At 33.1% G+C, this 70,368-nt stretch overlaps 8 protein-coding genes across 11 annotated transcripts in view; 6 read left to right on the forward strand and 2 right to left on the reverse strand.

Moving 5' to 3' along the window:
- LOC108478305 (hevamine-A-like) overlaps positions 1–767 on the forward strand; it is a 1,152-nt gene extending 385 nt beyond the window's left edge. Inside the window, exon 1 of the mRNA XM_017780751.2 lies at positions 1–767. This exon is cut by the window's left edge and continues 385 nt beyond it. Within this exon, the coding sequence (XP_017636240.1) occupies positions 1–664 (664 nt within the window). The 3' untranslated portion in view covers positions 665–767.
- Positions 768–2,226: 1,459 nt separating this feature from the next.
- LOC108478626 (hevamine-A-like) lies at positions 2,227–3,495 on the forward strand. The gene has a single exon (XM_017781096.2). It carries the CDS (start codon positions 2,430–2,432, stop codon positions 3,324–3,326), a length of 897 nt encoding a protein of 298 aa, XP_017636585.1. The 5' UTR covers positions 2,227–2,429; the 3' UTR covers positions 3,327–3,495.
- Positions 3,496–5,526: 2,031 nt separating this feature from the next.
- Positions 5,527–11,910, forward strand: LOC108479614 (plastidial pyruvate kinase 2). The gene is made up of 12 exons (XM_017782325.2): positions 5,527–5,961; positions 6,973–7,260; positions 7,493–7,658; positions 8,367–8,501; positions 8,646–8,756; positions 8,859–8,947; positions 9,316–9,378; positions 9,522–9,697; positions 10,092–10,194; positions 10,328–10,476; positions 10,891–10,999; positions 11,490–11,910. The coding sequence occupies exons 1-12, from the start codon at positions 5,725–5,727 to the stop codon at positions 11,595–11,597; spliced, it is 1,734 nt and encodes a 577-aa protein (XP_017637814.1). The 5' UTR covers positions 5,527–5,724; the 3' UTR covers positions 11,598–11,910.
- A 664-nt stretch (positions 11,911–12,574) lies between these two features.
- LOC108476698 (uncharacterized) lies at positions 12,575–22,251 on the forward strand. 2 transcript variants are annotated; one of them, XM_053023616.1, is made up of 20 exons: positions 12,575–12,765; positions 12,835–12,981; positions 13,092–13,244; positions 13,357–13,516; positions 13,825–14,131; positions 14,231–14,368; positions 14,453–14,630; positions 14,762–14,892; positions 15,963–16,175; positions 16,545–16,711; positions 17,215–17,293; positions 17,895–18,422; positions 18,518–18,891; positions 19,223–19,327; positions 19,573–19,806; positions 20,010–20,078; positions 20,299–20,526; positions 20,966–21,070; positions 21,517–21,627; positions 21,839–22,251. In XM_053023616.1, exons 2-20 carry the CDS (start codon positions 12,879–12,881, stop codon positions 22,062–22,064), a joined length of 3,609 nt encoding a protein of 1,202 aa, XP_052879576.1. In that variant the 5' UTR covers positions 12,575–12,765; positions 12,835–12,878; the 3' UTR covers positions 22,065–22,251. The 2 variants fall into 2 exon arrangements, with proteins under 2 accessions (XP_052879576.1, XP_017634462.1); XM_017778973.2 differs by having other exon boundaries at positions 12,575–12,981.
- Positions 22,252–23,008: 757 nt separating this feature from the next.
- On the reverse strand, positions 23,009–28,693 carry LOC108476691 (uncharacterized). Of its 2 annotated transcripts, none has more exons than XM_017778962.2 (16): positions 28,446–28,693; positions 27,832–28,232; positions 27,629–27,751; positions 27,188–27,329; positions 26,795–27,072; positions 26,582–26,640; positions 26,370–26,464; positions 25,907–26,009; positions 25,718–25,812; positions 25,565–25,627; positions 24,689–24,764; positions 24,488–24,596; positions 24,170–24,282; positions 24,026–24,084; positions 23,668–23,776; positions 23,009–23,431 (listed from the first exon to the last, which is right to left on the reverse strand). In XM_017778962.2, the coding sequence occupies exons 2-16, from the start codon at positions 28,220–28,222 to the stop codon at positions 23,297–23,299; spliced, it is 1,950 nt and encodes a 649-aa protein (XP_017634451.1). In that variant the 5' UTR covers positions 28,223–28,232; positions 28,446–28,693; the 3' UTR covers positions 23,009–23,296. The 2 variants fall into 2 exon arrangements, with proteins under 2 accessions (XP_017634451.1, XP_017634450.1); XM_017778961.2 differs by having other exon boundaries at positions 28,441–28,693.
- A 3,951-nt stretch (positions 28,694–32,644) lies between these two features.
- On the reverse strand, positions 32,645–35,966 carry LOC108477582 (G-type lectin S-receptor-like serine/threonine-protein kinase At5g24080). The gene is made up of 5 exons (XM_017780114.2): positions 35,625–35,966; positions 34,188–35,554; positions 33,941–34,121; positions 33,384–33,837; positions 32,645–33,312 (listed from the first exon to the last, which is right to left on the reverse strand). The coding sequence occupies exons 1-5, from the start codon at positions 35,864–35,866 to the stop codon at positions 32,968–32,970; spliced, it is 2,589 nt and encodes an 862-aa protein (XP_017635603.1). The 5' UTR covers positions 35,867–35,966; the 3' UTR covers positions 32,645–32,967.
- Positions 35,967–47,637: 11,671 nt separating this feature from the next.
- LOC108478472 (probable membrane-associated kinase regulator 6) lies at positions 47,638–51,232 on the forward strand. The gene is made up of 2 exons (XM_017780931.2): positions 47,638–50,837; positions 50,937–51,232. The coding sequence occupies exons 1-2, from the start codon at positions 50,177–50,179 to the stop codon at positions 50,942–50,944; spliced, it is 669 nt and encodes a 222-aa protein (XP_017636420.1). The 5' UTR covers positions 47,638–50,176; the 3' UTR covers positions 50,945–51,232.
- Positions 51,233–61,966: 10,734 nt separating this feature from the next.
- On the forward strand, positions 61,967–68,924 carry LOC108479748 (uncharacterized). Of its 2 annotated transcripts, XM_017782518.2 has the most exons (17): positions 62,495–62,610; positions 63,322–63,379; positions 63,689–63,810; positions 63,907–63,995; positions 64,079–64,114; positions 64,323–64,416; positions 64,674–64,716; positions 64,855–64,952; positions 65,451–65,512; positions 65,715–66,211; positions 66,301–66,388; positions 66,494–66,634; positions 67,012–67,580; positions 67,748–67,883; positions 67,975–68,043; positions 68,138–68,269; positions 68,369–68,924. In XM_017782518.2, the coding sequence occupies exons 4-17, from the start codon at positions 63,921–63,923 to the stop codon at positions 68,480–68,482; spliced, it is 2,154 nt and encodes a 717-aa protein (XP_017638007.1). In that variant the 5' UTR covers positions 62,495–62,610; positions 63,322–63,379; positions 63,689–63,810; positions 63,907–63,920; the 3' UTR covers positions 68,483–68,924. The 2 variants fall into 2 exon arrangements, with proteins under 2 accessions (XP_017638006.1, XP_017638007.1); XM_017782517.2 differs by lacking the exon at positions 63,322–63,379 and having other exon boundaries at positions 61,967–62,610.
- The last annotated feature ends 1,444 nt before the right edge of the window (positions 68,925–70,368 follow it).

Consider the following 70,368-nt stretch of genomic DNA (forward strand, 5'->3'; position numbering starts at 1 on the left):
TTCCAACGGTTGCACTACCGTCAGCCGAGGCATAAGAAATTGTCAAAGACGAGGAATCAAGGTCATGCTCTCTATCGGAGGCGGCGTCGGAAGCTACTCTTTAGCTTCTAAAGCAGACGCTAAGAACGTAGCTGATTATCTATGGAACAATTTCTTGGGTGGCAATTCACGTTCCCGTCCTCTCGGCAACGCTGTGTTGGACGGTATTGATTTTGATATAGAGCTCGGGTCAACTCGATACTGGGATGACCTTGCTCGTTATCTATCAGCTTACAGTAATAATGGACGAAAGGTGTATTTAACAGCAGCTCCACAGTGTCCATTTCCCGATAGTTTCTTAGGGACTGCCCTTAATACAGGTCTCTTTGACTACGTTTGGGTTCAGTTCTATAACAATCCACCATGCCAATACACATCGGGGAACATAAACAACCTTGTCAACTCATGGAACCAGTGGACTTCATCTATAAAAGCAGGGAATATATTTTTAGGGTTACCGGCGGCACCAGCGGCGGCCGGTAGTGGGTATATTCCACCTAATGTGTTGACTTCTCAGATTCTTCCTGTTATCAAGAGGTCATCCAAGTATGGTGGGATTATGCTTTGGTCTAAGTTCTTTGATGATAAAAATGGTTATAGTAACTCCGTTGTAACTAGTGTGTGAGTGAAGTCCTTGTTGTACTCTCTTAAAAAGGCCTAGGCTTAACTTGGTCTTCTATAAAATAATAAGATAAAACTAAGAGATAATAAGATTATTACATAAATAATTAAGGAATTTAGCATGAACCAGTTTCATTTGGTGTTAATGTTGTTTGTCATTCATTATTCTATTCAGGATTAGGCCTTAAACAAGAAGTAAAACAACCTTTTAAATTGGGCCTTAGGTTAGATGCCGTCCGGCCCATATTTAAATTAGATAATTTATAAAATATTTTGATTTAAATTTAATTATATTAATATTAATATAAAATTATATATTTTGAATGATAATTAATTGGATAAATATCTTGTTTAGAAAATTTTTGAGTCACAAGCACGGTTTAAAAATAAAAAGAAATTATAAGACATGTGATAAAATCTTAATATCACTTGTGGAGTTAAAATTTCTTAATGTTAGTTAATCAAATAAATATTATATTTTAAATATTTTCTTATTTTCCAAATGGTGAAATAGATTATTTGGGTCAGGTGAGTCAAACCTAAAAAATTTTCTTATGTCTAAATCTAGCCCAATCCATGAAAACTCGTACAATCAAGTCGAATTATTATGTAATAATAGTTCTTTAAAAATTAGTTATAAAAAATACACGAATATTTTTTAAAAATTAGTTATAAATCCATAGTTTTTTTTTTAATGAATAGCAATTTAGATTTACAGACCGGGCTTAACTTGGCCCAAAACTGAGTATGGGCTGGCAAAAAGTCTTGAATTGCGGTCTAATTCAACCGTGGAGAAGTCTATCCATAAAGACTCAGAAATCTTGGTGAGATGTATATATAAGGTTTTGGTAAAAAAACCCTTTATGTTCTCTTTCAATTTCAGTAAATTGATGTTTATTAAATATCATACTAATTTAATTCCTGTCAATTTTAAAAGTAGGTAATTAAAATAATTATTCATAAAATTAATATTTTCATCAATTGTACATAATTTTAATTAGTATAAATAAGTTTAGCCTCAATCTTCATATAATTTGTGTAAATATTGACAACATATGTCAATGTTAGGCTAAATTTATTAAGCTATAACCAAATTAATATCAAAATTGAAAGAAACCAAAATTTCTTTTTAACCTGAAGTTTTAAATAAAACTTTCTTCTTGAAACAAAATAGTCATTTTTATTTGAGTATACAATTTATTTTTAAAGTGAGAATAAGATAAAAGTAAGTGATTTTGGGTGAAATTTATAAATTCAAAATATCAATAAATTTAACTTTTTTTTCCACGTAATATATACACTTTCTTGTAATAATTTGCATAACAGATATGCAAATTCAATTTTTCATCTATATATATGATCTGGTTTTTCTCAGAAATTATGTTGTCTGCAATGATTCAATCATCCAAACCCCAATGCGATGACGTATGTTTATTTGACAATTGCCAATAATATCTTTGGGAAAGTGTAAACTCGTAAAAATTCCATATCCCACATGACCCGCTTTGGTAGAAGCTAAGATTTCAACATGACTTTTACATATCTAATATCTCGAGCGTTTAAAATTAAAATTAAACAGTGAATACTAGGCTTTTGGTCTTGACGGGCACGGCCATAATGAATATATTCCGTTGAAGTTTCTACGTAGACTGAAGAAGACTTTGGTTCCAATGGTTCGAGCGGTGGCATTTTCAGTCACTATAAATACGAACCCCATTAGCACATTCAGAAACCACATTCAGTAAGCTCCTCTTTAGCAGAAAAAAAAAATGGAGAGAAAATCTCAAGCCAAACCAATTCTCTTCTTCTTTGTTTTAGTTTCGGCACTAATCGAAACTTCCTATGCCGGTGACATCGCCATCTATTGGGGCCAAAATGGTAACGAGGGTACCCTGAGTGATACATGTGCCACCGGCAGATATAAATACGTTAACATAGGTTTCCTTAACACCTTTGGCAATGGTGCCACTCCTGGACTCAACTTGGCCGGTCACTGTGATCCAGCATCCAACGGTTGCACCTCTCTTAGCGGTGAAATAAAAAGTTGTCAAAACCAAGGAATCAAGGTCATGCTCTCCCTTGGAGGTGGCGCGGGAAGCTACTCACTCGCTTCTCAAGAAGACGCCAAAAGCGTAGCTGAATATCTATGGAACAACTTCTTGGGCGGTACCTCGTCTTCTCGTCCGTTGGGTGATGCTGTGTTGGACGGAATTGATTTTGATATTGAGGCTGGGTCAGGTCAATATTGGGATGACCTTGCTCGTTCTTTATCAGCTTATAGCAGCCAAGGAAGAAAGGTGTATTTAACAGCAGCTCCTCAATGTCCATTTCCTGATGCTCACTTGGGAACTGCCATTAATACAGGTCTCTTTGACTACGTATGGATTCAGTTTTATAACAACCCCCTGGCTCAATGCCAATACGCTTCGGGCAACACCAAAGACATTTTGAATTCGTGGAACCAATGGACTTCTATAAATGCAGGAAGTATATTTTTAGGGTTGCCGGCATCACCGGAGGCGGCTGGAAATGGTTATATTCCACCGGATGTATTAACTTCTCAAATTCTTCCGACGATCAAAAGTTCAGCCAAGTATGGTGGTGTTATGCTTTGGTCAAAGTTCTTTGACAATGGTTACAGTGCCGCTATTATAAATAGCGTGTGAGCAAAGTCTCGCTACTTCTCGGTCTCTCTTAAAGACACCGTATTAACGCGGTCTTTTTTAATAGGATAATAAATTTGAGAGAGAATTATATTTCAATATTTTCCCTTTATGTATTGATTATCCCTCACATATAGAATTTAAGAAATAAATAAGGCAAATTATTAAAATATTTTTTATTTTTCTCGGATTACATTTTAATCATTTATATTTGAAATATTATATTTTAGTCGTTTACGTTAACATGTTGTAATTAATATTTTAGTCATTGAGTCGTTAATTGTAGTTAATAGTGTAACGATAAGTTAACATGGCATGTTAAATCATCATTTAAAAAAAATTAAATTAAATTGCTCAAAACGAAAAAAATATAGGGACCAATTATATAATTTAACCTAAAATTTTCGTTTAAACTGATGATTTAACGTGTTTCACCAGTTTACCGTTACAACATTAATGCCAATTCACACTCAATGACTAAAATGTTACAATACGATAATGTAAATGACTAAAATATATCATTAAATTTATGTAAACTAAAATATAAATACCATTTGGAGAAAAAAATATGCACCTAAAATAGGTGTGAAAAAAAAAATTAGGCCCATTTAAAGTATGGGTCCAGTTTAGATTTGAACATTTAATGCCCGAGTCAAGCCTAACTTGTTTTCTAATTTTGTAATATATTATATTATATTATTTTTTATATATCATATAATTTACAATAAAAAATTAAATCTATAGTTATATATAATACTATATAATATAAATATTAAAAATGTTAAGTTATCTATATATAAATTTATAATAAATGGAAAATATATAATTATTCAATTTAAATTTAAAATAATATAATATATTAAAAATGATTGAACCTAAAATGGGTTTAAGGTAACCATTTACAAATATGATCGAATGACAAAATTTAAGTTCATATTTCAAGCCAAGTTGAGATTGTGCAATTATAATATGTTAATATTATGCTTAAACCTAACTCGTACACATCTATTTTAACATAAGGGATTATTAAATTTTTATATTAAATATGATAAAAGAATACTTATAAAATAATGATGGATATACTTAAATTAAAGTAAATATGGCACTGTTAGAATTTTATATGTTAAAATTTTAGGTTCAACTCATGTTAAATTTATCTAGAAAAGGGTAACTGTTTTGTTTGTGTTAAGTTTCAAATATATATCAAATATATAATAATATATATACACATATTATTATATTAAACAAGTGGGTTTTTTAATTAAAGAAGCGTGCGGTAAGTATTTTTTTGTGAAATTTTAAACAAAACCTTATTTTTTATTTGGTTAAAATATATTGTTAGTCCCTAAATTTTGTTTAGAAATTAAGATTTAATCACTGTATTTTAAATTTTAAAATTCAATCCCTATTTTCAATTTAAAATTCTAATCTATTTTTCTATAAGAAATTGTCAACTTTTATGTTTATTTTTTGTCAGTCATATGCCATGTTATATTAAGACAACTTAATAAAATTTCAAGTTGATGAATTTTGACAAAAAAATTACAGTTTTAATGATTGGACTGAGAATTTCAAATAAAAAAAAGTAGGAGACTTAAATTTTAACCTTTTAAGTATAGGGATTAAATCTCAAAATTTACCCAAAGCACAGGGACTAATAGAATATTTTAACCTTTTTTTAATATATATATATATATAGATATATAAAACAGGGTTTATCGATAACTTGTACTTTAACTAGATTTGAATTTGAAAAGTAGTTAACCAACACAATTATTATAACATTAGTAGAACTTAACTTTTTACAAGCAACAGTATAACACGCCAGCGACGTCGTTTGAGAGGATCCAATAATTCAGTGATTCAAACTCCAAATTCTCAACTGTTTTAAACCAAACAGTTGTAGAGCAAAACGGAGATGATCGAAAAAGGATAAAATCCAAATTTAGCCCCTAAGATATACTTTGTTTTGCATATAGGCACCTATTTATTTTTTATCAAAAGTGATACCTAAACTATTAATTAGGTCTTATTTAATTCAAAGCACGATGAAAATTAATAAAACCATGACTAATAAGATCAAATTAGTTTGGGGCTAATTTCCTAAAAATAACATTAAATACCTAGGTAGAAAAAATGACATAATTCGGGGGCTAATTTTATAAAAAAGAAAACTCCGTACTATGTCGATACAAACTAAGCACAAAGCTCCTTTGGTTTTTCAGCAGCCTCCTTTTAAAGTCCTTAGCTTCCACCTTGCGCCAAATTTAGCGGCGATTTCTCCAATCTCCAATTTCCTTCATAAAAATCAGCTAATAAAAAAAAATCCCTCGCCATTTCTCTACCTTCCTCTTCCGTTACACGTTTTCGTTTCCTCTCTTATCTCTCTCATTTTTAGCAAATGGCTCAAGTGGTGGCCACTAGATCGATCCACGGCTCATTCTTGAGCCAGGGCACTGGATCCGTTCAAGAGCGAGCTGTCAAGCTTAAGCCTGCGAGCTTCGGTTCTAAAGTGCTGGCACATGACGGGAAGAAGAACAAGAGAGTCTTGCTCGGGAAGAACTCTCGGATTACCGCTAGGAGAGCCGTACGCGCCGAACCTGAAGTTATTCCCGTATCGCCGGAGGATGTGCCTGAGGTTTGTGCCGCTAGGAACTGTCTTGATCGAACTCTTTGTTTTTGTGTTTTGTTGTTTGAAAAGAACACGAAAAAGGAAAATAATATGAGTCGATCTTTTTTCTAAATCTTACTTTATGTTTTTGTATATAGTTAGGAGCTAAGAAAGCATTACGCTTTAATTATATTAATGCAGTGATACTATGGAGCGTGGTAAAGTTGCATGAGGTTCTTTTTAGTTTGTGGAAAATGAATTATCCTATTATTATTGAAATTTGCATCATCCGTAGCTAAAAAGGTGAAATTCGAAATCTGCTAGCCATTGTGTACCGATGTCATGGCATCATTGACAGTCTGACACTAATGCGTAGTCTGCGTTTACAAATAGAGACCAAACCATCAGAAAAAAAAAGTTAGGACTCAACTCAAAGTTTCCCGGTGAGATATTGTTACAAGCCAGGGTTTGGTTTACTGTGGGTTATATTTGTGCAAGGATACTATGGAAAAAATGAATAACATAAAAGCAATTTGTGTATCTGTGTTGTATTCATGTAGTTTGACATGTCACAAGCAATTCGTATTTTATGTTCTTAGAAATTTTTGATATGGTAATAAATTGTATTATCGAGATTTTGAGACATTTATGTATTTATGTCCTGTTTGTGTAATTTCTTAGTGTTGGTGACTAATATTGCGGGTCTAACATAAAGTATGTAGAACAGTGGCATGATATGCACTTGTTTCCTCACTTACAGTAACAGAAATGGAGCCTTGAAGTTTATAACAATTTTAGTTTTGTGGTTAAATTGAGGAAGTCTGAATTATTTGTCTTAGCTCACTTGAAATTTTAAGTTTTGGGTTTATTTACTCTATAGTTTGAGGGCATTGCAGTTGCATGACATTGTTAGTATGATTTTAATTGCCATTATATCTATAATCAAAGAACTTTTCATGGACACCTGCGGAGAGAAATTGTTGGAAATCATTGCTTATATGCTGTAACCTTTCATTCCTTTTTTCTCCTTTTCTTCAGATGGAGGAGCAATATGAGCAATTAAGGGGGATTCAGCAAGTAGGTGACACATCGGTGGCTATGTGGTCCAAACCTGTTGTTAGACGTAAAACGAAGATTGTTTGCACTATTGGTCCTTCAACAAACACAAGAGAAATGATATGGAAATTGGCCGAGACTGGAATGAATGTTGCTCGTTTGAATATGTCTCATGGAGACCATGCATCTCATCAGAAAGTTATTGATTTAGTGAAGGAATATAATGCACAATCCAAAGACAACACCATTGCAATCATGCTTGACACCAAGGCAAGTTTCCCTTAATTTCATTATGTTTTACTGTGTAACGCCATTATTTCAGGTTGCTTGAGTCAATGAGTTTGGTATTTTACTGTGTAAAGTCATTATAATTGGTTGGACATAGTGATGTTGGCAACAATAAACAACTGATATTATCTAAATTTCTCCGATAATTCTAATCCTTCTTTTTTTGTAATATTCATTCATTCTGTTCTTATGATTATTTGGTTCTGTTTATCAGGGTCCTGAGGTTAGGAGTGGCGACTTGCCTCAACCAGTTACATTAACAACTGGGCAGGAATTCACTTTTACAATTCGGAGAGGGGTTGGGACACCTGATTGTGTCAGTGTCAACTATGATGATTTTGTTAATGATGTAGAAGTGGGTGACATGCTTCTTGTTGATGGTATGCTACCATGATTTTTATATGGTTTATATGGTTGTTAATCTCAGTCCCCCTCCCCCATGAAATTGGTTGCCAGCATGCATGTTACAAAGTTATATCAATCTTTTCAAGTAAAATGCTTCTCAGTTATAAATGTATACTTTTTTACTCATCTTTTCCCTTTAATCTGAACATATGTAGTATTATGATTCAATTGTTAATAGTGTAAGATTACAAATATGTAGCATGGTCTTCAGATTATTTGCTGAAGAAAGAATTTAATGATCTAGAAATGAATTATTAGGTTTTCAGTTTTCACTGCATATATCATTTAGCTTGGGGTGACCTGGTGTTTTGTTAGGTCTGTCCTCTGCCAAAACAGAAACATGAGAAGTGAACAAGATCTTTTAACGAAAATGCAACTATGACTATGTAGATGCAGTTCTTACTTTCTTGGGTCTTTTGCAAGTCACCAAGGAAACCTTTAGCATTAAAGAGGAAGCTTTTTGTTTTATTTACCTAAGTTGTTTGATTGAGTAAATTAGTAGTATACAATCATCTCTATATTTTATTTCTAGGCTAATGTGTACCCTTTCATTATCAAACTGAGAATTTGGTGTTCTAGTTCAATCTTGACTACTATGAACACAAAGCACTAGAAATATCTCTGGAAACATTTTTTTTTGATTTGTTGATTTATACTCCTCGGACTTTTGATTTGTGATGTAGGTGGTATGATGTCATTAGTGGTGAAGTCTAAGACAGAGGATTCAGTGAAGTGTGAAGTAGTTGATGGTGGTGAGCTCAAGTCTAGGAGGCATTTAAATGTCCGAGGAAAAAGTGCTACACTGCCTTCTATTACTGGTTGGTCCTTGAATTTTAGTTGTTGTAATTTCTGTTGCTTTGTAGATTTTCCACTTTCCTCCTCTTCTTTGTCTCACTTTCCCTTTACACAGTTGAGGAATTTTGAGGAGCAATGGATTAATTATTTCCATTGGTCTACTGCAGAAAAGGACTGGGATGACATAAAATTTGGAGTAGACAACAAAGTTGACTTTTATGCTGTTTCGTTTGTTAAAGATGCTCAGGTTGTTCATGAGTTGAAGAATTATCTGCAGAGTAAGTTATCTTTAGTTTTTTCATGAAATAATAATAACTGTAGACTTGGTATATGTTTTTAAGTTCTCCACTAATGATTTTTTTTCCCTTCATTTTTGGCAGGTTGTGATGCTGACATTCATGTTATCGTTAAAATTGAAAGTGCAGACTCTATTCCAAATTTGCATTCAATTATAACAGCATCGGATGGGGTGATCACTTAAATCTTTTCCATCATGAATATTTAATGCAGATAATTTTAGGGTTATTTATACATAGAAAGGTATAGGTAGTTTACTGGTTATTTAATGCTTTTTAGTTCTATCTTTGCTGAAAAAGAAAATCTTTGATTCAGGAAAATTGATGCTAATTATTATGAGGTTATTCATTTCAAATATTAGGTAGCATCTTTGACTTTGTCATTTAGCTGTTACTTCTAGTTACTATCTTGATCTTCTTTACTGTGATGCGGAGAGCTCTGGGAGTCTGGAAGATAGTTTGATTTGAAGTAAAGTCCAGTTATTACCACTTCAGTGATATATATGCTGTTTAAGAAGTAATGCATGTTCTTTTAATTTAGGCAATGGTTGCAAGAGGAGATCTTGGTGCAGAGCTTCCTATCGAGGAGGTTCCTTTGTTGCAGGTTGGTTTAGTTTTTATTTATTTATTTTTATTTAACTGTAAAGACTGGGTTTAGATGAATCATCAAACATGTTTTCTAAACTAGCAAAGAAATGAAATTGTGTTTATTTATAAATTCAGAACTCTCCTTTGTGTAAAATGTAGGAAGAGATAATTAGAACATGTCGAAGCATGGGGAAAGCTGTTATTGTGGCAACCAATATGCTTGAAAGCATGATTGTTCATCCAACACCAACTAGAGCAGAGGTATCTGACATTGCCATTGCTGTTCGAGAGGGTGCTGATGCTGTCATGCTTTCTGGAGAAACAGCTCATGGAAAGTAAGTCAGGAAGTTACTTCCATTGCATTTTAGAATTTTATTTTAACTTATTCCTCTTCATACCCCCCTTTTCTATTAAATTTTCTGTTAAAATTAGGTAAGGATTTCAATTTTCTCATGCTAATATATAATGATCTATATTATAGTTTAGTTTAGAAACTTGCCTTGAGGTAATCTGGAAGGTTTATTGAATATCCTTGGATCCTAGTTTGTGAAGGTAAAAAATACCTGAATATCTACTTAGCAAATTTCCTTCAGACGTATAAATTGGTATATTGAATGTGCCAGCTTGCTTTATCTTTTCTCTTGACTGTCCTGAGCAGTTACTTGTATGGACAGTATATGTAAATTACTCCACCTAAATTCAATCTAAATTGATTTCACTTTCTTGCAGGTTCCCATTGAAAGCTGTTAAAGTGATGCATACAGTTGCTCTACGAACTGAAGCAACCATATCTGGTGGTGAAATGCCACCAAATCTCGGTCAAGCTTTTAAGGTCACTTAATACACTTCATGCACTTTCTATAGGCTTTTAAGGTTCCATGTTTTTTTTTCTTGGTCAGTATTCTTAATGCTTTCTTTTTCTTTGTCAACTATCAGTTCTGACTGGATTTACTACTTCATTGTAGAACCATATGAGTGAGATGTTTGCATATCATGCAACTATGATGTCAAACACTCTTGGAATCTCCACTGTTGTCTTCACTAGAACTGGCTTCATGGCTATATTACTTAGCCATTATCGTCCTTCTGGCACTATTTTTGCCTTCACTAACGAGTGAGTTTCACCCGATCCTGAATCCAAAAATTGTTTCCATTGTTTAATCTCTGTTAAATATTTCTTCATCAAATCAAACCTCAAATGGATAGACATAACATGCCATAGTACAAGACAAGTTGAACAGAAAGTTAAATATCTCTCTCTGGGTGGGTGGGGTGGGGGAGTGGCAAATGAGGGGTTGGGACCATGCTTTTAGCTTTCTGTCCAAATTGTCTTGTACTATGACATGTAATGTCTGTCCATTTGAGGTTTGATTTGATAAAAGAATATTAATCCAGGAAGGTGACAATATCTAACTCACAAGTGCAATGGTTGTCTAGTAGTGTATGGCCAAAATGAATATCTACCAGACTACCATTACTGGGCTGTGATCTCGAATGTTTAACCGACAAGAATTTAATGGCCATGCAGGAAAAGGATACAACAAAGATTGGCTTTGTATCAAGGAGTATGCCCTATATACATGGAGTTCTCTGATGATGCCGAGGAAACCTTTAAGAATGCTTTAGAATTACTGCAGGTAAGATGTTACCATAAATTTTATTATGGAAATCCCCTTCCATTGGTCGTTAATTATTGGTGTAGTTGTTCATTCATGGGTTCATTCATGTTTATTTTGGACAATACATTCAAGTGGTTGTTTTGAGGTATCCAGTTTAAAATATTCAAAACCTTCACGTATTATTTTGATAATGGACCCGCATTGATGCTTGTGGGGTTTTGGATCAAAACTTAAACCAGATTGTTCTGATTAAAATTTTTCTTGCTTTCCATACCAAGGATTTTTCATGACAACCAAACCAACTTTGAAATGCTTGCATAAAGGATGGTTTATTACCTTTAACATAGGATACATGCCATTGGATAGCAAGATTTATACGTACAATTCTAACCATTCATTACCATATAGAGCTTGGTTCATCTGATCATACCGCACCTTGGTGCTGTTACGTGCATTGACCATCCGTTTCTTTATATACCATACTAGAACTAATATGATTGATCTGCAGAAGCAAGGAATGGTGAAGAAGGGAGAAGAGGTGGCACTTGTTCAAAGTGGCAGACAGCCCATCTGGCGATTCCAGTCCACTCACAACATTCAGGTCTGCAAAGTGTAAGAGGCTGAAGATTAATGGGAGAGAATCCATTCGACTGATTATCTTCTTCGTGCAAATTATTAGTATTTCAAGCGATCGCGGCGAAGAAGAGCATTCGAGTTAGGTTTTTTTGTAGCTTTCCTTCAGGTCATATGATTAATAGGACCCTTTTGTTTTAGCCTGTATTGTCTTATTTATTCTGGGTTTTGCACTTTTTTGTTTGCTTTGAGATTTCCTGGTATGGTTTTTCACCTGCAAAGTTTGAAACTTGTTATCCAAATAAAATAACTTAGAAACAAACATGAAATGATACAAACTAGTTCAATCCATTAAATTGGCTGGATATAATCGGTATTCACAAAGACGACCTAAAGCCGATTCAAATTGAAATTATAATTATTACGCATACAATTATGTTACAATCACGATATAAATGAAAAAAAAACTATAAAAAATATATTTGTAAGTTATTTATTTAGCAATTAAATCATAGATGAAATGAATTATATGTATAAATGTTTATAATGAATTATATGTATAAATGTTTATGAATCTCAAGTTTGTTCCTCAGACTTTTGATTTTATATTATAAGAGTAAGAAAATATATTTTAATTATTAAAATATTATTTAGTATCTAATAGCACGATTTTATTAAAGAAAAATTAACCAATGGCACAAGCTTTTTAAAAATTATTAAAACAATATATTTAAATAAAGAGTTTCTCAAAATAACAACGAAATGATTTTAACTGATACTTCTATAAAGTGTCAATAAATTCATATTAGAAATTTTATCATCACTATTATCATTTTAACTAATAGCCTAATATTATTAAAACCATTATCATTTTATTTTAATTTTAATCTAGAAATTTAAGAATAGTACAAAAGTAATGGGCCTAATGAGCGGCTTATGACTGGAGGAGGTCAGGGCCGTTCTTATTATCCAGTTGTTCTTGTTAAATGTTAATCCACTCCACGTCACTTATATGCCGGACCCCCATCATATTTCCCCTAGACCACAGCATCAACTGATCCTGTATCCAAAAAAAATATAAAAAGAGGCGGGAAAATTTGCATCTCAATTGGCGCCACAAGAGCCCTAATCGATCGACCATCCATCAGTAATATTTTTTTTCCTTCAACGATCTTCATCTTCCAATTTCTCTAGCAGAAGTCTTGTTAGAGGTATCATTATTCTTCCCAAATTTTCTCAGATCTGATTTCTCTATAACTCAAAACACTAGTTTCTACCAGGTTCTCCCCAAATCACCATTTTAAACCTTACTCTCCTTGTAAAAATGGACATGGAGGGCTTATCAAGTATCTGTGCTAGTCTCGGCATCCTAGAAGAAGATGAAACAACGAAACAGATGGTCTACACAAAGGGGGAGCATTGTCTAGGTAGTCTCATTTGCCTTTATTGAAGTGGTTTTTTCTTTGATTTATTCCTTTTGTATTCAGGGAATATAAATTGGATTCCACTAATCTTGTTTCAAATAACTTACTGGCAGATGCTTTGAAGGACTTACTGAGATTTTTAAGACGGGACGATCCAGAAACGCGAGAAGTATTTAAGCAAGTTTGTAGATGGAATATAGTTTCAAAGGACTTGATTCCGATCATTGAACATTGCCAACATGATCGGAATTTGGTGTTAAATGCTGGTATGTAAAATTTGATGTTAAAGTTTTATTTTTTTTGGCCATTTAAGCCAAAAAATGTAGTAAATGCTAAATTGGTGAATATTTACGTTCTTTTTCTTTTCGCATTTTCCAGTGAAAGTTTTAGTTTTTCTGTCAATGCCTATCGAGCCTTCCTCTAGTGATATCCCTCAACAGATAGAGTATCTTTGGAATATGAAGTTTTCTCTCACGAGCAGTGATGCTGTTGCTGTTATAGTTTCCCTTCTTGAAGGTCCACTTGAAAATTTGGAATGGTAAGCATGATTTTTTTTTTCTTCTTTTACCAATAGGCCATTTAACTGCCTGCTTAAATTCAGGTGCTGGAAAAAGAAAGAAAAGAATAATATATTGTTTGGAGAAACTGCCCAATTTGTTGATCAACAAAAACAAATGAGTTTAACTGTTTATGAAACCTTAAGAATCTAAGTTCTAGTTAAGCTCATTAGATGATGTTATATAGGATGTTCATCTTTTCATTTGCATTTAAATCATCTGTGCCATCAAATTTCCTTGTATTCATTATGCTGTCATCAGCCTAAATGTTTAATCTCTTCAATTTCAGTGAATTGTTCACGGAGGATGACTGGAAATTGGTCCAGCTGGTGTTAACCTTGTTTCGCAACATTCTTGCCATCCAAGATATTTCATCTCTACAAAAGGCTGGCCAATTTTTATCACTGAGAGACAGATTTCTTGAACTTCTGTTCCGTGAGAATGTGATGGATTTAATTATTGTTATAACTCAGCAGATTGGTGGTTCTCGTGGCTATCTTCGTCAGGATAACTTGCTTTTGTTGGATATTTTCCATTACATATTTATGGGTCAAGACCCAGAGTTACTTGTTAAAGCTCATTTGAAGCGTTCTGAGGTTTGTTTCTCTTTATTCTTGTCTAACCATCTGAGTAAGAAGTTGATTAATGCAATTTGCTTTTCCACGTTCTTGTTTCTAATGACCTCTGTATGGTAGGAGGGTGGAGATGCCAAGGCTTGCATTGATGATCTTAAGTCCATCATGGAAGAGGAAGCAAAGAAAAGAAGGGTTTCAAGACTCCAGCATACCAATCGTCATTCACAGTTCAGTGGAACTTTTACACGGTTCACTGTGGTATGTAGTATCATTGTCATTGATGTTTTGATACTAAGCAGGTGCTGCATTAATAAATTTAACTAATCATGTTTTATCTGACAGGGTGGCTCTACAGTAGTGGTCAAGGGAAATCCTAATTATGCTTCTCAAAATACTCTGCTTAAATCTCATAGTGGCCATGGGATTTCAACAGGACATGGTGATCTACCTTTAATGAGGAAAAATATTCTTGCATTGCTTCATGATTTTGTGAACCAGTTCCTTTCTGGAGGCTACAATGGTACACAGTTTGAAATTGAAATTCCTGCTTGTTTTGTCGACCCACCCTACCCCTATCCTCTTTTTTTCCCTTTCTTTCCCTTATTCTTCATGTTCTTGTGGATAATTAAATGCAAACTCAATGCATGTCAGTATTGATGAAATCTGTTCGTGAGGATATTGAGAAGGAACATCACACAGTTCAGAAGGGTGACATAATTGTTTTCTTTAAGGTTGCTGAGTTTGTTACTTCTTTTCAGTATCACAAGTATTTGGCCTCGAAGGTGAGGAATACTCCAATTTTTACTTGTTTTCCTTTAGACACCCTAGATCCTTAGACAAACTTGCAGTAATTGATAGATAAATGTTTTCTTCTATTAATTGTCTTTTACAAGTGAATCATCATAGGTTGTTATATTATTCATTCCTGGAGTACACTCATCATAATCTAAAGCTGTTAATTGCTTACTTTTGTTTCATGTATGCATTAAAAGTTATGTTTAAAGCTTTAAGTATTGGGAAGTGTAGCTGAATCAACTTCCTTGGAACTAATTTTCGTACTTCTTACAATGTATCAAATTGGAAGGATTTAAGAATATAACATCATAGTTAAATTCTGCAATGCTGGGCCTCTTGTTAATTCTCACTTCAACAACAAGGTAAATATGAAATGTTTCTGCTATCATCCTACCTGTTTTCCTGTTTCCTCTTTCATATCCAAACACACCTTTAAGTTTTAGTTTTAGAGGGGCATTGCTAGAGATTATTATTTTTGGTTAACTACTGAATGGGGAGTTTAATTGGATGCTTTCAAGTGCATTTTCTTGGTTGTTGAAGGTTTGACTGATAAATTAAAAGAGTGATGTGAATGGTTTAAAAGACCTGAAGTTTCCTCTTTGTTAATGGTTGGTTAGTGGTTTGTTTCCAAAATGGGGTAATGGACACAATTAACTCTGAATAAATGTTGCCAAGGGACACTATATTTCTTCTGAAGTCTTTTCAGTTCTTGATGCCCATGTTTGATGGGTTTCATTTTATACCTATTGACCCCTGAAGTTTATTCAGTTTTTGGTGTTAAACTTCCTTGAATAATACATGTAGTCTCCTCTTGAAACTTTGAAATTGATCTTGTTGTAGCCTTTTCTGCCCAAACAAGTAATGTGGTTGTAACCTTATTGAAAGTCAAGATTAGTTACTGTCAAGATGTAAAACCTTAATCTCTAAGGATTTTAGTTTTTATGCATTTGGTTTCATTCCTTCAGCAGTAGTTTGATATGTTCCTTCTTTTGGTCATAGTTACTGGCTTCATTATACTAATCACTTTTGTTGCCCTGGACATGATGCCCTTTAACAGCCAAGTAACGGAAATGCTGCATCTGAAGCTTCTGCTGATAACTGTGCTGATGACTCATTTTTCCAAGGTGACGCATGTGGACCAATTGCAGCATCATTGAATGAATCAATGTTCCAACTTGTGATTTCAAGATGGCGTAATGCATTTGAAGGCTTGAAGGAAACTAATGATTACAAGTTTCTATCTGCAGCAAGTTCTCTTTTGAAAAATATGGTGATGTGTACTTTTATCATCTATCATTTCATAGGCTTTTAAGTTTGTTTTTTGTTGAATTGGATATTGGTATGTCAATTAGTCCATTTGTCTCTCTCTTCTGCACTTGCAAGCTAAGGTACATCTATAACTGTATTTGCTATATCTTATGCTTAAAAAGCTAAACATTTGCGTACATATTAATTGAGGAAAATTAATCTTCTTTCAGATACGGACAATTCTTCTTTTATGGGGATTTTGAGAACAGTTCTTACCTTGTCATGGGACTTTAGTTCACCCTTTTGAAAAGCGACTACCTTGTTTGAGTTTACTGATCTGCTTACGTGATACCCTATTTAATATTTCCCCTCCTTTGTTTTCTGAATGCAGATTCGAATGTGTGATTTAGTGCTTAAATTATTTCCAGAAGATTCTAAGGAGCCTCTGACAGCTCGCATCCTTCTTTACAAGCTATTTTATGATCAGACGGACCAAGGAATGACCCAGTTCATTCTGAATCAAATCAAAATGTTCAACTCTCGCAAGCAACCCAAAAGGTTTTCTTCTGAATCTCAGAAACTAGCGTTGAAATTGACAATTGTGTTTGTTACCATTTCAATAACCTTAGCTTTAAATTTTTGACTTCTTAAGCTATTCCTAGTTATTTAATATGCTTGCTTTTGAGAAAGGCTACAATCTTCTTTGATAAAGAGGTTTGATCCTCCCCCACCCCTCATGTTTCATGTTTTATATGCATATATGTCCTTTTTATTCATTGAGTGATGAGGTAACCACCACGTGTTCAATAGGTATATGTCGCTCTGATCTGTAATTTCTTTTGCCTTTTAATCAAGTTTATGATCTTTTGAGGACTGTTCAAAAAGGGGAAGATAGCGACTATCAGCTAAAAATTGTTGTAGATACAAAGGAACTTTTTAACTTGGGTAAATTATTTTTTGCATTGAGTACTAAAAAGAAATGTTTCATGAACAAAAAGAAAAAAAGAAATGTTTCATCGTTGCTCGAGTATTTTGCTATTGCTGATAATTATATTTATCAGTGATCTTGCAGATTTGGTAGAAATGATGCATGTAATTATGCAACTCATGGAGAATCTTCAAGCACGTGGCTTATTAAGGGTATGTTAGGCTTTAAATTTTCCTGTGGATATACACTGTTACGCCATAGCTTAGCAGATAAATGACCTTGGCTGCATGACCTGCATTGGCACATGGAAAACTCACAACTGCAAAATATGCAATCATTGTTAACCAATTTGCTAAATTTGCTGTCAGTTGTCAATCAGGAAAATTGATTTCTTTATAGTTTTGGTCCCTTAAAGTGGTTATCTGCTATAATGACAGCATGGATTGACGGTCTTTAAGAACTTAGTAGGTAATGATTACTGAGCTATTGGGTTATGTCGTGTATGTGACTCAGTTATTCTCTAACTACTAACATGCAATTAACGAAGTTTTCTTTCTTTAGTATGAAATATTTCTCTATCCTTTTTCCTTCTATAGTTAAATTCTGTGAAGAATTCCTTTGATTTTATCATGCACCTTTATTTCCTCTCACTTCTCTCCCCGTGTGCATGCCTTTTTGTGCGTAAGATCTAGATTGATTTTAGAGCATGCTTCACTCCTATGAATTTCTAGTTTTTCTTTGCATCAATTTGAAGAACTTTCTTCTCTTATCCTTCTCTGTTATGTGCACTGAAATGTAAATTACGTGATTAAGGTTTCTAGAAAATCAAGGAAGGGAAAGAAGAAGAAAGCAGTGAGTGAAACTGTTACCAAAAGTAAACAGTTTGAAGACCATGCTGCTGCACCTGATGTGGATGGTTTCTCAGTTTGTGAACGACCAGCAGAATATGTGGGAGAACAGGAAAGCCCAATGAAGGTGGCATCTGGTCTGAAAGAAGATACTAATACTTCTCCATTGGTTGATGGGCTAGAAACGTCTGAGACAAAGATGGGAAGCCCTGGAAATGTGCCACAGGTTGATGATAATGCACCTGGGCATGCTGATGATGATCTTTATCGCTGTACTGATGATTCTTCTGACGATGAACAAGCAGCTGCCGTTAACGAAGTTGATTTTAAAGTTTCTAGTCTCATTTCAGCTTTTGCAAACTGCAGCTTTATCCAAAATTTGTGCTGGTTACTTAAATTTTATAGGAGCAATTCAAGTAATACAAATCAATACATTATAGGCTTGTTGCGGAAGATAACGGATGACCTTGAGCTTGCTCCAATGCTTTATCAGGTCAGAACTTAACCCTGCATTCTTTTTATACATATACAGAGAGAGACTATGGAGAAGACCTAATATATATTTTAATTTTGTACAATTTTTTGCAGTTGTCACTCCTTATAACATTCTATGACATACTAGAAGAGCAGAAGTTGTCTCCAAGTGAGGACCATGCAGATATTGTTGTCTTTATTACTAGTTTGGTCAGAAAAATGCTAAAGAAAATGAAGCACCAGCCCCTTCTATTTATTGAAATTCTCTTTTGGAAGACACGGAGAGAATGCCATTACATCAATGCTGAATATTTATTACACGAGCTTGGCCATTTGAAGAAAGGAAACAGAAATCAGGATAGTGTTCCCGGAAATACAGAAGTTGAGTCCTCAGAGGTGGCCAATGAATGGGTTCGCAGAAGCATAGCAGATGCACTGGGCGAGGATGAAGCTGATGTTGTAATCGCTCATGACATCAGACATCAGAAGTAAGATGTTTGCAATTTAGTTTATTTGGCTTACATATGCTAGCTTACTAGTGGAAGAGTCATGAATTCAACTTGCGTTTGGTGTCAGCTTATTTTCAAGTCTTACGGGTTTTTTTCTGGCCTGGGTCCTAATTTTTCTTATATATATTTAATTTAATTGTACAAGGATATTTTGGTATTTCAATTATAATAAGAATGGTGCATTAAAATGGCCTTACCTTTTTAGAAACGAAGGGTATGCCATCTGAATTAACAATATGAACTGGCCATAATTTCTGAACTGAGATGACTGATTGAGAAACCGCTTAATTGGTGTATTTGGCTGGTGCAGTGGGGAAAACTCCTTGGAAAATGAATCTGAAATGATTTATGAAAGAAAGAGAAGGTTTGTTTTCAATGATGATATGGAGGCAAAACTCAAGGATCTCTATGAGGAGTAAGTTTGTTTCGATCCTGTTGTCTCTCTGACAAGCCTTTTCACTTAGATCTTCCCTTTTCTTCAAAGATATGGTGCATCTACTTGCCCCATTGAAAGTAAAAGCATGTGATCTTGGATGATCATTGGTATCTTTCATGGCGCACAAATTAAATGTTTGCTTTCCACCAAACTTAGTACATCCTTTCAGGAGTTTCTGAAGTTAGTTTGCTTTCCACCAAACTTAGTACATCCTTTTGTTGCAGGTTCAAAGATCATCCAAACTGTAGCCGTCTTATTGCGGATTCCCTAGATCCTTCTGGTGGAGTTTTGCCTGCTCAAGTTTCAAATAAGCTTAAACAGTTAGGACTTAAAGTTGCACCAAAGAAAAGGATAAGGAATGATGGTAGAAATTTCACTTCCAGTTCTGATCAACAAGGGGGTGGAAGCACTCTTAATGATTCAAATAATTTAGAAGGAAGTTCACAGAGGCAACCTCTGTAAGTATTTCTGTATCTGTTATCATTACTCCTTGTTATAGTCAAATTACTCTAAAAGAGTTTCAGGAACAACTTTTGATGCAACAATGTGGTGTTCTATTCTTGAAGTTACAGCTTTGGACATGCAGGAATGACAGAAAGAATTTTTCCTGGCATGAATCTGTTATATTTACCTTCAAGTTATGTTCTATTGTTCTAAACAGGAACACCAGGAAAAGAGTCTCTGCCTTTAGCAAGGATCAGGAGGCAATGATTAAAGATCTATTTGAGCAGTGAGTATCAGTTTACTAGTATTCTTCCTATATTCTTGTTTCCAATGAATTAATTTGTTTTTGTATGTTATTCTATTTTTAATTTCCCGCCCTAGTATTGATTCTTACATCAAAAAATAAAAGAGAAACTATATATGCCCAAATAAAGATGAACATCAAGTACTATTAAATGGCTGTTTACATTCGTGATAAGGAAATGGCAATTTGGTATTCTATGCAGATTTAAAGACCATAAGAGATGTAGTTACATGATCGCAAATGCATTGGATGCTGATAATAAGTTTACTGCTGCCCAAGTTTCACGCAAACTCAAGCAACTCGGTTTATATGTTCCTAGGCAGAAAAAGTCTAAAGAGAATATGCATTTGAGGGATGAGGAATTAAATGATTTATCTGCAAATGAAATGCATGACTCGGACAATGAGACATTGCTATCATTTAAGAACAGGTATCTACACGCTTATCTATTTATCTGTTATTTAGTGCATTAAATCATTCAATTTTCATGGCTCCATTGTTTTATGAACTTCTGTCAATTTCCTATTAGCATGTTTTCAATGCTTTCTACCTGCTAGTTGCAGTTACCTCAGAGATGAATGGTTAACCTTCAGCATTATAAAACTCAGCAGAACTTTAGCCATACAAAATTTGCTGGATTTAATACAGCATGTCCAGTTGAATATTGTCTGTTTCTTTGCTGCCAATGCTAGTACAAATAGTTGTTTTTATGCCAAAAATTCTCTGGAGATGAAAACCTAACCAGCCAATTCCATCAAAACTAACAATAGATTTCAGAAGTGAATCTGATTTTTGTATGCCAAGTGAGATCAATAGGAGTACAAATAGTTATTAACATTCATTTTTACCGTCGAACTTTTTGGAAGCAGAAAGAAGGACAATGGCGGATTGTTCAATCAAGAGTTTCCAGGACAGAACATGGAAAGAGAAGCATTAGATGACGCTGATGATGAAACTCTAAGCTCTGTTTTCAAGTAATTATCTCACTCTCAAACTATCACACGCACAAACTCGATACTCCTTCACGAATGCAGCATTCATTACACTCACACAAGCAAAAGGGAAAATAATTTAAAATTCTGGACCTTGATATTGTAATAATTTGGACCTTCAGATGTCTAACATTGTTTGGCAATAAAACCTTCTATTTGATTAAACAGAGCTTTTAGAGTAAGCTTGCTAATGACCAGTTTCCGTATTAATGCAATAGGTATGGAATACTTTGTAATAACCAGTTTACACAGAAAATCCAATAGATATGGAATAAAAAGCAAGCAAATATTCATGTTTTGTAATTCTGCATTTCTCTTTTAATTTCAAGCAAATATATATTGCTCATAATAAGCAACACATAAATTTCAAGAGAGTTTACTGTATATTTCTTTTTTGTTGTACCAATAATTTTATCTGTTAATCATAGGAAAACCAGAAAGCTTCCTTCGAAGTCAAATAATGAGAAGCTTGCTGCAGTAGCTACTGGGGAGAGGTACAAAATTTCTGGAGCTGTAGTTGCAAATGATGTAACTGAAAGGTAAGCATTCCACCTCATCAAGAGTTCATCTTTATAATATAGTATTTGCATAAAATTATCCAGCAAAGTGAATCTGTTGATTAAAAAAAGAGAGAAAAGTGAAGATTTTCTGGCTACTAACTTGTGAGCAAATACTCTTTAGGGTAAAGTGATCTCAATTAGAGCATAACTCTTGTTTTATTATTATTATTATTATTTTTCTTTTTCTTAGGGATGAAAACAACCAGTTTGCTGAGATGGATATCACATTTCACAATGATAGCAAAGAAGGCACATCAGAAGCTGTAAATCCTTCACCTGAGAATATTGAGATGGAGTCGGCAGATCAGCAAGTAGAGGATGAGTTGGCTGATTCAGGAGATGATGCAGTGACTGTGGAAGCCTCCATCTATAGAAGGAGACGTAGAATGGTAATTGATGCTGAAGATGATGATTAGTCTCTTTTAAGTCTTGTATTGTATATAAAAAGTGGATCCCCGCTCGTCTGTTAAATTTGATCTTTTGTAGTTAGCTCTTTAGTCACTTGAACCTTTTGCTTACATATGGGTGTAATTGAGTCTAGTTCGAGTTCAAATAACTCGACTTAGAAATATAAAGTTCAATATTTGATTTGAGCTTGATTAAGTTTTTTAATCAATTTTTATATTTAAACTCGAGCTTGAGTTTAGGATTAATAATATATAGTAAAAGACAATAATGTACTTTAATAATATAAAAGCTTGATATATTTTGTAAATTATTTAAATTAAGTATTATTAAGCTCTAATTTAGCTTAATTGATAGTTCGAGCTTCAGTTTAACTAGAAAATTATTAAATTGAGTTTAAAAATTTTAATAATTCTCGAATTGAACTTAGTAGCTTGTGAGCACTCTCATAGGATGTTCAATTTTAGTGTTTTTGGATACTTTTGGTAAAAAGACCTATCTAATCTCTCTTAATTTTGATATTAAGCAAATTGATTCCTTTAAAAATAACCGAATAATTTAATTCATAATATTAATTTTAAAAGTAAATAATTAAAGACAATTAATCTTGGCATTAACAATTTCAGTTAATTATATGTAATTTTGATTAATATCTCAAAGTTTAAACATTTTGCCAACAAAATATGTAAATATTAAGAGCTAAATTTATTGCTATATTAATCAAAATTATGTAAAATTAACAAAAGACATTAACACTCCGATCAATTGCCCTTAATTGTTACCTTTCAAAATGAACATGGATTTTAAAGAGAGCAATTTGCTCTATTTCAAAATATTGATGTCATTTCATCAATAACTTTAATGTCACTAGCCTAGTATAATGCAACGAGCGAATGTATGTTGCACCCGCTAAGGACAGGAAGAGATCGTCAACTTCCTGATAATATACAAGCTATTTTACTTTATACTGATTTTTTTTCATATAAGATTAACCGGAACCTTCAAACAGTGCTGCCATGAAGTGGCCTTGTCTCTGTAAGTTTTACAATGACAAGTAAATAAAGGTACAAACAATTCAATGAATTACATCATCACTCACGATATTACCTCTTCCAAACACTGGCAACAAATAGGCATCCTCAAACATGCACGAAAATATGGAAAAATATTTATATCTTGTCAATAGGCCGATAACTAGGTTTCATTTACCTGATTGGGATTATATAATACAAGTAAAGTGTCTTCACAATATGGAAGTTACTCGAACTGAGTTATCTGCCGATCCGGTCAAGAAAATAGGCAAGCTTGGGTGCCAATCCACGGTTGTTATGGCTGCACTATGGGGAAGAGTTTTGAACCCATTTGAATGGCCTTGTACCTGATCCATGATAAAAACGAGGAAAGAAAAGGACATATATATTGTAAGGGCTGCCAGTGTTAAAGGAACTAGAGAAACATTATATCAGAATCACTGCAATGATTAGTTTGGACACCAGCCAAGATTTTTCATAAGAAAGACCAATATCGGGAAATCACAATTTTGAGCATGCACGCTTGTATTAGGAGGTGGTACACGTGTGTGTACTTGTTTAACAACAAATATGAAGAATTTACCTGATATATGGGTGCTCTTACGGAACCAGATGTTGCTAACAGCTGCCTACCGCTGGCATCCAATGCCATTTCGTGTCTACAATATTTTGACGTCTGGGGTTCAGAAAACCTACAGAGCATAATATCCATGTTACTACATTTGGCTCCATTAACTCATGTAAACAGATTGATGATGCAACCACAACCAATGCACTCAATGAAGGTGACGGGCTTTTCAAGGCAATAGAGATGTGGAATGCACAACCTGAATGGAATGCTGGATACTTCAATTATTTTCTTTTTCCCTTTACTTCGAGCCCACTATAGGGGATGCAAATGATCTTTAAGGGTGGTTTCGACAATAAGAAATGAAAATTACCAGCTAGAAGTTTTTGACCAAAGGACACGACCTTGGTTTTGCAAGCTCCATTCAAATATCTGACATTGCAAAATCAATCTGTGAATCTGCTAGCTTAAACATAAAACCATAGATTGAACAGAGTCTAGCTTAGATAGTAATTACCTTTCCATCTGAGCCCAAGCTAAAAATGCTCGTCTCATCTGGCCCAAAAAGCAGTGAGCTTATTGCAGAATCATGTGCTGGCCACCCGGTGATTTGAAGACCAGCAGACATGTCTTTCACCAGTCAAGGAGCATTCATGTTACATTTTAGGTTCTATTATCAGAAGACAGCAATGACACGATCAAATTAAGACAATTCTCTAACAAAGGTACTGTAATCCTTGGAGGTAGGTGCCTTTAGTTAATATGAAAATTCATGACCACTTGAACAATAGGACATAACAGACATACAAATATGAGCTGATAAAGAAAAGGATACCAAACATGTGAATCATTCCATCAGTGGCAGAGGCAGCTAAAATCTTCCCGTTATGATTGAAGCATAGAGAAGTAATTGCAGGCGGATCTTCACCGAGAGGAAGGACTGTCTTCATTGAAGTTGAAGTCCATTAAGGCATAAATTATTTTTAAACAAGCCAATAATCATCAATAAGCATTCTCTATATATACAACCGCATACCATAGCTTTCCATGTTTTCATGTTCCATACAGTCAATGAAGCATACCCCAGAGAGTCAATAGAGGTTGACCCAAGCCTGAAAGAAGAAAACGTCCAACTAATCTCATGGCCAATTTTAAAAAAAAAAAAAAATTAATGGGAGAGTAAAAGACCTACTATGATGATGGGCAATCAATCTTCCAATGGATTCTAACTAATTGTTACCCACCATGATATATTGGTACAAGAAACTACTTAACAACCTAGCATAACTAATCAAGAAAACCAAAATTATGTGTGAATCACAAAGTGACAAGAATGAATATGTTACTAATGCATGTTTCTGAAAACAAGAGGCTTTGTAATGCTGGATCTATACAATAGCTCTACTTGCAGGTCTTCTGATGCATTATATACCTCTACATATAAATTAAGAAGAGTACATCTATTTAAGCCTGTGTTTCAAACATCCCGATCATGCACTATTCTCAACTGCAAAGCCTGCATGCAGGAACTAGATGGTCGAAATTGTGGCAATACACAGTTCAGCACTTCACCTAATCTGGAGTATCCAGACCATCTTAGGGGTTCAAAAAGCCCATTAAAAAAAGAAACGGTTCCCAGTCAAAATAAGATCATCATATGTTCAATAAAATTATTGACACAAATAGTAACCAGTAGCACGTAATGTTTTTTAAAAAATAATAATAATTATCAGACTTGATCCATGAGAAGTAACAACATAACATTGTACCTAAATTAAACCCTAGCACCATGAATACCATCTTGACAACAACTAGAAGCTCATCATATAATATTTTGATTGTGTAGCTTCACATATTTCAGTCAAGTAAGAACGTTAAAATCTAGTAACCAGGCAGTTATAAATTAAGTTACCTTCGTGAAGATGCAGCAGAAACAAATATTGGTTCCACAGGGCTGCACTTTAAATCCAAGACACTGCAAGACGGCAACAAAAAAAGAAGAAAGAAAAGATGAACAAGTATAAACAAATTAATAAACCAGTAAACATGGGATTCCAAGAAGTACCTTGGAAATGCATCAGTTGTATTCAGATCACAGACAACTCTCTTCGCATCAACATTCCATGCTTTAATGCCTCCATCAGCAGTGCCTATGAGAAGCTTTAGGAACAACAAATTTTAAGTTGCAACAATTATAACATTACCCCCAATCAAACTACAAGTACAACCATGAAACAATAATATAGTTACATACCAAACGGTCAGATTTGCATTCCCAGTCAAGTGACATTATCTCGGCTCCACAATAGATGGTCGCGTTTCTAGATGCTGGAATCGATGAGTCATATGTCCATATCCTTCATCAAAAACAAAGAGAGAAGGAAGTAAATAAGAAGTCGCAGACAATAACAGAGCACAGTCGTTAGTATAAATGACATCTTATTATCTTTCCAAGTACATTTAACCAAGGTATCTGACAAACAAATTTGTTAAAAACCACAGCCTGCACACAGATGTAACCCATCTAAATGGTGTTAGTCAATTGTCAGATTGTAAGGATGACTACTCTTCCTTCCATTTTGTGTTCTTTTATATTTGATATTCATCAACAATTGGGCAGGATAGACAAATTTACAAGCCCAAACGCAACCACAGGCAGCAAAGTGCGCTATTCTAAATATTTACAAGTTCATATCAGTTTTTTTTAAAGAGCATACCTGACAGTGCCATCCACAGATGCACTAGCTATATTGTTCCCAGATGCAGAAAACCGGCACCGAGTAATTGGACTTGTGTGGCCCAAAAATGTCTCCTGGAAATAAGGTTGTGAAATAAGGTTGTTCCAACAGTTTCACGTATACGAAAAAATGAGCAAGAAATCAAAGTGTATGCAATAATGATGTTTGAATATATTTAACAGAGAACTTACCTGAAACTCAACACTCACTTCAGGAAATTCTTCTTCTCTGAGCATTTCTCTGCCATTCTCTGTCAAATCACATCAGGATAACTTAACCCATTTTTTTTGGGTACATACCTAACCCATTAAAGTAGAGGAAAAAGGAACATTTAAACAAACCTACTTCATTATCCACAATTCCCAGCACACTGAAAATACAAGTGATGAACAAATGTCACTTACCATCAAAATGGCTACCATACAACTTTTGAGCAGTATCGTCGATTCCACCGGATGAAGCATGAAGACTTGAAGCAGAGTATGAATCTTGCCTCGATGACGACTCAACACGAGCTGATGCAAATTTGGTCGGTTCAGCAGCAGCACATTCCTCACTCTGTGGTATACTACCCAAATATGAGGTTGCAGGAGCACAAATGTCCTCACTACTTGAAGATGGGCGTAAATTTTCACCATCAATGCCACTTGATTGAAAAGAACTGTTAGCTGCTCCCATGCTCCTATGAAATGTTCATGCAGCAATACTGGTATCATAATGTGTTCGAATAGAATCATCTTTAACCACGTAATGCAGCAAGTACTATCATGATCTAGCAAAATCAGAAGATCCTTTACCTTTTTGATAGACCTAACTGTGCCTCCTTCTCCTCCAGTAAGGCCTGAAGTTGCAATAACTTTTGATTAAGACGCTTGTTTTCTTTCTTAAGACAGCTAATTGTATTCTTTTCTGAACTGATCTTCAGTAGGGCAGGAAGGCGTGCTTTGGTTAAGGACATTCGTCAAAATCCCATCATTAATTGAATCACTCTAACGTCAAGGAAAAAGTTAATATATCCAAGGCTTTGCTCATACTAATATCTACTAGCAACAAAAACATCACCACAATGGATAGCTTTTGAGGCAAAACCTTTCAAGACCAATTTTATTTCAAAATGCAGAAAACTTCCCCAATAAGTAATTCCTATGGGCTCTCTGTTAATCTACACATGATTACATAATACATACACAAGTTATGCAGAGCGTTTTCAGAAGGAAAGTATCAATTCTAAAGGATATGAGTACCATTGAAGATCTCGCTGAAAAAGTTCCTCACAGAAAGACGGAGAGCTTCATACCATTCCTTGGAGAAATATACACGAAACTGAGGATCGATGCTAGGGTTCTTCACATAAGGAATGGCTGCATTGCATGCTCAACAGAATCAATCAACAAGAGAAAAAGAAAACACAATACACAGAAGCCAAAACAAATGAACCTACCAAACCAAGCTGTCCAATCAGAACCCTTTAGCAGCAAATCATTCCCATTCATTCCAAAAAACTCCACAACTTTATCTTTCCTCCCAGATTGCAATGCATGAACGATGTAACACCGAAGAACAGAGCCCTCCAATTTCGAGAACGTATCAAGCATCGTAGTCTCAGACCACGACGAAAAGCATTGCTTAAAGAAACTAAATAAACCAACTAATTTTTCGGCATGAAATTTAGGAATATATACGGTGAAAATCAAGTCTAATATCTTATAAACTTGAAACATTTTACCAATATCCGTACATCTCTCAGTCTCAAAAGCTTGTAATGTATTTGTAAATCCTCTGAAGACCAAAAATTCCCTCACAAGCTCCTCGGCATATTGCATATTCTCCATCCTATACTATCTACAGAAACAACGATAACATTCAGCATTATTAACTTGTTGAATCCATGAATCAACCAAATACTAATTGAATTATGATAAAAAAATTTACGAAAACAAAAATTCAGCCGAAGCATGAATATGAAGGATACGAAATTAATTATCTAGGGTTTGGTGTAATTGTCATTCTAGATATGTAAAAATTGGGGAAATTAGATGGAAATTTGTACCTTACAAGAATTACAGGGAAGTCGAACGTCGATGGGAAGCAAAACGTACAGATTAGATTAGACCTTGAATTTTGAAACTTGGTTGAAGAAAAGAATCTTTGGATTCCTCGACGGGAATTTAATTAGGGATTCGGTGCTTCAAATAAACAATGATTTTTATGTACTATTTGTTTGGTTAAATTGCTGGAAGCATCTTATGCTATTGCATACCATACACACTTACCATTAGCTATTGCTATATTTTTCCTTTTAACCAATTATCTATTATTTCTTAAAATGAAGTTTATCTATTTCAGATTAATTATTTTTTTAATAATCTCATTATTTATTTTAATCATATTTACTACTTTTTGACACAAAGTTCAGAATTATCTATAGCCTCTTTCAAATCCATAAATAAAAGGATAATGCAAAGATCTTCTTACTTTGATAATAATATCTATGTTGAGCTAAGATTCAATTAACGGTTAATTGAGTTAATTAGTTATGTTTTAATTTCATATTTAATATTTAAAAACGGTTAAAAATTAATAATTTTACTTTTATATAAGTTTGAATTAATGCAATTTCATTTTAAGGTAAAATTTTAATTTTATAATTTTATTTTAGAAAACAAATTTATCTAAAGACTTTTATTGATAGAGTCTAATTTATGTGATGTTTGATAATATAAATTGTAATTACACAAATAACTTTAAATTTTAAAAGTATAATTATTATAAAAGTATCAATAATATTTGAGAAAAAAAATTATAAACAAGTAACAATACCTAAAAAGTATTTAGCAATAAAGCTGCTCATAAGTTGGGCCACCTGCTCAAGCCTAAAGGCTTGCTCAAAAAATAAGAGGTTCGGATAAAATACGAGACCCGTAAAATGAGTTTTGGTAAATTTAAGACCTATTTTCTATTTGTGCTAAGCCTTGGGCAAGATTTTTTGGCCCCGAGCTTAGCCTGGTCTGACCCAACCCAAATATATTATATTATAAAAAATATTATATTAATTATATATGTTAAATAATTATTATTTATATTTATATTAAATTCTTGACCCAATAACAATTAAACTCATTACCTAAAACCTAAAAAAGCAAACTTACCCAACTAAATAATACATCCCAAATATAAATTTTAAAATTATATTTAATACAATAAAATATTCATTATATTTATTTGTGTTTTTAATATAAATAATTTTAATGTGTTAGAAAATATCTATTTTAACTTTTAGTGCATTTAGTGTATTATATTTTTAAAATTTTATTTTAAATAAAAATTAATCTGAAAATTTAAATATAAGCAACCCAAATCAAGTCCAATTTACCTTTTTAAAAATTAAATCGAGCTTGAGCAAAAAATAAGTTCATTTTCGAGTCAAACTTGAGCTTGAAAAATTAGCCAATACCTTGCATGGCCCGCCCTATCGGCGTTCCTTTTTTGTTGGGCTATTCTCTCTGACATTATACATATATTCTTGTTATCATCAATTGATAATTTAGTTATGTAATTTAGTTAAATATAATATAAATAATTTACAATATATATGTAATTTAGTGAATTTAGTAGTTCAAAATATATAGGAAATAAAATTTCGTCAAAAAATTTTTAAATTGTGTACGAGAATATTTAGAAAATCGTAAGGTAATTAAATTTGAATGTATTTATTTTATAATCAATCACATAATTATTCAAATTCTCATCCTCCCTTAAGAATTGAATAGTGTAATTGATGTACTTCAATTACACTCAATTCAATGGGATCACTAAATATAGCGGTTATCCAAATATATTATATATATACTAATTATAAGTATGTTTAGTAGTGCTTAAAACAAACAGTTAAGAAGATGTAGTTTTTTTACACGTATTATTAGTCAAAACAAACCCATTCTCTAATTTTTACATTTTTAAAATTTTTAAAAATATTTTCTAAAATTATAATCATGCACATTTTTAAAATTTTTTCATTTTTCAAGAAAACATCAACGAAAATGAAAATTGCATTTTTAAAACGAAACGCAACTGTTGATTTTCCTCTCACTCCAATTCTCGGTTGTTCTTTTTAAAATTGAAGTAACTTAATTATTTTTATTAAAATATTTCATATATTTTCTTTTCTATTAAACTCATTTTTCTTTCACTATCCAATTATCTTCTTTTCCAATCATCTTCTATTTCTATATGCATTTTAATAATTTCTCATTCTCATTCTACCAAATGTTGGTAGTTTTATTTTATATCATTTCTAAATTATTCATAAATTCAACACCTTTAAATTATAAAGTTAAAATTTCAAAAATTTTATTAATTACGTTTTAATTTAATTGACATGAATGTTAAATTTAAATGCATTTAAATGTATTATATTAAAAAAATAGATGATTGACGAAAATACATTATGCTAAAAAGCATAAGCATAAATTCAACCCCAACCTCTAAAATATAAACATCTTATATAAAATTAAAATTGGATATTTCCAATAAAATATACTTGGACTAATTAAATTCATTCACTAAACATAGTTTTCAAAACTTAGGTTGGATATCATCATAATTCTAATCATACTATAAAAGAATAAATCAAAAGAATATATATAAATATAATGGGTATTATTCTTTCTTCATGAAACCCCATCATGCTTAATCATGTATGCAGACCTTGCTCTGCAGAAACTTGAAAGAAACCTTATAATATCATCATCACAGCACTTTATTACTTAATGCATCTCTCAGCTTCACGTATTTGCTTACTCACAATCTCCTGCTCCATTAAATTCAAGTCCAGCTGATACCCAACTCGGTAGGAACCCGCGAGTGTACTCAGCAAAGCCAAAAAATACATTAAAGACGATAACATGGAAAAAGCAAAAGGCAGCCACAAGTTATGGCAATGACCTGATGAAGAATAATAAGCTTGTTTGGTAATAGAGATGAAAGCTATGGCTTGGAAAACAAGGTAAGCAATGGTTAATTGCAGTGCTTTCTTCTGATAGACCTGCATATTCCTCTTCTGTTTCTCGGCTAAAAGGCTTAATTCTTTGAAGATTTTGGTAAGCTGTTCAAGGTGTTCAGCCATGGTGAATATAGTAGCTGTACTACTTGCTGTCAATGTAAATACGGTGTAAAACACTTATATATATATATATATATATAGAGAGAGAGAGAGAGAGAGAGAGAGATATACCTAACATACAAAAGAAAAAGAGAACTTTTTAGATATGCAAGCGCGTTTTGTTCAATTTCCTGGTGTCCTTCAAATGCGAATTCCAGGAAGATGAGATTTAATGGGAAAAACTGACTTTTTGTTGTTGTTGTTGTTGCATTATTGTATTTATTTGTTCATGCTTGTTTCTGGGAAAGAAAGGTAAAAACTAAAAACCTCGTGAAAATGGGAAAATGTTAGTGCAAGTCTCTTTAATTTGTGCTTGACGTGATGGAATTTGCATATGGGTCAACGAGGAAAAAACACATGAAACGAAAGGGCTATTTTGCAATATCCGCGTATGACGTTTTCAGTGTAAAGCGGCGATTCGAGGGGTTAAGAACAGAGTTTAATGATCCCACAGAGTCTTTCATTTTATTGCAAATAAAAGACTAGTTGCACCTAAATTCTGGTATTAATCCCTGTATCTTATAAAAATTGGCTTTAATTTGGTATTTTTATTACTTTTAAAATTTTAGCCTTTTTTAAGTTATGATATTTTCAAAATTGGCTTAATTAAATTGCACCCTAAATTATATATTTTTAAAATTGATTCTTATTTTTTGGTTAAAAATTGAATTTAAATTATTTTTCGTTATTTAAATCACTTTAAATCTTAACGCTGTTTAAATTTTTTAGATAATTTAACTTTTTTTTTATATGTGTTTAGTTTGGTTAATACCTTCGTTATCCAAAGTCTATAGCTTTTGTTTCGGTGTGGGGTTCCAGGATGATATTTTGCTAATTATACAGACAGATGAGACCTGAGACTTACCTTTTTAGATTTAAAATTTTAAATCTAATTGTTTAGAGATATGATATAAAAAAATTCAATAGAAAAGATAATTTTGTAATAAATTTGAATTTAATATAAAAATTATAATATTAACAATTGGACTTATTTTTTAATTTAAAAATAAAATGATTAAAATTTTAAAAATAAAAATAAAAAATAAATTTCAAATATATAAAGAATATAGGAAAACTTTCATCATATTTTAACTTTATAAAATGTATAAAAAACTTATAAAAAATTAAAAATGATTAGGACAGACAAAAATAAAAAATAATTTAAAATATGAAAATCGGACGCAGATAGTGTCTTAATAACAAGGGGTGGCTTACTTTTGAGAAAAAGAACCCACACAAACAATGAAATGAATTTCCTTCTATGTTTTCTTTCTTGCTCTGCAAGAAACAATGAATAGGAAGATCACAATCATTGATGAAATTATAATTTAATAACCAAAAAAAATAAAACTAGAACATTGAGTCATTGAAGACAACCTTTTAGACACCTTTTAAGCATTTGGTTAATCTTTTTCATTATCTAGGTGACATTGTGGAGTAACTGCAGGTAGCTCGAGATGATGTACCGGTACAGGTAGTCATCGTAAACGAGCTTGATTGATTAAAATCTCTTTTCATTGCTCTGTAAACCTGTTCCAACCCTTCCTCGACCAGTTCCAAAACTGTTTGAGGCATCGGCGGTGCGCCGATATCCATTGATCCTTCGAGCATTTTCACCACTTCCCCCATTGAAGGTCTCATGGAGACCTCATCTTGTATGCACCAAAAGGCAACTTTCAATGCTCTCGTCAACTCTTCTTCGTCGACTGCAGCTCGTAGTCGCTTATCCACGGCTTTAAGTGGCGTTCCGTTTGTCATCTCCTACGGGAATAATTGGTGATATAATAAGTATAAGATTCGAGGATGGATCATTAGGACTAAAGGGTATATACCTTATAGGCCCATCCAGGGTAAAAGAAGTCTTCGGCATCGTAAGACATGTCAAGGTTTCTTCGGCCACCAAGAATCTCCAAAAGTAGCATTCCATAACTGTAAACATCGGCCTTTACGGTTATAGGACGATTGCTAACCCATTCCGGTGCTAAATACCCTCTAGTACCTCTTACCATAGTGACAACATGTGAGTGCTCTCTTCCCATCAACTTAGCTAGTCCGAAATCCGATACTTTGGGGCAAAAGTTCTCGTCCAAAAGGATATTTTCCGGCTTGATATCACAGTGTATTATTCGGTTCCTGCATTGCTCGTGAAAATAAGCAATCCCTTGTGCAGTCGCGACAGCAATACGGAACCGAGTTGGCCAATACAGTAACCTATCCCGGCACTGATAGGAAGGAAATATCCACTTGTCCAAGGATCCATTTTTCATGAACTCATAAACCAGAAGACTGCCAACAAAAACACATAAATAGACACGAAACTGAACTGCCTATTTGATTAAAACGAATTGAATAGAGAATGATAAGTGATTCGGAATTTCAGATGACTTACCGGTGTGAACCCTCGGAGCAGTAACCGCACAGGCGAACCAAGTTCATATGATGCATAGATCCAATTGTATTCACTTCAGTTATGAACTCCTTTTGTCCATGCGGGAAAACACGGTCGAGTTTCTTCACAGCAACCAATGTTCCATCCGAAAGGCTTCCTTTATATACACTTCCGAATCCTCCTGCAAAAGATCACAACAGTTGTAAATATTTGTATAACTAAAAGAAATCTATTTACTATTTTTTACCTGTTCCGAGCAGCTGAGAAAAATTGCTAGTACGAAGCTGCAAATCGCGGTAGCTGAAATGCAACGGAGCCCCTTCCAAGATCAAAGAGCTTTCAATGGATCTTTTTAGATATCTTTTCCTATGAACATTGTAATACAATAGTAGACACAATAGGCCAATGAGGACACCCATGGTTAACACGATTGGAATAACCAAAACCTTCTCGTGACCATTCGAAGCATCACCAGAGCCAGACCCTCCTGTATCACCACCTGGTTCCAATGAGACATTGGACCTGACTTTCACAAACAGGGTTGAACCAGGGTCCTCAAATCCTCCATAGTCCAGGCTCTTAAGGATCCAGCAGTACGGTTTCTCGTCGTCCAACCCGTAAACCGATGCAACGCAGTCACAATCTAATAAACAAGCATCACCACACCTCGAGACAGTGGCAATGTCACTGTAATTAGCCAACACCGAAGCGTAAGAGAAGTAGTAGTTGGTTTGTTGTACCGTTGCAATCTTAAAGTCCAAAGTCCGGTTTTTGTTCCTACGATCGCAGTTTTCCGTCACTGATGAGTTCCGCGAACAATAGGATTCACCGGCTGCACCGTTTACCTTAGAAGTACCGGGGAAGCATGTACAAGAAGCATTTGTCTTGCTTCTATCCAAATTACATATTCCATTGCCACATATGCCGGGAATGTCACAAGGGTTCGAGACTGCCGCCCATTCAGGCACCCATTGACGTGAACCATTAACATCGTTATCCCATCTATACAAACGTAGATTGCCATTAGTCTCGATGATCAACCTCCTTAGGACCAATAATCGTACATTCGATTTATTCGTAGCCGAAGATAAACCATCATAGTCTCCATCATTCTTGTAGACATAAATTGCACCATTTGATGATTGTCCATACACAACTCCGAAGCTTCCTGCTTCATCTAACACCGCAACGACATCGCCGGTAACATTGGATATATCCGGCGAAGCCCAATAGGAGTAGTTTGTGTAACCTTCAGGGGAATCATCAATAGAGTGAGGCAAGTTGTATGTTAAGGCAAGGGTTAACGAAGTAGGCTGTTGAAGCATCTTGAGTCCATAATAGCCACCGTGAGACGGCGATTTCGATGATGTTAATTCAAGTGACACCGTCAAGGCTTGGTTAGGTAGAAGCGTATCGGTCGGATACGCAAAACTCTGCCATGCAGGGCGGTTGTTAGCAGTATAAAGAATGAAATTGCCGGATTCCGACATGACCGCGAACTCAACTCGGCTTCCCGACGTGTTCGACGTCCAAACGGTAATGTCCCCGTCGATGAGTACGAGGTTTCCGGTGGTGTCTAGCTCCACGATTGCATCTTTCGTGACTAGAGAGTTCCTATAAAGATGAAAAGTTAGCTTAAACATAATCAAAGAATTATTAATGAAACTATAAAGTAAAAACATACCTATTAGCAGACCAGACCATGGTTCTGTCTCCAGGAAGGTCGGCAAACCAAATTCCGAGCAGAAACCGGTCACGAGTCTCCGACGGGGTGAAACCAAAAGCAAAGGTTCCATTATCGGAAACCCAAGGTGGTCCTTGGTCACTAGCCAGTAACCTTGAACCTAAACCAATTTGGCCAGCAATGCAGTCCCCCGACAATCCAACCAAAACCACGAAAAACAACAGCACACAAGTAATAGCCATGGAGATTCCCAGTGGCAAGTAAAAACACCATTAAAAGAAAAATCAAGAGCTTTTTCAAATTGGGAATGGCAATCTTTTATACTGCATGAGAACCATAGCAAAAGGTGAAAAGAACCCATTGTGGGGCACAGATCATTTAACCACATGTACAGAGGTGGGTGAGCTAAAACTTTGAAAAAAAACAATGGTCGGCTAGTGACGGAAGTGGACACAGTGCCACGTGTTTAACCATTTGTGGTGTCCAGTCCTGGAGATGTGAGCAACCGAAAGGACAAAGGCCATTGACACGTAACTCAAAAGTCAAAAAGCTATGTTTTTATATGATATGATGAGCAGTATTTTATTATTTTTTCACAGCTTTGACATTGTTGAGGTTACGTGAATATGTGCACAGTGCACTTATCAGCTTCTTTGGGGATAAAAGTAAATTGCATTTTGCTTTCTTGTTTTTATTAATAAATTGATATTTAATTTTTATAAGTTAGATTAAAAAATAAATTAATTTTTTATTAAAATTTTTATTTATTTTATTATTAAAATTAATCATACATGTTAACATAAGTTACACATAACATGTCATGTATTATTATTAAACTATTCTAAATAAATTTTAATAGAAAAACTAAATTATATTTTTATCTTACATAAAAATATTAATTTGTTTGAATTTCAGTAAAAACATAACCCAATCAGTAGTTTTACTGTTTGTTCGGTTGTATGTTTTTTATGGCAATGAATTATTTAGTCTTAAAATCTATTCTTTTGACTTTCTTTTATTTGGATAGATGAGAGTTAGGTCTTACAAAATCATTATTGATTGAAAGTCCTGATTTGGCTGAAATTTTGGTATACTAGCTAATAATTTCTGAACTTCAGTTTCAAAGCCTTCAAATTTAGTTTTACAATTTAGTATTTCTATTTTTCGTATTTTAAAATTATAACCCTATTAAAATTATTTTATTAAATTTAAATTCATTATAATGTCATTTTTCAGTTATATGGTTACCAAATAAGATTGCTTGAACTAGACCGGATTAGCCGGTTAGATTGATTGAACCAGGAATTGGTCAAGGTAGCGATCCAAAGAGGAGCATTGGACCGGTTTACCCAAGAACCAATATGAATCAGTTGAATCGATTTTTAATATTTTTTAATAATTTATTTAATCGAACCGATCATACCAATGAATAAGGGGCTTGATCGGTTCAACCACCAGTCCGATTCTAAAAACTTTGCTATCAAGTGAATATATATTTTTCTTTCAAAATGTCATACTAACAAATTTAGCCAAAAAAATTATCTGTATTAACCATTTTACCTAAATTTTGAAATTTGAAAAGTAGTCTAAAAATAAAAATATATAAACTAAATTCTAAATTTGTAAATAATATAGAAACATGGGACATATTTAAAAAAACTAAATTTTAAATTATAATACAAAAATATAACATAAATACATATTTTACTACAACAAAAATACAATATGAGAAAAATAAAGTAATACCAAAAAGTAACTCGAATATAAATCTAATATATAAATGTGTCAAAACTATATAAATTTCTTATAATAAATAAAAATAATTATTTAATTTTATCTTCTTCTTTTTAAATAATATCATTATAGGTTCGATCATATCTTTTTTTTTATTATATAATGCTTAGAACAACCCATCGTCCTTCCCCAACTCATAAATAGGAGAATAATATGTTTCAACGCATTCTTATATTTACATTGGCAACAGTACCCATATCAACCGAGCTAAAACTTAATTTGTATTTTATCTAAAAAATTAAGTTAATGACAATGCATACTTGGCCAACAATTGAAACCATTGAAAATCAAAATTTGCATTTACATTGTTGGGGATAACTTTGATAGCTTGTATGTGTTACTAATTTAAAATTTCAAATTAAAATTCTAAATAAGTACCATCAATATTATATAATGTAAATGGGCCAATCCGGCCCAGGCCAATTGCTTGTTCGAGGCAAAATGGAGCTAAAATGTGTGATCTTTAGATCACAAATATCGGTGTTCATTTATTATTATTAGAAATTATTTCGTAATTGTGATGCAATTTTAATCAATAATATTATTAATAAATGAGGTAAGAAAGTATGTATAATAAAATTTTGATTGAATAGTAAATTTAAAATTTTTCAACTCAATTAGCATGGGTTCAAAACGTATCATATATATATTTATTAATTTTTAAATAAAAATCAAAATGCCCTCAAATAATATAATTTATTTTAAATGTGTAAGGACATTAAAATAATTTTCCTAATTTAATTAGGACCCATTGATACTCAATAAAGGGATTTATAATAGCATAAATTATTCTATTATTTTTATATATAGCGTTTGTTGACTTATATTTTCTTTTCCAATTTATTTGTTGAATTACTTTTATGTCAATAAATTGAAGAGGTAAAAAATATAATCAATATTTTTGTTAATTTTTTTAAGAATAGGTACTAGAAATTTTATAAAGAGAAATTTTAGAGGGTTAAAAATTTATCCTCATTTTATCTATTTTGAATTTTTATCTACTTTTATTTAAATTTTAATTTTAGAATTTTTATAATTTTAAAAGAATTTTAAATTTTTAATCATTTAGTTAAATTAACAAAAATTGTAATAATTGAGTATTAAAATTATCATTATACCAATTAAAAACATCACTTAACAATTAGGTAATTAAAAAATTAATAAATTTCAAAACCGTCAAGAATCAAAACGAAAACTCACTTATAATTGAGTGACTATAATTTACCTTTGTACTTATTGATAAAGTAATTTTCGTAAATATAAATATAAATCATTTCAATATTATATAAATTAATCCACTATAGCACTATGGTTAAAATTATTGCTTTGAATTTTTGAGTCCAAATCCCGAATGGTGAATTAAAATTTTGCATTTTAGTCTTGAGATAAGGAATTGTCGATTTTTACATTTTAGTCCCTTTTGAAATGTATTTTTTTCTTTTATCTCTTGATAGGTATAAAATTCCATTAATTTACATTTTAAAAATATTTTCAATTATTTATTCAAAGTCTTACTTTTTTCTAAATATAAATCGTTTCAATATTATATAAATTAATCCACTATAGCACTGTGGTTAAAATCTTGCTTTTGATTTACGAGTTCAAACTTTAGCAGTTAGCAGTGAAATATAATTTTGCATTTTGGTTTTCGAGTTGATAGAATACTGGAAGAACAGCAAAATAGAACTACAGAGAAGAAGAATTATTCACAAGGTAAAGAATTTTAACCAACCTTTAATCTGTTTACAATACAAGCTTATATAGAAAATTGAAGTCTAAACTGCTACTAACAGAAATATAACAAATACTAGCTTTGTAACTGTCTGCCTAACCACTAAGCTATTTACACACTAGTCACATGTGTATTTGATACTATAACATTCATCCAACTTCCTCAAGTGGAACGACTCGAAGAGAATTACGAAACCGAGTAAAGAACGACATAGACAATGGTTTAGTGAGAATATCGGCTACTTGGTCACAGGCAGTATAATGCCCCTAACCCGAATCCGTTACTGGAATAGAGTTACGGAGCATTACCGGAGTTACCGATTCATTTATCAGATATTTCATTAATCCGATATCTTTTCTTTTCCACGTTCAAGTCTCGTATTCAAGTCATCAGGATCTTTATAAAGAAATTTGATCGTCGTTTTCATTTATTTCATGTTATAATACATTCAACTAATGCTCTAAACAAAATTATAATTTTACCCATAAACTTTTAATTAATGACGATTTCATCCTTAGGTTAAAATAAAATAAAATTATTGCAATGTAATCCTTATTTCCAGCCGTTATTCTCATACAAATTGATAACAACCTATGAATTCTATAAAATGTCAGAATTTTCCATAATTTCAACACTTTTCAATTTAATCCTTAAAACATGTTTTTCCCTGATCTTGAGCTAAATTAATAATTTCATTCAATTTTGTAATTTAAATAATAAAATAATCCATTTCATGCAAATTGGTCATTTCTAACATTTTTTTACAAAATTGCCCATAACATTTTACTTTATTCAATTTAGTCCATGAGCCTAAAACATACAAATTAGCCATGCTAGCTGAATATTCATACATATTTTCCTCCTCCTCCTCTCCATTCCACATCCTTAATTTATATAACATGCAACAAGTAACATTATCAATAATTTCACTATTTACTTATGTATATTCAAAACTGTCCATTTGCATCATAGTCACAAAATTATTTATATCTTAAGCTACAGAACTCGAAATTAAGATCCACTAATTTTCCCTGAAACTATACTTACTTATCTTATTACTATAAAATTTTCAAAATTTTTGGCTTAGCCAATAAGTACAGTTTATTCTTTAAAGTTGCCCCTATTCTGCTGTCTGACAGTTCCGACCCTTCTTCAGTAAGAATTAATTATCTCATCGTACGAGATTCGGATGATGTTCCCGCTTATTTCTATTGAAAATAGACTCTTTAAGGATTTTAAACATATAAATTTAATCCCTTAATTATTTTCTCCAATTTTTTATGATTTTCCAAAGTCAGAACAGGGGAATCAGAAATCATTCTGACATTGTCTCACCAAACTTATTATATCTCATGATTTACAATTCTATTGCTTACACCGTTTTTTCTATAAGAAACTAGACTCAATAAGCTTTAATTTCATATTTTATTCATCCTATAATTAGATTTATACAATTTTTGGAGATTTTTCAAAGTTAGACTATTGCTGCTGTCCAAAACTATTTTAGTGCAAAATGTTGATTTTCATTTTGCCCCAAATTTCACAGTTCATACAATTCAGTCCTTACTTAATTAACCCCTCAATTAAACTAATTTTCTCAATTAATACTTTTCCTAGACATTATAAGTTATTTCATAACTATTGAAATTCAGAATTTCCACATAAAACTCTAACTTCAAACTCTTTTACAATTTAGGTCCCAAACATTCACTTCCTATTCAATTCTTTCAATAAAATCAGCATATAAACAATTTAAAACTCTAATTCTATATCAAAATCATCATATAATTCCAGCACATATTCATAGAAACTTTCAATTTCTTTCATAGAATTAAGAACTAATGAATTCAACAAATGGACCTAGTTGTAAAAGTCACAAAAACACAAAAATTTCAAGAAATAATCAAGAATTGAACTTACTTGCAGTAAAAATATGAAAAACCAGCTTAAGGGAACTCTTCCATGGTGTTTTTTCTGATGAGAATGCAGAAAAATAAAGAGAAATCTAGATAATTCCACTTTAGTCCTAGCTTTATTAAGTAAATTTTACAATTTTCCAATTTTACCCTTATTTTTTTGGTGATTTCATGCTCTTGCCGTCCAGCCCAAATAGACCTTGGGTCTATTTTCCTTTTAAACCCTCTTTCTTTTATCATTTAAGCTATTTAATCATTTCCCACAATTTTGCATTTGATACAATTTAGTCCTTTTTGTTCAATTAGCTATCAAGACTTTAAAATTTCTTGTGAAACTTTAATACTAACTTATTAACACTCCATAAATATTTATAAAAATATTTATGGCTCGATTTAAAATTCGAGGTCTTGATACCTCGTTTTCAATTCTAATTATTTTAATATATATATATTGTACATTTCACTATTTCAAAATTTTTCCTAACTTCACATTTAACTTATACTCACTAAATTAATAATATTTCCTACTCATTTGTCGGATTTAGTGATCTCGAATCATCGTTCGATACCATTGAAAATTAGGTCATTATAAAGTGTGAACTTCACCAACAACCAACTCGCCACTAGCCACCTTTTCCCGGGTAAAAAACAGATCAAGTTCAACATGTTTAAACTTGGAGTGCAGAACTGGATTGGCTGCAACAGCAACGACACTTGAATTATCACACCACACTATCGGAGGATCAACAGACTTTAGTTTTAACTCTGTTAAGAGAGAAGTCAGCCAAGCAACATCACTAGTGGCAGCAGCTAAACTACGATATTTAGCCTCGGCCGTAGACCGAGAGACAACTTGTTGTTTCTTGGAACACCAAGATATAGGTGTATGACCATAGTACACACAGAATCCCGTAGTGGACCAACGATCATCAAAATCAAGCCTCCAATTTGCATTGGCATAATCGACCAACGAAAGCCGCTCAGACCGTCGAAAAGTAAACCATAAGAAAGAGTACCACGCAAATACATAAGAATATGTTTTAATGCTACTATGTGCAGATTAGTGGGAGCATGCATAAACTGACACACCCTATTAACAGCATAGGCAATATCAGGCTGGATTAACACAATATACTGAAGAGCACCAGCTAAACTACGATATTCGGTTGGATTAGTAAGATAATCACCCTCATCCTTTGATAACATGGAAGAGTTGACCATCGGGTATAAACACTTTTGGCAGTAGACATAGAACTCTGGGCAAGAAATAATGAAGACTATCAGAGGAAGACTGACTGACCTCAAGCTCCAAGAAATAATGAAGGTCACCCATATTCTTTAGAGCGAACTTGTTGTGTAGCTGCTGGACAAAATTATCTATTCCATCAGATGAACTGCCAGTAATAACAATATCATCTACATAAACAAACACATACAAAGTGTAATCAGAGACAGAACGAACAAACAACGAGGCATCTGATTTGGACAATGTAAAACCAGTAGAAATAAGAAACTGTTTTAACTTGTCAAACTAGGCACGAGGAGCTTGTCGTAAACCATATAAAGCTTTAGTCAGATGACACACCAGCGTCTCACCACTAGAGCCATGTTGCACAAAACCTGGAGGCTGCTACATGTACACGTCATCAACTAGATCACCATTCAGAAAGGCATTATTGACATCGACTTGCCGGAGTGGCCAGCCCTTTGTTACAGCAACAGAGAGAATAACACGAATGGTAGCGGGTTTGACCATCGGACTAAATGTCTCTGTAAAATCACAGCCAGGCACCTATGAACAGCCTTTGGCCACTAATCGCGCCTTACGGCGATTAATTGTGCCATCAGGATTTTTCTTTATTTTAAACAACCACTTGCAACCAATCGCCTTTCGACCAGAAGGGTAGAGTTAGCTATCAAAGCATCATATTCAGCTTGAACAGCCGACCACCAATCTGGATGAACAAGAGCCTCCTCAACAGAACTTGGCACAAGGTCAATATTATCGGCACACGAAGCTTTGGGTTTAAAAATACCAGCTTTAGACCGAGTAATCATACTATGTGTATTGGTAGTAGAAACAGAAAGAAGAGAAACACGCTCAGCAGGAACAACGGAAGTAGCGGTAGCCTCGTCTCGAACACTAGTCCCTGAATGAGCCGCTTCTTGAACCACAATCCCTGAATCACCAGCAGGGCTTCCTAGAATACCCTTTGGTGGAGGTGGAGAAGGCAAACCAGTGTCCGTAGTAGTAAACGATCGAACAACAGGAACATATGTAGGATTACCCGGAGATGGCTGAGCACTAGTAGGAGACAAGAGCAGAAACAGAAATTGAGTTTCATCAAACACGACATGCCGAGAAACAATAACCTTATCATCAGGTGTTAGACAAAAATAACCTTTATGCTGCGCACTATACCCCAGAAACGTAGATGGTTGGGACTAAAACTCAAGCTTGTGTTTACCAAATGGGCGTAAGTGCCGAAAACAACAACAACCAAACACTCTGAGATGATCATAAGTCGGTTCATGACCAAAAAAACGTTGATAGGAGATTGTCCAGCCAAGACAGGAGTAGGTAAGCGATTGATAAAATGGACGGCACTACAGAACGCATAATCCCAGTACTTCATAGGTAGATTAGCCTGGGCCAGAAGAGCAAGACCAGTCTCTACAACATGTCTATGTTTACTCTCAGCGACACCATTTTGCTCAGACATGTAAGGACAGGAAACACGATGAAGAATCTCCTGACGAGCCAGCACCGAAGAAAAAGCGCGAAACTCACCGCCCCAATCGCTTTGAAATTTCTTAATACACTTCCCAAACTGTGTGCGAACCATCTTCTGAAATTGACCGAAACATTCTACAGCCTGAGATTTACGATTGATTAGATACATCCAAGTAAATCGACTACTCATATCAACGAAAGAAACGTAATACAAATTCCCTTCACATGGAACCACAGTCGGGCCCTACACATTAGAAACAACCAATTCAAACAAATCAACATACTCAGTACTGGAACGAGGAAAAGGCAATTTATGAGATTTTCCTTTCTGACACATAACACAAACATTATCAAGATGACTTTTATTTACAGTAATATGACATTTGTCAAGGATAGCCTTTATAATATTAGGAGCAGGATGACCCAGCCTCTTATGCCACAAGCTAAAAACATCATCCACTGTAGAGGAACATTGAACAACAGCACTATGAGCAGACGAAGACAAACCACTCGATCCCGCTGAGAACTGATAGAGTCCATCACGAACTTGGCCCCGCATTAAGATTTCCTGTGTCTGGATGTCCTTAATCACACAATATGAGGGGTGAAATTAAAAAAATACATTGTTATCAGTAGCAAACTTAGATACAGACAATAAATTTTTCCGAATGTTTAGCACATATAGCACATTCGAGAGATGGAGTAATTTCTGCGTTGTAGGAATAGTTGTACTCCCAACAGATGAAATTGGAGTGGACACCCCATTACTCATTAAAAGAGATGAATTACCTGTATACGGAGTGGTGCCATGCAAATCCGTAGCATTGCGACACACGTGATGAGTAGCCCCCGAATTCAGACACCAGGACGTGCCTCCTACAGGAACATAAGAATCAGTAGAATTAAAATTGCAGTCATACTCGGTAGCACCATAATAATTAGAAGCGTGAAACTCAGGAATTCTGGGAGGAAGCCCAATAAATTGAGACGAATCATATAGAGACGATGCAACACTAAACACACGAGCACGCGGTTTTGTTTACCAGGGGGCCTCACGAACAGTCTGCCAAGAGCGGTCAATATCAACACAATTGGCAGAAGGCTCAGGCACAATTTGTCCATCAGTGGGACGGGAGCGAATGGCCCCATTAGGCCCGCGTGGCCTAGAATCCATGTTACCACACAATCGGCCCAAAGCCTCATTATTAAATTGGAACCCCATGGCATATTGTCCACTATCAAATTCACGCCCATTACCAAATGAATTTGGGCCAATATTATCATACTGTCTAGGTCCATGGGAAATAAATGGATTCCCTGCATGTGGCCCACATGGGGGACCACCATCAAAGCCAGAATTTGGCTAAACAGAAGGCCTCCAATTTTGACCATAAGGACTCCAATTTTGACCAAAACAAGTACTCCAAATTGACCATAATTTCGATCATCACTTCGCTCAACCATTCCAGACACAGAACCACCACATCCAACCATAGGTGTGTCGATCGACGATTGCTCATCACGATTGTACCGATAATAACACCGCTGCGCAAGATGTCCATACGTACTGCAGATTTGGCACTGGACTCTCAGACGAAATGAACGCCTTCGACCTCGAACAGATGAACGGCCTCCGCCATGAAACGGACCGTCCGTGGGTGGAAGGGGCGGCCCCTCCACCGCATTTGCAGCAACCAACACCTTTTAAGCGGACTGGACTTGGCGAGCTTCACACTCAAGCAAAGCATCGACGATGTGTTGAAAGGACAACTCATGGAGAGAGACACAGACGAAATGATAGCATCAAACTCAGAAGAGAGACCGGTAAGAAGAACCACCGTCTGTTCATCCTCCGATATCTGAGATCTCGACGCTGCAAGAAGAGCGCACAAGCTGGTGATTTTATTCACATACGAACGAATTGAGAGGCTACATTTACGGAGAAAATGAAGCTCATGGCGCAACTGTGATTGCTTCGCACTAGAATCAGCCGCAAACAAATTAGTCGCCACGATCCAAACATCACTAGCAGTACGCACATCCGTGAAAGAGGGCAGAAACGAAGAGCTGATCGTTGATAACAATTAATAGGTAAGTAAACTGTCTTGTTGATCAAAGACTGAAACAGCAGGATTAACAACAAGATCTCCATCGGAGGATTGAACAAATCGCGCCGGAGCCGTCAACGAGCCATCAAGAAGTCCAAACAGTCCGTAGCCACGAAGAATAAGTCGGACCTGCTGCTGCTATTGGACAAACGAGCCTTCATCCAGCTTGACCACCTCATGTCGAGGAAATAAGGTGACCACTCTATCACCAAGGAACACCGAGCCATGAGGCTCAACAGAGTCGGATTCAACAGAGTGCGTGTTAGCCATGCCCAATGATCACTGAGTGACTGATACCATGATAGAATACTGGAAGAACAACAAAATAGAACTATAGAGAAGAATAATTATTCACAAGGTAAAGAATTTTAACCCACCTTTAATCTGTTTACAATACAAGTTTATATTAAAAATTGAAGTCTAAACTGCTACTAACAGAAATATAACAAATACCAACTTTGTAACTGTCTGCCTAACCACTAAGCTATTTACACACTAATCACATGTGTATTATATAAATTAATCCACTATAGCACTGTGGTTAAAATCTTGCTTTTGATTTACGAGTTCAAACCTTAGCAGTTAGCAGCGAAATATAATTTTGCATTTTGGTTTTCGAATGAAGGGAATTGTCAGATTTTTTGCCCTTTGGTCATTTTTTTAAATGTATTTTTTACTTTATATCGTGATAGATATAAAATTGGCCTTTTTATATAAATAATATAAAAAGTAATTAATTACGAAAATAGAAATAGACATTTGTTACAGTATTCTACCGGTGCTGCCTGACATGTTAACGGCACCAGACAAAAATGTAATAAACTAAAATATTTAGAGACCTAATATGAAATTGCCTATTAGATTGGCTACTAAAAAACTGTGCGACTGACTATGTTGCACCACCAAGCCTTAAATAGGGATAACTGTTTTATAAACCCTTATTGTTTATTATTTTCTTTTTATTACTCTTCAACACCAAAAATAGAGATGCCTCTTACCAATCAATCTAAACAAATTTTTTACTAAAAATATTTTCTAAAAAAGCCGATTCCAACTGGAAATAAATTTTATTTATTTTTAAAAATAATTTTTCTGCTTAAATCATGTCCGATATAGTATTTAATGGAATTTTTAGTTTTTTCTCACATTATATTTAGAAACTATAAATTTAATTAATAATTATAAATTATACATAATAAGATTTTTTAAAACTTTTATAATTATCCTTATTATCAATTTGATTTACACACACAAAATAAAGTTACAATTATAAAGGCTTTAGAAAAATTTTATTGGTAATTGATAAAAGACCTCTTTATTTTTGGTGTTGAAGGAGAATAAAAATAATAATAAACAATGATGGTTTATGAAGCAATCCTTAAAAATGGAGAATTTTCATATCAGGTCCTTGAACATTTTAATTTATCACACTTTAGTTTAATATCGTCAATATGTTAGACAGCACCTACAGACATCGTAACAAATATCTATTTTGTAATTAATCTGTATCCTATACAATTTTCGTAATTAATTACTTTTTATATTATTTATGAAAATAAAACCTATAAAATTCCATTAACTTGGATTTTTTAAAAATAAATTTATTTTCAATTATTTATTCAAAGTCTTAATCATTTCTAAACATAAATCGTTTCGATATTATCTAAATTAAATTAATCCATTGTAGCACTATGGTTAAAATTCTCGCTTTGAATTTCTGGGTGCAAATCTCGGTAGTAGAATATAATTTTACATTTCAGTCTTCGTGTGAAGGCAATTGTCGGATTTTTCTCATTTTAGTCGTTTTTTGAAATGTATTTCTTTTCCTTTATCTCGTGATAGGTTTAAAATTCCATTAACTTACGCTTTTTAAAAGAAATTTATTTTTAATTATTTATTCAAAGTTTTACTCTTTTCTAAATATAATAGTTTGAATATTATATCAACTAATCCATTGTAGCACCGTGGTTAAAATTCTTGCTTTGAATTTTCAATTTCAAAGCCCGGCAATGGAATATAATTTTGCATTTCAGTCTTCGAGGGAAGGGAATTGTTGTATAACTTTCCCTTTATATCGTGATTGGTATAAAATTCCATCAATTTACATTTTTCTTAAAAGAAATTTGTTTTCAATTATTTATTTAAAGTCTCTCTTTTTTAATGTGTTTTTTTTGCTTATGTGTTGGTTTTATTTGTGTCTGTTTATTTGAATATTTCTGGGCTTCTTTTCGTTCTTTTTGAATTTGGGATTCTTTTTATAAGTTTGGGTTATTTCTCTTATATTTTAGAGTTTAATTTGCTATCAAATTTGATCTATTTCGTTTCAAATTTCCTTGGATTTTGATTTTTATTAGTATTTTATTTCTGAAATTTCAATAATGAATGGGTACTTTGAATCGGCCCCATTGTAATACACAGAGGAATGCTACCACTTCTGTTCCTTGGTATGGTGTTTTCGTGTTTGTCTTTATATGTAAGCAAGGAACTTATTAGATATCAATGCTTTTTGTGTTCATAGATATTATGAAAATACAAGCAATATGTTTCCACTATCTTGAATTTTCTATTAAGATATTTTCCTATATGATGGGTGCTGCAGATGACTGCAATATCAAAGAGGGAAGATTTCCTGGGATTTTCTAAGCCAAAAAACTCATGTAGATTGCAAGTGGCTTCACTGCTCATTCATACCTAAAAATAAACTATCTTTGCTGATAGGGGCATCATCTATTTGCTAGGTCTTTTTGCCTGCAATTCAGTGTTAAAATGTCCAAGCACTTTGGATCAATCTTTTAAATAGTCCCTAAGTTTCACTGCACACTAAGTTCTTTCATGGTGTCCGGCACTTAGATGACACTGGTTTAAAAATAACTGTTTCATGGTTTGACGGTCCATAAAGACTAATCTTTTAAGAGTTGATGACTATCCTCTGTCATTGCACCTAACACTGTTCATTTTTTTACCCAGAATACTATATAATTTTCTTTATTTATATATGTTAGGATGTTAGATGAGTTGAAAAACAATGATTTTCTTGAAAGCTGTAATGGATATTTTATGAAATCAAAAAAACATTCTTTATTTTTTCTGAACTTAAAACTGCTTTGTGAATGATTAAATTCCCTATCTTATTGCTTGTTGTTTGTCCTGAAGGAGGATGCAATGTAGGGACAAGTTGGTTTCAAGTCACTTTCTTTATTTTTGGCTTTTGGCCATGAAACCTAGGTCATTGTCTTTTCATTCTCCGACAAATCTAGGGGGAACCTTTGTCTGTTTATTTTGTTCTTTTATAGATTGTCGGTAAATGAAAACAATATCATTTTCTTTTGGCTTCCAAGTTTTGAAGGAGGATATCCAAAACTCACCCACCACTAGAAATGGTAGTGGATGCAAAACCTTCAATTTTCCTTACCAATAGAACATATCAGATTCTATTTGCCTTTTCCCTTACCATTAGTGATATTTTCCTTTTTCCCCCTTGAGATTTTTAAGGTATCTATTTAACTAATTCAAGGACCAAACTGCTTAAACGTGTGACAATGTGCATCATTTTTATTTCATCTATTTTTCCATGCCCTGTAATATCATATATGTTCACTGTCTTGTTGCGATATTGTCTTTTTGCCATGGTTATGCAATTATAATGGGAGTAGGCTAAAAGGTATAATCCCTCAAATATATGAAAAAACTTGAAAAGGATATCAAGAATACCCGTGTAGGATACATATTCATATCAACAGTCACTTCTGGAGTTCGGGGTAACATAGCTAGGAAGACATTTGCTACTCTTTATTGTAGTTTAAGACTTTTAAGTAGCATCTTGGATGGATTATGCTTGTGCATGAACCTGCTTTTCCTTTATTTCTTGTTTCACCTTTTATAGCCTATAAATTTATGAGAAATGACAGTTGTTTTAGTTTATAAAATGCTGCTTAAGATAAAGATTGGACTATGTACAAGAACCTAATTTCTTTCTTACAAGTTTGGCCAACAAGTCATCTATTTTGTAATGTTTAAAAGGAAAGTGTGGGGTGGGGTTTGATGCAACAAAACAATATGAGTGCTGTTGTGGGGTTACACATTTTCTGTTCCTTTTCTCCTTTTCCCTTTTCAATTATTAAAATCCATTGTCTCTTGCCAAATAAACCATATATAAAGCTGTTAGGAAGGAGGGATATTAAGGTATATATATGTTACATGAGAATTGGGGCCTTTGCTTGTAGTCCCCTTCTCTGTTTCTCTTGCATCCCTTTCATAGAGTGGAAGCCATGGAAACTTCACAACCCCTCTCCATTGAAAGCTTTTCATATAGTTGGTTAGTGAACCTAAAACCTTCTTTAGATAGTGTAGACAGCTCCCTTAGAGCTTCACTTGATGCATATGATGAAGCTTCCTTCATCGAAATGGACCCGAGGATGCCACCTTCCAAGAGGTTCTTCAGAAATTCTCAGGATTTTAAGTTTGATTTTCCCATTTCACAAACTCCCCTCACACTTGTTCATGCCGATGAGCTCTTTTCCAATGGCCATGTCATGCCTTTTTTCATTAAGCCTTCGAAGGTGGAGGCGTACGAAGTCTCCGGTTCGACTTCATCCCTGCCTACTACCACTTCACATGCACCAGATCTCATGGTTCCGCCATGTAAAACGAGTCACCCATCTTTGACAAGGTGTCGAAGATTGTCCAAGCGGATATTTTCCAAGTACTTGAACTTTGTTAGGCCATTATATAGAAGGATATTAAGAGGAAGCAAGTCAAGTGGTAGAGCTGAAAGTGTTGATGCAAGAGTTCATTCAAGGAAGAACTGGGTGTATTCAACCACAACATCTCCTCGAATCAGCGTCGCATACTCCGCCGACGAGTACCGAAAATCATGTGATTCTGAAAGCTCAATATATGAGGCAGTTCTCCATTGCAAAAAATCAATCGGTATGATCTTTTTTTCCAATTTCCTTTTGCTTGTTTGATAATTGTTCCATTAGAAAATCAAGCTCTAGTGCTGATATTCTTTCATGTTTCGTTTTCCAGGAAAATGAATGGACTAGAATCCATTTCAAATCCACATGAAGAGAAGAAATAGGTGGTCACAAGAAGATTACTTGGCCACTTGTTATTTGTCCTTTTCTTTTCTGTTCTGACATTGACAATGTACAATTTGTACTGTAAGGATGTTAAAAGCTGTGAAAATGTATTTGGCCATTGAATTCTGGCCCTCATGAGGAAAAAAGTGTAGGGGCTCACAACTTAAAAGGAAATCTCTCCTTTATTTCTGTAAAGTTTTAAATTTATGAAATGATAAGGAATTTCTTTTTGTTTCGAGGATACATCTCCTTTTGCTTGCATAAATATTGAGCATCCATATGTATAATAACAGCAGCATCCTTTTGAATCCAAAATATTGAATATATTTGCAGAAATTCACTTTTTCCATTACCAAAAACCTCCTCTGGATCATATATATCACTTAACAAGCATTTATTTGATTTTATTGAAGTAAAATAACTCTAAAAAACAAGGTATATTAATTTCATGAAACATGTTGCATGGATTTTCAAAACATAATCATGTTTAGGGCTCTTCCAATGCTGATATATTTTGCAGCAGTTTTGTAGGATACGATTTTCATGCATGCATGACATGATAGGTGGCACTGCCTAATTTGATAAACCAAATTAATCATCTAGATACTAGGATTAGTAATTAAATTTATGTTGGAAATCATCATGATAAGGGACAATAATTCTACATGTCTGCTCAGTGCTCACCCTCAAAAGTAACGCAAGAACTACTGCAGCATAATCATTCTGCAAATATAATCTCTACCTCCTAGTGAGAAATGGGTTTAAATGGATGAAAAAAAAAAATTGGGGTTTCTTCAAATGATAAGATAATGTGTTCTGATTGTACTGGAAAGTTGGTAACTTGAAGAAAATTGACATAATCTGGTCCCCTTTTAAGCCATGGGGTCCAAGATACGGATCTCGCTGCCCTTACAAAACATGCCTGTTCCTCTCTAGTTCATATCCAGTCAATTTACTTGTTTTACAACTCAAAGTTTAGCTGTTTAGGTGGACTGTTTCTCAGCCATTGAAATGAGAAAGTTCTGCACATGCAAACCAGTAAGGATAGGGAGACATAGACAAATTGTGCTAGTAGAAATTGCCAAGCTTTGATAACATTGCTTTACTGTATCTATATGACCTTATTTTTCTTTTATCTCCTTGCAAGTTGCTACAGGTAGGGGGGGACCAAAACCTCATACATGCTACTTGTCGCTGCTATTGGTTTTAAGTCACTGTAGTTAGCTAACATGACATTAAAAATTGTCACAATGTCACAACAATGCTTGTCTCCAAATATTGACATAGATGATGAAATGTGCAATAATGTTTCCAATAGTGTTTTGAGACACAAGACAAAAAATTCCTTCTAAATCAGCATAGGCACCTGTCCCCCATGTTACCTCCATGAGAGGTCTATATTACTAGCTGCAATTCTAGTACCAATGTTAATATTACTTCATTTTTCAGCTTTGGGTCATTGTAAAAACCTCATGAACAATGAACAATGCTCTAGTATGGACGGCATTGTATATACATTGTATTAGAGCATACAGGGTCTACATCCAATAGCTTTTTTTGACCCTTTTTTACAGTGACATAAAAAGTCTAGACAGCAAAAGAATGACTTTGGCTGCTGGGTTTTTTGAGGTTTTTTGTTTGTAAAATGAATAGACCAGGAAGTTGCGTGATTCAAGTTGATAAGTAGAAAGAAACCAAGACGTTTTTGTTTCCCTTTTCCGTCTTGTACTTGTCTTCTTCCATGGCCATCATTTGTCGCCATGGGAATCACATGCCATTGAGCCAATGCATGCATATCTTTTTGCTTGAAGTTGGATAAGAGCACCAATGAAAATTTGTGGTAGCTTGTTAATGAACTATTAGAAAATTGAACTCCAAAGCTTCCAGGTTATTAAACGATTAGGTCTCTTTTTCTTTCTTGGCGAGGTTTTCAGGTGAAATTGGTAATCAAATCGATTAGGTTATTGGTTTGTCTATTCATTCGATTCAATTGAATAAATCATTAAAGATAAAAAAAATAATTCAATTCAGTCATTCGGTTCAATCGATTTATACCATTTCTCAGATCAATCAGTCTAATGATTTTCTTTGAACTATTACCTTCGTTGATTCTTGATCCGACCGACCAATACGATCCAATTCAAAAAAGTATTGGTTTAAGTGAAGGTTATTATTATTATTATTATTATTATTATTATTATTATTATTATTAAAGATTTAAACAAGCTAGCTAGGTTTAGTTTTTATGCATGGAGTTTATATTTACTGATTTTGACCCAAAATGAAAAAACATAATTTGATAAATCTGAATTTAAATTTGACACAGCATGTTTTAATTATAAAAAAAAATAACAATTTAAATTTGTTCAACCCTCAAAACAATCCAAAATTAACTTGAATTTGAAATTATCGGAAGTTATTAGGAAAAAAAAAAAACCTAAACTGACTTCAATTTGAAGTAATCAAAACCTAAAATAACATCAACTCATAATGATCTGACCTTAAAAAAAAAAAACTGAATCTCGAGATCAAAACCCAAAACAACTTGAATTACCCAAACTAAAAATATTCAAAACAAAATGATTTAATTGAGCTAATATTTGGGCTTGAACGAATCAAAGATAAGAATGGGTTTATTAGGTATACAAGCCCAAAGTAGATAGTATATATAAGTATACACTTAAAAAATTGGGGCTTACCAATAGCTAATCATAGCTAGTCAAGCCTTACAAATGGAACATCCATATTGGGTTGGCCATACAATTTAGATTCTCATAGCCTAAAGGAAAATTGCTACTTCAAGTACACAAATGAGGCTAAAGAGATATACAAGTTAGCAGTACATATTTGACTTGGAACTTTCATAAACAAAGGCAAAAGAAACTAAGGACAAGAATGAGACACAAGTAGGATAAATTAAATTTGTTCAGGAGTTAACCTGTTCACTAAAATTTGAAAATTCATTTGAAATATGAAAAAAATTAAAAAAAAATAAATTCGATTAAAATCTAAATCGAACTAAAACTCCAGAGCCGGAACTAATCCAACTCCATCCAACTTAATTGGGAGAAGAGCAGCACAAATGAAGAAGCAAAACCTGGCAAATCCATCCATGTCAATCAAACTTTTTATTTAGGTAAAGCAACGGTGGCCCCAATGCATAAACAATATGGCACTGTTTTAAAGGAAAAGGATGGCTAAGCCTATTTTTAATTTTCTCCCAAGTCCCAAGAATAGTTATAATCACCATCTTAGCACTGGTGACAATGACTTCCTTATTGGGTTCATTGCACACAAAATGTGACACTTAAATTAATTATAAGCCGATAATTTAATAATATTTTAAGAAATTCATACATTTTATTTGCGGTGAGATTCAAACTTGATATATCAAAATTTTAATTTTGTCCCTCAAATTTTACTCTTTAATAGTAAGACTTATTTAATTATTAAGTATGTATTTATAATTTAGTTTGTACATGAAAGTAGGGATGAAAAAAATTATTTTGCTCCGAATAAAGTGATTTGTTTTAAAGAAAGGAGGCAAGTTGGGGTTTTTTATTTGGAAAATGGACATGAAGTATTTCCATATTCGTTACCCAATATACAATATACAATAAACCTTAAAATATTTAGAGTGAGATATTTTAGGATTATTCTTCATGTTTATATTTTAAACGAGTTCAGAAAATTGTTTTAGAGAAATGAAAGGTGAATCAGAATTTATAGAGGATTAAAATATAATTTTATCATTATTTGAATATATAATTTCATAAAATTTTAAGGAATTAAATGATATATCTCTTATTTTTGGAAGAGCCAAGTCCAAAGCCTACCTCTATACCTTCGACCTTGATTTATATGTCAAAGTAACTAATAAATATCAAATGGGATGAGACAGAAGAAGATAGCTAGGGATGTATTTAGCCTCCATGGAGAAAGAATAAAGTATATATATCAACAATAAAACTGTGATGAATATAACAATATTGCGTATGTAAAAAAATATTTTAAAGTGATTACTATGTTTACTCAATTAAAAAGAAAAAAAAAAGCCCAACATAAGATTAAAAGAGAAATTGGGTGGTATTGTTGAGCCATTTATGAATTGGGAAAATGCTTTTGATGAAGCAAAATCAAAGGGTTTGAATTCAGAAAAAATGTGAGACCAAAAGTTGGTAATCTCATTGGAATCAAAAAGAGAGATGAAAACAGAAGACAGGTGGAATCATGTGCCCTTTTACCAACTTTTTGGGTTTAATAAAATAAAATATATATATTTGAAAATTGATGAAAAGGGACACTCTTCTTTTTCTATATAAAATTTGAGAGTGTGGCCATATTATTGGTTACCTCCTCCTTTGTTCTTGGCCTACTTTGGAATGAACCACTAATTTCTTTATTTATTTAATTTTTATGTCTGATATGTAATGTAACACCACTGCCTAACAAGAACAAAGCCAGTAGGTACTTCTTGGCTGGACCAACCTGGCCGAACTGGTTCCCGTTTTAGCCAGTCAGGGTTGGCTCTCAGTTCTGCCATATCTCTCTCTACATATATTATATTAGGACATGTCTGAGATCCCACCTAGAGATGCATGAATGAAATTATGAAGAAAGCTGCAGGAATGGGTTTCATGAACTTCATCAGATTCAATAAAAGTAAAATAAAAATAAATAAAAAGAAGAAGAAGAAGTAGAAGAAGTGACAATCAAATGGGTTTCATGAACTTCATCAGATTCAATAAAAGTAAAATAAAAATAAATAAAAAGAAGAAGAAGAAGTAGAAGAAGTGACAATCATTCGAAAGTTGCACGAGTTTCCATTGTTTAATCTGTCTCCTTCACCCATTTTTCTTCACCTATTTATTAACAAATGAGTATATTTTATATGTTTTTAAGTGATATTTATATATAAATTCATGTAGATTATATTAAAGAGTAAAATAAATTTTAAATTTTTTGTTAAAAATTTATCTATTTATATTGCTAAAAATTACTGTGATTGATTTAAATAACCAAATAATGATATATGACGTGTTACTTATACCTCATATTAATATATAAGAATCAATTTTAATAAAAAAATAGATAAATCTTTTAACAGAATGACTAATTTATTTTTAATCTAAACATACATAAATTAATTTACTCATTTTTAAATAAAAAATAAAATACAATTTAATTGTTCCATAATACTTTTTCCTATTTTAAAGCATGCGGCCATTTGGATACTATTATGATCACTTTAGCTCGCATTAGGGTTAGTTCATTTCAATATCACAAACCACTGCCACAATGAACGACTGCAGTTTGATGGGGTTTTCATTAATGGCACACACATAAGCTAATAGTTATTATACTTTTTTTTTCAGATAAAAACCGATTAATTTATTTGTTAAATAAAACTCACAGATAACTTTTTAAAAATATGCCTTTTTTAAAGAAAGTTATAGCTAACAGAGCTTTAAAAAAATTGACGTAGACTAATGCATATTTCAATGGTGACAAGTTGGTGCATGTAATATTATTGCACGATATAATGCTGTGTAAAGGTTAACAGTTTGATAAAGTTCCATTTCTACATACATACATACATACATTACATGTATGCATGCATATGATTTGAGTGTGTAGGTGAACCCCACATCTGATTCATATAGGGTTTTAATAATGCAATGCAATTTGTCATTGACAAGGCAACTTGCAAATTAACAACAGAGACCATTAATGAATCAATAAGCAAGCAGTACAGAAGGCAGTAGGCAGTGGGCAGTTGGTTTAGGAATGTCGGCTTGCTTGGCATTTTCCATGTGAGTGTTGCCAAAATATGGCCTAAATTTAATAATTTATCATAGTGTTGCAAATTATACTGTTTTTTTATTTTATTTTATTTAAAGGTGGGGACTTGAGTTAATAGCATCAAGGCATGATCTTGAAACAGTGGATTTGCTCTCCATATCAGACCATGCATGCATTGGAAGTCAAAAAAGTAAAGAATCATATCCATCTATATATGAAAATAAAAGAAAAAAGTTACGTGTAATTCTTATGAGACTGTGGGTTTTGAAAGTTTGGTGTAAGTATGCATTTGTCTTATAGTTTAAAAAGCAAGAAAATGCAACCAGACATCCCCTATGCCAAATAGAGAAGAAGAAAAAAATAATTCAATTTCTGGTGGAGTGTCCCTCAGAAAAAATGAAGACAAAAGGTGATTAACGAGGTTGGGATTTAAAAAGAATATGCTGATTGAGGAAGTAGAAATAAATAAAGAAGATGCATTTCATTTCATACAAAGGGTTTATTTTTAAATTTTTAAATATTTTAATTGATAGTAATTTTAGATTTTAATTTGGGAGTTAAATATCGGTTCGAATTTGACAATGAACATATTTAAAATACGTGAATTAAATATGAATACGTGTATTTTATCGCATGAATAGTTTGGATCAAACATGTTAGATATGAGCTAGCTATCTGTACAATAGGTACACATGTGTTATTTAGAATTCGATCAACATGTTTATATATTCTCAACATTAGATTCAAGCTATCATTTGATGCATAAATTGATGACTATATCGATGAAATGACCTAATTAATATAACACTAACATTTTAAGGGTTCGATTACAATATTTTGAAGTTTAAACTCCAATTTAAAATTTAGACAATAATATGGTGACATTTAGTGAAATTAGCCCTAAATAATTTGACAATTAAGTCCACATTGATGATTATATTTTGTTTAGTTTACTTTAATACTTAAACTTAACAATTAGATCTACTTTAATATTGAACTTAGCTTCCATAAAAATGCTACATCACTTGAAAATTAAATAATATATAATCTAAAAATGGAAAACAAAAGTTTAAATAAATTTTAAGTTTAAGATGATTACATAAAACAATCTAAAATGTAATCTTACAGAAATTTTCAAAAACATCTATTTTTTGTTGTAAGAAAAGGAAGAGTAATAAATTATAGAACAATAATTACATAAATATCATATTGCAAATTATTCAAAACAAAAGTATCAATTTGTTGTAGGGGGAGCGGGGGAGAAGCAAACTCATAAAAACCCAATTGACAATCAAACATCATACCTGCTAAAGTATTAGCTGCTCCATTAGATTCCTTGTAAATATGCTCTATGTGAACTATCCATGCTTGAGCATAAAGCTCTTATATTATGCATATTAGTGCTTTGTTCACTACGCCTTTATAGTCATCATTGCTTGAACTGCAACTAAACAATCACATTCCAAGACAACCAGTTTCCACCCTTTAGACCAAAATAGTTTAAGTCCATCATAGATTGCCTACAATTCTGCATGTTCAACACTATATTTTCCAATATTGCGACCGTAGCTAAATATCCATCTGTCATGGTTGTCTCTAACAATCCTAGCTAAGCATGCAAGTTCGATATGAGGCTTCCTTGTACCGTCTATGTTCATTTTGACGCAACCCATTATTGGTGACTGCCAAGTGCTTGGTTTGGTTCGATTTTTAACCTTAACTATTAGTTCCCTATTAATTTTAACATCCATAACCCAACTCCAAGCCGATCTCACAAACATACTAAAATTATGAGACACATTTAAAAAAAATCTAAATTTAAAAATTAAAATAAATTTAATTATCAAATATATTCATCGAAATGAAAATTATATATAATTATAAAAAATATATATTAACCCCAAAAAAAAAGTGATCATCTTGACAAGGACCACTTGCTTACTTTTTTTTTAATGTATTTAATATTTGTTTTTGGGCATTGGGAAGTTATAGCTTTATTAGATGGAGACTTAGTAATGAAGTAGTGAAAAGCAAAAGAGTAAACAGTGTGGCATGGCGTGTATCCCACAAATCCAAATTAATGCTGCAAAATAATATTGAATTTAAACCATTCCATGTGAGTCTGAGGTGGAAAGTCTTCTCAAGACAATGCCTATTGGTAGATTCCCCCTCCTTCTTCTTCTTCAAGAAACCCCAAAAACATTGTACATAATGATACCCCTTTTGATAACTTGATTGATAAATGATAAGAGCTCTCACCTCCTCACTTCTTCAACTACCTTCTCTTTTCCCAACTTGTGAATCTCTTTTTTATTTTCTAAATTCGGATTAATTCTTATTTCATTGAAAGTATTTTGAAGGTTGATTTGTATGTTAAAAAAAGAATTGTAGTTGCTCAACTATTGGTAAAATTTTTGATCATCTTATTATAAAAATTATAAATTAATTATTTAATTAATTATTTTTTCTTTTAATCACCAACTTTTAAACATCGGACATGAAGATGACGTGACAACTCTTAAAATTTTATAATATCAATTTTAATATTCAATATTTATATATTGTGTCAATTTAGGTCCGATTCTTAAAAGATAAAAACAAAACAAATCTATCAACTAAATCGATCGAAAATATACAAAAATGAAAACATTCAAAAATTCAAGATAATAATTTTCATATTTTTTCATTTTTTAAAATTAACTCTCAATATCACAAATAAAAGTAAAACAGCAAATTCTTTAAAAAGTATAAATGCAAAAAAAATAAAAATTTACACATTGAGGGTTATTTTTTTTGGAATCAATACCAAATTGACAAAAAAAAATTAAACAATCTCATTACAGGCATATCTGTTCTTTTTGACACAATGTATATAACTACACATAACTCTTTCCAAACCTATAAATAAGAGGATAATACGCTCGAACTCAAATCCTCCTGTATTAGCAATAATATTCATACCAATCGAGTTAATATTCAATCGACAAACTATTTACAAATTTTAATAAAATCTAATTACAATTATGAACTTACTGTATCATATTTGACTTCTGTAATTAATTAATTTCAATTGACAAAAGGAATGAAAGACCATAAGATATATAAATGTAACGTCTGGTTGGGATTCTCCGTTTGAAATTTCTAAAAAGAAAGAAATTTCCAATTGTTACCACATAAAAACTTCTTTATCATTTGGAAAAAGAATCCAATGAAATGAAAGATTGATATTTCATCATTAAAAGCCAATTGTTCTATATTTTCCTATTTTTGAGCAATCACTTTTCAGGAAAACCCTTCCTTTTTCTTTTTCTTTTAATGTTTTAATAGGTAATTTCATTAAAATAATAATAATTTAATTTTTTAAAGATTAATGATCAAATTAAATTATTTTTAAAGGTTGAGAGTTAAATTTAATTACAAAATGACCAAATTAATTAAAAATATATATAAATGACTAAATTTATCATTATACCATAATTTTTTTTTTATATTCATCTTTCTTTTAATTAAATTTAAATAAATTAAGTAAGTAAATGAACCAACTACATATAATTAAACTAATTATTCCACACATAATATTCATAACCTTTGCCAATACAAGCTTGTATTATAATTTACAACTTTGATTCGTTTACCTTCATTATATTTTTCTAAATATTGATTATCCACATCATAATCCTGATTTATTTATATTGAATATTACGTGTAAATAATAATTGCGTATTCAAATCTGTATTTTAAAACTTTGATGTACTAAAGTGATCATAGTTGTCAAATTTAAGGGTAAAAAATTATATTATTCTTTATAAAAACTATTATCAGTAAAAAATAAAGGGTAAATTATATTGATAGTCACCCAACTATGTTTAGATGTATTTTTTTTGCCACCCAACTTTTAAAACATTCAAAATGATCACTCAACTTATCAAGTTTTTTCTTTTGGGCCCATTTCTATTAAGTGCCATTAAGTATTTGACGGAATGGTGAGGTGGTAGTCCAAAAACTGATTTAATAATAAATTTAGTCCTCAACTTTTACATATTGTATTAATTTAGTCACAATTTTAAATGTTAAATACCAAAATTGGCTCCAAACTATACCTCATCAAAAAATGTGGTACCTCAAGAATTTTTTATCAAATTGGTACCTCTACTATTTCACTATCCAAGAGATCACACCAAACCATTATAAAAACGTGATGTGACACTAGTGATCAATTTGATAGCCAAAAGGTGGATAGTTGAGGAAGAAAGTCTAAAACTTTGGATGTATATCTAAGAAAATTGGGGCTCATTTTGGCAAATCTAAGGTTGGAGTTGAAAAGAGGAGGTCAAAATAATAGAATGGTGAATTTTTGGTGTCTATCAACAATCGAAGAGTGGAAGTCGATGGTGGTTAGCGGTGGTCATTACGGCTATGTTTTTCGGAATCTAGACTTAGTAAAAACAACTAAATAGAAAAAAAAAGGCTAATGAGAATTAACTAATTACATGAATACACTAACGAGGCATTAATGAAATGAAGAAAAAAAATAATTGTAGATTAATTGCAGTAATGAAGTTAAATTAATTTGTAATTTGAATTTTTACGAAAAGTAATTTTGTTTTGAGTTTTTTTAATATTTCTTTTAAGTGTGAAAGTCATGTCATATTTTTTTTTTCAATTATCTCACTTGTCATGACTTAATTGGTAATCAATGTCATGTCACTTTTTTATAACGATTTGGTATGATTTCTTGGACAGGGAAATAGTAGAGATAATAAACGTACAAAATTTATAAAAAAAATTTGAGGTACCACATTGTTTGCTAAAGTATAGTTTAGAGGTTAAATTAGTATTTAACTCTTAAAATTATAGTTAAATTATTATTATATCAATTTTTAAATTGTTACTTTGCCTTTCTGCCAAATGCTCAAGGGCATTTAACAGAAATGGACCAAAAGAACAAATCTCATTAGTTGAATGACCAAAAAAGGTATTTAAACATAATTGCATGACCAACAATAAATTTTACCCAAAATAAATATAAATATAAAAAAACCAGACCAAAAAGACATTAAAAAGAAAAAAGAAAAGACATAAAAAAGGAGAGAAGCCGGTCACCGGTAAAGTCAAAAAGGAAAAACAAAGCAAAAAAGCTAAAGTGAAAAAAATTTTCTCGTTTGTTTTTTTCCCGGGAAAGTTAACATCCTTCTCCTTTAGTATATTATTATAGCATGCTATAAATAGTTGAAGGGAGGCCGTCCCTCAAAAGCTAATGGTTTAGTCATTTACCTGTCAAAATCCCTTTTAGACCATCGTTTTTTTCGGCCTAATATATATATCCTAAATTCATTCTCTTTTCTCTCATTCATTACATTAATACCCAACAACAAAAACAACCCTTTTTCTTTTTTTTTCTTCGTTGAATCTCCCTCTCCCATCATCCATTTTCTTCTCTCTCGAATCTTCTTTCCTGGGTTTTTCTTTTTATTTGTTTATATATATATATGTATATTTGGATGTTGTTGTTAAAAGAATCAAGTTTTAATCTGTCTAGATAGAGAAAAAAGGAGGAAGAGCAGGAAAGGTGGTTTTTTTTTTTTGTAAGATAGGGGAATGGAACAAAAGGGGATATTGTTGTCAGCTTTGAGTGTTGGGGTTGGTATTGGTGTTGGCCTCGGATTGGCTTCAGGGCAAACTGTAAGCAAATGGGCTGGGAACACCACCATTGCAGATGATGGTATTACAGGGGAGCAGATTGAGCAAGAACTTATGAGACAAGTTATAGATGGAAAGCTTAGCAAGGTTTCCTTTGATGATTTTCCTTATTACCTTAGGTAAGCCAATGATGGGTCTTTGTTCTTTTCTTTTTTGGTTTATGATCTTTTCATTACATGATTTGCATTAGTTTTCTGTTTTTACATCCATGTAGGTCTTAAAAAGGATCTTGTGAAATAAAAAATTGTTTTTTCTTATCTTTGTTTATAATGAAGATGAAAGGATAAAAGGATTTGTGCCATACTGCCTTCATTTGTTCTTGTGTGTTTGACATTGGTCCCCCCAGTGTAGAAAGAGGAGAACCAAAAGTTGTTGGTTTTAGTATGTATTAAGCACCATGTGCATGGTCTGGTTTGGAGATATTCTTTGCACATGCTACTAACAACTATTAACACCCGTGATCTTTTGCTTTTTGGCTGCTGATTTTTTTTTTTTTTGGGGGGGGGGGGTTAAACCTTTTTCCTTGTATTTTGATTAATCTATTTATCCTTTTTTCTCCTGGCTGGGGATAATCAAGATTCAAGATGCTTCATTTGATTTCTTTGTCAAAATTCCCATTTTGATTTGTTCTCTAGAGATGTATAATTTTGGATCATATATGGGCCATGCAATCTGTTATTGTTTTTCCTTTTTTGTGCTGCTGCAGGCTGTGGAATATTATTTTATGTGACGTCATGAATGTTAAGCAGACAGATCTATATTGATTCTTCAACATGATAATGCCAATTGCATAGTGTTTGAACATATCAATATTTATTTAATGATTTCAGGTTAGGATATAGACTATTTTTGGGCAGTCTTAGATCTTGAACTCCATGAAAGCTGCAGGTTTTGCTCTGGCTTTGAATATTCCTTTATTTTATTTTATCTCGAGGGATTTCCACCCCTTGATGACTGCTTTCAGGCCTTTTAATTCTATTTGCACATCAATTAAGTTTATTTATCCACTAAATTAACTACTCTATGCACAAACACTTACTACTAGAAGTTTAAGGAATTCATTTCCAATCCTTTCAAATAATTGTATGAGTTAACAGGTTTTCTTAATCCCATCAATATATTATGTATTGATTTTTAGGCAAAGTTCTAAAATAGTTTCACAAATTCACTCCTCCTTTGGATGGTGTTTTAATACAGTGAAAGAACTCAGGCGTTATTGACAAGTACTGCATATGTGCAATTAAAACACAGTGATGTCTCTAGGCACACGCGGAACCTTTCTCCTGTCAGCAAAGCTATTTTGCTCTCAGGACCTGCTGGTATGTTTCTGGAATTGTTTCTCTAATTCTATATTAAGATATTCATCTTTTGGAGTTCATTTTTAACTTAAAGTGCTGCCTTTTGTTCTTGTGAAGAGCTTTACCAGCAAATGCTTGCCAAGGCTTTGGCACATCACTTTGAATCAAAGCTTCTGCTTTTGGACATTACTGATTTTTCTCTTAAGGTGAATAGACACAACTTTTCTTGTCATTAAGTTTCAACTGTCATAAAGTCCTACTTATTCTTTCTACAATTTCATTGTCACAGATGCAGAGCAAATATGGTTGTACCAAGAAAGAATTTGTAAGTTATTTTATTTTTTATTTTATATAAACTCCATGCAAGCATTTGACATGGTTGTGTTTGTCTATGAAATTGAGTGTTGCGGATGAAAGTTCAACAATTTAACCCTTTCAAGTGCATTTCTTGAGTTAATTCAATCTTATTAATTTGTAGTCAATACAATATCTACCATGCGCATCACACCCTAATTTAGTTGCATCTTTTGCAGGCTTTGAAGAGGTCCATCTCAGAGATGACTCTAGAGCGAATGAACGGCTTGTTTGGTTCCTTTTCGCTCCTATCGCCAAGAGAAGAAGCAAATGGTATTCTTTCAACATGTAAACTGTATTTATTCACTGAAGAATATTGCCTCCTTAGGTTCTTATTTTTCTGCATTTTGATTCTCTGCTGAATCCTGCTTAGGCAGTCAGGGTTTTATTTTTGAGTTGTCATCAAGACTATGTTAGAAAATCTGCTTGGTTTTAGTATTCAATTGTCATCTTAATCTTTTACATCATGTTGATTTTTCATTTTCTAAAACATTATTTCACCATAGTTTTAATCAAGATTTTTCTTACAGGTACATTACGTCGACCGGGTAGTGCTGTTGATATTAAGTCCAGGTGATTGCTTTTATCCTTCAACTTTCCCATTTTCATGGAACAAGAATATAAAGTGGTTATTATACTTCGTGGGCTGGTTGTTATTGCTGGATCAGAGATGAGGTGTCCCCTATAACATTCTCCTTCATATATTTGCAGGGCTGTGGAAGGTTCAAACAATCATCCAAAACTCCATAGAAATTTCTCTGCAGCATCTGATATGAGTAGCATCTCTTCGGCTTCTGTCACAAATCCAGGTTACCCTTTATATATCTTCTTTAGTTCTGTATGGAAAGCTTAAAGATTTGTATGATATCATCAAGTTATTGCAGTCAAGAATTAAAAAAGAAATAAGAAAAATAGTTGATTCTTCTGATCATCCTTTCATAGACCTTCTGTTCAAATAACTTACATATTCTCTGATTGCAGCTTGTTGTATATTGCGTAGTTAGCTCAGTGAACTCCTCTTACTTACCTGGTTGAATTGTTACCTGATAGTTTGGATTTATTGGAGTGTAATGTAATTGTATTTTGCCAAAGGTGAACTCAACTGATGATTGCTCGATAAGTTCCTCCTTATTATATTCTAGTGTCTGATAGAGTACTCAATCCTTTAAACTGAAGTGAATCTTCTAGGCTTCATGCAGAGTCTTTTGGCTGTTGCTAAGCATATATATTAGTACTCAATTTCTTGGCACATGATAGGATGTGTAAAAAATACTGATATTTTTTGTCCCTTTTATTTGTTGAAGCAGTGCACAAGCGCACTAGCAGTTGGTGCTTCGATCAGAAACTCTTTCTGCAGTCACTTTACAAGGTATGCCATAAATACTGAGTAATCAGTTTGGAGACCACTCACGAATTGTATTTCTAGATTATTCCTTCTTTTAGGCACGCATGCCTTTATATGTTTTACATAAGTTGCATGTCAACACCATACTATACATATGCTGGTACGCTTCAGCAAGTTCTTTATCTGAGCCTAAAATTGCATTCCTTATGCTGTTGTCCTTTTGCAGGTACTGGTTTCAGTATCAGAAACCGGCTCCATCATCTTATACCTGAGGGATGTTGAGAAGCTTCTCCTCCAATCAGAACGGTTATATAATCTGTTTCAAAAGTTGTTGAACAAACTTCCACATTCAGCGCTGATACTTGGTTCTAGGATGTTGGGTCCGGAAGATGATTACAGGGAGGTGGATGAGAGGCTTTCGGCATTATTCCCATATAATATTGAGATAAAACCACCCGAAGATGAAAATAATCTTGATAGCTGGAAAGCCAAACTGGAAGAGGATATGAAGGTGCTTCAAGCTCAAGATAACAGAAACCACATTGCTGAGGTACTTGCGGCGAATGACCTTGAGTGCGATGATTTGGGTTCTATTTGTTATGCAGACACCATGATCTTAGGTAATTATATTGAAGAAATTGTGGTATCAGCAATCTCTTATCACTTGATGAACAATAAGGATCCAGAATATCGAAATGGCAAGCTTGTTATATCATCCAAGAGGTAGAAATTAATTGTTTTTCAGCATTTTTTTCAACCCCTTTTTTCCATAATTCAGAAATACTTTAACATAGGTTTCTGCTCTGGAACAGCTTGTCCCATGGACTGAATATATTCCAAGAAGGAAAAAGCTGTGGGAAAGATACCTTAAAATTAGAGACAAATGCTGAATCTTCCAAGGTTTGTCTTTAATGCTTGTTTGCCTTTAGAAGAAATCAAGCATTAAGGATTAGAGTAACTTTATACTTATGGATTAACTATTTACCCCTCTTTGTTAACCTTTAGGAAAAAGAAGGTGAAGAGGCTGTAAGTGCGAAATCAGAACCAAAATCCGACGCACCTGCCTCTGAAGGCAAAAGTGAGACCGAGAAGTCTCTTTCTGGTGTCAAGAAGGATGGAGAGAACCCACCAGCAGCAAAAGCACCTGTAAGTTGATGTACTTTGGATAATTAACTGAAAATTGAGATGAATATGATTTAAATAGATGTTGCTATGCAACTTAACTTATGCATGTATGTAAAGTATATAATTGTTAGGAGTTTATTCTTGCTTAACAAAGACGGGAAAGCTGATCATCATAGTTATTATATCAAGTTTATTCTTGTTTTTCACTTCTAGCCAGATTCATGCTGTAAATGTTAGGAGTTTTGAATGGTTTATGAGCACAGTAACTATAAAATACATTTGTGTTTTTGCATAAAGTCTTCGGCAGCTCCAATAGTTTATGTCCATTACCTTTCTCTGGTGTCTTTTCCCGTATGTGCTTTTGGTTTTTTCTTACTATAGATGTAACATTCTTGCAGGAAGTTCCTCCTGATAATGAATTTGAGAAAAGAATAAGGCCTGAGGTTATACCTGCAAATGAGATTGGAGTGACATTTGCCGATATCGGTGCTATGGATGATATCAAAGAATCGCTTCAAGAGCTAGTCATGCTCCCCCTACGAAGGCCAGATCTCTTCAATGGGGGACTTCTCAAGCCTTGTAGAGGTATATTACTCTTTGGACCTCCCGGTACTGGAAAAACAATGCTTGCAAAGGCCATTGCAAATGAAGCTGGAGCAAGCTTCATTAATGTCTCGATGTCCACCATCACGTCAAAATGGTTTGGAGAAGATGAAAAGAATGTGAGAGCTTTATTTACGCTAGCAGCAAAGGTCGCACCAACTATTATTTTTGTGGATGAGGTTGATAGCATGCTGGGGCAAAGGACTAGAGTCGGGGAGCATGAGGCTATGCGGAAAATCAAGAATGAGTTCATGGCACATTGGGATGGTCTATTGACCAAAGCTGGTGAGAGAATTCTTGTCCTTGCTGCAACCAACAGGCCATTTGACCTCGATGAAGCAATAATTAGGCGTTTCGAGCGCAGGTATATTTATTGTTTGTCAGACATTCTTGACCTTATATGTTTCATATCAAGGATATTGTGACACTTGATTGGTACTATTACAATTATCATGCATGCAAGCCATGGACTAACTTGCTTACAGCTCGATATGAATGAGCATCTTAACTTGTGCTTTCCATTTTGATCAGAATTATGGTTGGCCTTCCATCCATTGAGAGTAGGGAAATAATTTTGAGAACTTTACTGGCGAAAGAGAAAGTTGAGGATCTCGACTTCAAGGAGCTTGCAACCATGACAGAAGGATACAGTGGAAGTGATCTCAAGGTTTGTTTTTTTATCTCACAGCATTTACCATTAATTTATATCTTACTGTTATCAACTGATGACAAAAAAAAAAAAACAATACTGGAAACAGAACTTGTGCATAACAGCGGCTTATCGACCTGTTAGGGAGTTGATAAAGCAAGAGAGGTTTAAAGATCAGGTGACTGCAAAATCTCTTCTCACTATATCATTGTTTTACTAGCATGTGTGTACAATCTATCTTATTTATTTCTGTTTTCTATAACTTTAAATAGGAGAGGAAGAGGCGAGAAGAGGCAAGCAAGAACTCAGAAGATGCTTCAGATACAAAAGACGAGAATGAGGAAGAACGAGTAATTGCTTTGAGGCCTTTAAACATGGAAGATATGAGACAAGCAAAGAATCAGGTAAAAGTTCTAGTCATAACTAGGATTGTTTGCATGGTATTTTAGGCTTATAAAGTTTTACCACATAATGTCCATCTTATTGTAAATGCTACAATGTAGGTTGCTGCCAGCTTTGCTTCCGAAGGATCAGTAATGGCAGAGCTAAAGCAATGGAACGATTTATACGGAGAAGGCGGTTCAAGGAAGAAGGAACAGTTAACTTACTTCCTTTAGCTTGCAAAAACCAGGCATCTCATGTTCACATCATTCAAACAGAGTTCTCTATGAAGAGATGTAAAAATTTGGTGATGCCAAAAGCCCCCTTCAACAAAAATATAGAATTTACATTGGATGGGGTAGCATCAAGATGGAAAGCTCCGGCCGGGATCTGAAATTTCAACAATACAACCAGAGTTCTTTTGTAGGGTGTGTGTGAAATGCATTTTTAGATTACATACATATATATGTATATGGGATTTGTACATGATGCTTAGAAAAAGGGTTTTTGGAAAAATACAGTCTTTTCCATTAACCATTTGCCACCAATCTTTTGGGTATGTTTAGTAGTGTTTTATGTGAATGTGTGGTACTTGGAAATTCCTAGGTGGAGGAAGGGGGTTTAATATTGGATTGTTTGAGATTATGTAGTTAATAAAGTTTATGATTATATTCTCTATATAGTAGCATCTGTACAACTTTATGGTATGGTTTTAGAATTGGATTGAATAATTTAATATTTCTGGTTATATTCTATGCCTAACATGTAAATCTGTTATGGGTTAAATATATAGTTGATTGGGTTTTTGGTTGCTTTGATTGTATGATGGAATAAAATTCATTTGTTTAGATGTATTATTATGGCATTATATGTGGATGTGAGTGAAAAACAAAATTATGTAATAAATATATTTGTAAAAGGTTGATATAAATAACAAAAGATGTTTTAGTTAAATGGTAAATTTAAATATGAAATACTAAATGGGTATGGATTCAGATTCTATTACGTATACATGTTTATTTTATTTTTCTATTTAAAAGATATGAAATGTCAAAACACACTCAAAATAATATAATTTATTTTGAAAAGTAAAAGTATTTTCATCTATTGAGTTAGTACTCGTTAATCTGTGACACTAACTCACCAAGAGTTTTATAATAAGTATAAGGTTAAAACTTTAAGTTGAAGATTTGAAGTTATTTAAAAAGAAGAAACATTTTGTTCCTTTGGCTTTTTCTTTTGAATTGATGTTGAGATTAATGAATTCGATTAGGTTTGATATATTTAATCGGTTAAGTTCTAGTTCAATTTGTATGTTGTTGTTATAATTTAAAGGATATGAGATTGAATGTATTTAATCACGTAATATTCTCCGTATAAGGAAGGACCAATATGTATAGTTTTATGTACTAATTTTATAAAATTAAAATTTAAGGTACTACTTTCAATGTGGTTAAATTATTAGTAAGTTTACGTTTTAGTCACTCAATTTTAAAAAGTTATAAAATGGTCACTAAACTATTCAAAAGTTTTTATTTAAGTCATTGGGTTGTTAAATTTTTTTTTTATATAAAAAAGTCCGGCTAATGAACTCCAAACGACAATTCAATGTTCAATATGGTGGATCAGTACCCATCCACGAGTAGAAGAACAAACATTAGATCCAAGTCAATTTGACAGTCCGTGTTGGAGATCGGAGAAGAAAGTTGTTTGGATTTTGGTTCTCAGATTCGTGATATTCAATGTTGTTTCATGAAAAAAAAAACTGAATTGTAGAAGAGAAAGGGAAAAAGAGCTTTTGATTGGTGCAAATACTGCAAACGAATTAGGTCATATAGTAGTGATTTTAATAGCCTAGTGACTTAAATAAAAACTTTCGAATAATTTAAGGACTATTTTGTAACTTTTTAAAATTAAATAACTAAAACATAAACTTATTAATAGTTTAGTAAACTTGAAGTAGCTTACCCTAAAACCTAACTAAAAAATAACATTAAATCATGACTTTTTGTTAGTTAATTTTATTACTCCACTTTATAAAACTTGGCTACCAGGTTGAGCCTAACATTTCTATTAGATTTTTTAAAATCATTGGAATTATTAAATGAAGCTAGAATAAGCA

The sequence above is a fragment of the Gossypium arboreum genome, chromosome 12 (genome assembly GCF_025698485.1).
Source record: "Gossypium arboreum isolate Shixiya-1 chromosome 12, ASM2569848v2, whole genome shotgun sequence".
Taxonomy (NCBI): Eukaryota; Viridiplantae; Streptophyta; class Magnoliopsida; order Malvales; family Malvaceae; genus Gossypium; species Gossypium arboreum.

Excerpts from the sequence above, each read along its gene's own strand:
- LOC108478626 (XM_017781096.2), top strand. The coding sequence starts at position 2,430 with ATGGAGAGAAAATCTCAAGCCAAACCAATTCTCTTCTTCTTTGTTTTA.
- LOC108479614 (XM_017782325.2), top strand. The coding sequence starts at position 5,725 with ATGGCTCAAGTGGTGGCCACTAGATCGATCCACGGCTCATTCTTGAGC. Across the intron at positions 5,962-6,972 it reads CGCCGGAGGATGTGCCTGAG|ATGGAGGAGCAATATGAGCA; the intron begins GTTTGTGCCGCT and ends CCTTTTCTTCAG. Across the intron at positions 10,195-10,327 it reads ATCTCGGTCAAGCTTTTAAG|AACCATATGAGTGAGATGTT; the intron begins GTCACTTAATAC and ends ACTTCATTGTAG.
- LOC108476698 (XM_017778973.2), top strand. The coding sequence starts at position 12,879 with ATGGACATGGAGGGCTTATCAAGTATCTGTGCTAGTCTCGGCATCCTA. Across the intron at positions 13,245-13,356 it reads GAATTTGGTGTTAAATGCTG|TGAAAGTTTTAGTTTTTCTG; the intron begins GTATGTAAAATT and ends CGCATTTTCCAG. Across the intron at positions 21,071-21,516 it reads ACTCTAAGCTCTGTTTTCAA|GAAAACCAGAAAGCTTCCTT; the intron begins GTAATTATCTCA and ends TGTTAATCATAG.
- LOC108476691 (XM_017778962.2), bottom strand. The coding sequence starts at position 28,222 with ATGGAGAATATGCAATATGCCGAGGAGCTTGTGAGGGAATTTTTGGTC. Across the intron at positions 25,628-25,717 it reads ACAACTGATGCATTTCCAAG|TGTCTTGGATTTAAAGTGCA; the intron begins GTACTTCTTGGA and ends GCCGTCTTGCAG. Across the intron at positions 24,765-25,564 it reads TCTGCTGCATCTTCACGAAG|GCTTGGGTCAACCTCTATTG; the intron begins GTAACTTAATTT and ends TTCTTCTTTCAG.
- LOC108477582 (XM_017780114.2), bottom strand. The coding sequence starts at position 35,866 with ATGGCTATTACTTGTGTGCTGTTGTTTTTCGTGGTTTTGGTTGGATTG. Across the intron at positions 34,122-34,187 it reads TTCTCAGCTGCTCGGAACAG|GAGGATTCGGAAGTGTATAT; the intron begins GTAAAAAATAGT and ends GATCTTTTGCAG. Across the intron at positions 33,313-33,383 it reads ACCCTGGATGGGCCTATAAG|GAGATGACAAACGGAACGCC; the intron begins GTATATACCCTT and ends TTATTCCCGTAG.
- LOC108478472 (XM_017780931.2), top strand. The coding sequence starts at position 50,177 with ATGGAAACTTCACAACCCCTCTCCATTGAAAGCTTTTCATATAGTTGG.
- LOC108479748 (XM_017782517.2), top strand. The coding sequence starts at position 62,390 with ATGGAACAAAAGGGGATATTGTTGTCAGCTTTGAGTGTTGGGGTTGGT. Across the intron at positions 66,389-66,493 it reads CAAATGCTGAATCTTCCAAG|GAAAAAGAAGGTGAAGAGGC; the intron begins GTTTGTCTTTAA and ends GTTAACCTTTAG. Across the intron at positions 67,581-67,747 it reads ATTAGGCGTTTCGAGCGCAG|AATTATGGTTGGCCTTCCAT; the intron begins GTATATTTATTG and ends CATTTTGATCAG.